The 60,948-nt window shown below is 44.7% G+C and overlaps 1 long non-coding RNA gene across 3 annotated transcripts; it reads right to left on the reverse strand.

Moving 5' to 3' along the window:
• Positions 1-12,132: 12,132 nt before the first annotated feature.
• On the reverse strand, positions 12,133-58,255 carry LOC106144972 (uncharacterized). Of its 3 annotated transcripts, XR_013437912.1 has the most exons (11): positions 57,741-58,255; positions 57,235-57,403; positions 42,265-42,406; positions 30,624-30,680; positions 25,161-25,282; positions 18,788-19,081; positions 17,959-18,023; positions 17,284-17,482; positions 16,768-16,826; positions 15,297-15,410; positions 12,133-12,584 (listed from the first exon to the last, which is right to left on the reverse strand). It is a non-coding gene; the product is annotated as an uncharacterized LOC106144972 (long non-coding RNA). The 3 variants fall into 3 exon arrangements; XR_013437910.1 differs by having other exon boundaries at positions 17,959-19,081; XR_013437911.1 differs by lacking the exon at positions 15,297-15,410 and having other exon boundaries at positions 17,959-19,081.
• Between the last annotated feature and the right edge of the window lie 2,693 nt (positions 58,256-60,948).

A 60,948-nucleotide genomic window follows, 5' to 3' on the forward strand; every position in this document is an offset into this window, starting at 1 on the left:
GACTTTCACCCTGTCATTCTCCTGCACTGACTAACTGCAGCACACCCTTGGGCACCAGGTACTCTGAGAAGAAGTCCTGCAGGTGGTACGGAGCTGCTCTGACCCCCACCCCCCGTGACAGGTAAGATTAAGGAAAACCTGAGAAATGACCCAGCATTACTATCTGTCCTGGGTTATCAAGGGATTCCTGGCCTGTGTTGGGTAGTCCCTCCAAGTTGCCACTATCATTCTGCACAGGATGGCAAGTCTGGAGAGTTGTGCACCATGCCTCATTTCACCAGGTGTGATTTCCAATGAGACATCGCTCCACTGGGGACTAATGACACGGGAGAGTCGAGCAGGGAGGCTGTGATTTCCAATATGTACCAGCCAGTCAGGAAATGGATTTTTGCTGGATAATCAAAGTCAAATCCCACATTTTCCCCACCCTTAAGAGCCCCCTCCCCAGCCCCCATCACACACAAGGTGCCCTCAGGGCACCCTGTTCCCTAAGTCCTCAGCAAACCCGAGTTTAAGCCATTCTCCCTCCCCCCTCCCAGGAGACTGGACCCCCTCCTCTCCTGGGACACCCGCATTCCAGTGCAGGAAGTATGGGATGCCAGGAGAAGGACAGAGACAGGAGGGGTGAGGTCACAGGAGGGAGGTCTTCACCTGGTGGCGAGTGGAGGAGAAAGAAAGCAACAATGTCAGAGGTTTAATCAACCTTTGAAGACTTCACAGTATTTGGACAGAAGTGTGTGAATAATATTCATTTGGATTGGCACCTGTGCACACCACTGAAAGGAAAATAGCATTTTGTCGCAGTCGTGATGAGGAGCCAGCAGTCCGGGGAGACGGGCTGCACATCTCCTGGAAGCTGTGAAGGTGGGTTTTTTTTTTTTCTTTTGTTTCCGGCTCAGTGTGACCCTGTGACTCCTTGAAAATCCAGTGGCTCAGAGTGAATGCCTGACATTCCTTTGCTGCTGCTCCAGACAGAGGAGGCACAAGCAGATGTCTAGCAAGGGCATCAGCCAGGATATATGTGAAGAGCCGGGTTTCTGGTTCCTGCCTGGTGGCCTTGAACAAGTAGGATCAAGCCTCTGGGTGCAATATGGGCTGGACTTGCCTGTCCTGTTCTCAGTTTGTTGTGAGGCACCCAGGAGGAGTGGTGACCCTGAAAGTCGAGAGGGTTATCTGGAGGTGACACACTTCCTCTTTCCAAAAGAAGCCTGAAGGACCATGGCCATGAACCAATGAGACAGTTGCATGGAATGGGACTCAGCAGGGACATCGGGGACTCAGTGGCTCCGTGAGCTGCATGCCCGTATTTCTCTGTGGAGAGACTTCACCTGTCTCTGATTCTTGTTTTTCTCCTACCCAGGACGGTCAGGTAGCCAGGGTGAAATGGTCTCCATACCCCAGCCCAAGGCATGGTGGAGGGTTGGGAATCGCCAGCCTCTGCTCTGGGTTCCTGGCCCAGCTCCCAGACACAGTGGATTCTGACATGGTGGCCGTGTTGTCCCCTCCACCACTAATCAAGTCCCCGGGATTGCTTCTCACCACCTTTGCCATGATGCTGCCTTGAAAAGAAGGCCCAGCCGGGGGCTTTAGGAGCTCCAGGCACCCCTGCCTGTCCTGCCCACCTCCCTTGAGTCTTCACATCTCCTTCTCCAGGGCTCTCTCTCCTCCTTCATGGGATCTCCCAGCTCCACCCACTCCAGATCTTCCAGCCCCACTGTCCGATGCAAGCCTTCCCTGCCCTCCCCCACATCTCCCCCACCCTCACCTCCTCCTCCCAATGTTCTTCCTTTATGGTTCCTTCCCTTCTCCCCCGCCCTCTCCTCTTCCCACCTTGGCCCTCTACTCCTTTCTTCCCTGTCCTGTACCTCCACTTTTTCTTTTTTCTTTTTTTTGGGGGTGGAGCGGGTACCAGGGATGGGACTAAGGGCACTCAACCACTGAGCCACATCCCCAGCCCTATTTTGTATTTTATTTAGAGAAGGTTCTTACTGAGTTGCTCAGGGCCTCGCTGATGCTGAGGCTGGCTTTGAACTCGCCATCCTCCTGCCTCAGCCTTCTGAGCTGCTGGGATTACAGGCGTGAGCCACCATGCCCGACCCATACCTCCCGTTTTACGTCCTTCAAGACAACCAAGTGTCTTCAGAGAGCAACTGGAGCTCCTCCTCCCAGTCACTCTTCAGCAGCTCTAGTACGAGGCTTTCTAAACTATGGTCCCTGGAGAGGCCCTAAACATGCATTCCTTTTATTTTTATTTATTTATTTTTGGTACCAAGGATGGAACCCAGAGGTGCTTAACCACTGAGCCACATCCCCAACACTTTTTTATTTTTTATTTTGAGACAGGGTCTCACTAAGTTGCTTAGGACGTCTAAGTTGCTAAGGTTGGTTTTTAACTTACAATCCTCCTGCCTCAGCCTCCTGAGCCACTGGGATAACCACAGACTTTATACCACACACACAGGATTCCCTACCTGCCAAGTCACACAACGGGGTGTGTCCCATATACAGATCAAAGGAGCCCACCTCACTAGTTACACAAGATGTGACTCCTGCCAGCTCCCACTTTCTCCCTGTGGGTAGCAACATAGAATCAAAGAAATCTAGAGTAGAATGGGCCTTTAGGAATCACCTGGGCTTCAAATCCATGGTGATCCCCACCAATACCAATAATACATCTTGTTTGCTATTTGAAATAATTTATTATTAGATATTTATGTTTATCTAATATAAAATATTTGTATGATAGTATTATATACTACAGTACAGTATTATATGTAGCATAGTACAGATAATACTACCTATAGTACTATAGATGATATTTAATATTGTATACTAATGTCTATTTAGATAAAGAATTTAATTGTTAGAGCCACATAAACTATAAACAGAAGAAATAACAGGGGGCCTGGCGTGGTGGCACACACCTGTAATCCCAGCAGCTGAGGCAGGATCTGCATTGCAACTTCAAAGCCAGCCTCAGCAATTTAGCGAGGCCCTAAGCAACTCAGCAAGACCCTGTCTCTAATTAAAATACAAAAAAGGGCTGGGGATGTGGCTCAGTGGTTAAGCACCCTTGGATTCAATCTTCATTACCAAGGAAAGAAGAAAGGAAGGAAGGAAGGAAGGACGACAGGCAGAACTTTTCTACATGGTATTAAAAATAATTTAAAACTATCATAATTTAAATAGTCCATTATCACTGTGGGGAAAGACAGTTCAATGGAAAAGGATAGAGACTAGAAATAGGCCAAATACAAAAAAAAAAAAAAACAATTCAGCCAATGATAGAGATGGCATTTCAAATCAATAGCAGGAAAGAAAGACTTGATAAATGGCATTAGGGTAATCATTTAACTCTGAGCTCTGCAGGACAGCAGCTACTTGTTACATGTGGATCGTGTTCACTTGAAATGCAGCCAGTTCCAAATTCACACTGGACTCTAAAGACCTGGTATAAAAAGAAATGAAGTAACTCATCAATAATTTTTTTACAACAATTACATGATGAAACGATATTTTGGATAGAGTGGGTTAAAAATATTTTGTTATGATTACTTTCACCTGTTTCTATTTACTTTTTAAAATGTGATCAATAGGAAATTTTAGGTTACATGTGTGGCTTACCTTCTATTTCTATTAGACACTGCTAGTCAAACCATTAATAAAAAGCACAATTGGGGGCTGAAGATATAGCTCAGTTGGTAGAGTGCTTGCCTTTCATGTATAAGGCCATGGGTTCAATCCTCAGCACCACCCACCAAAAAAAATATATAACTGGATCCTAATCTCACTCCTTATACTAAAAATCGAATCCAAATAGATCAATCAAGGCTTTTAATGTAAAATATGATATCCCAGAACAAAACATGGATTATTTATTTTATTCAATGATCCCAGTAGTAGAAAGAACCTATGAAGATGTGACAAAACTCAAAAGCTGTTTTTTTTTAAGAAGGATTGATACATTTTATGTAATACAAACTAAAATTGTCTGTATGTACACACACGCACACACACACACACAAAAAAAAAAACCCACCTTACTGTCAAAAGACCATAAGTGTCCTGTCACAGGAAAAATATTTGTCACATTTAAAAATTTAAATTTCTTAAAGTAAGAAAAACTCTTACATAGCAGTATTTATTTATTTTTAAAGATGAACAAAAGATGACAAAGGATATAAATTAACTATTTGAAAAAAGAAATTAATAATCATCAATGCACATATAAAAATGTCTACCTTCACAAAGAAAGCCAGTAAAACTTAAAAACAGTATAGCAGTTTCTTCCAGCAGATTGACAAATATTGAAAGATCAGGAGAGAGGCAGAAACTAGTCCTTTCGTGGTGGGCTCTCATTATGCTATCTCTTTAAAGGGCAACTTCGGCAATAACTGTCAAAAATTTAAATGCATATATCTTTTGACCCAGGAATTTTCCTTCTAGGAGTTTTAGCTACAAATACATTGTATAAGATGACAAAAATAAATGTGTAAGAATGGTCAACCCAGTATTACAGTAGCAAAAGCCAACCAACCAACCAACCTGGAAGCATTTTAAATATTCATCCACAGTGACTAGGAAAGTAAAGACGGATACAGGAATGCCCTGGAATACTACACAATCACAGAAAGGGAGAAGGAGGACTTTATGTGAATTGAGATGTGAAAATTTGCATTGGTTAGTATAAAAGGCAAATTACAAAAAAAAAAATCAAGCACAATATAATCCTATGTGTAATTTTATAAGGATATAATTATATCTATTGTAATAGCATGAAAACTTTCTAGAAGGACCAATAATTTGTTGAAGGTATTATCTCCCAAAGAGGGGAAGAGTTCAAGTGTAAGAAATAAAACTGCTTCACTTCTGGTTTCATCCTTTTGTGCTGTTTGAACCCCTTTTTTAAAACCATGTTTTGAAAAGAGGTTCAATGTCACTAATCACTAGGGAAATGAAAATCAAAACTACAGGGAGGTAGCATTCCACATCCATAATGATGGCTACTTTCAGAAATGGAAAATAACACAAGTTGACGAGGATGTGAGGAAATTAGAACTCTTGCACACTGCTAGTAGAAATACAAAATGGCTCAGCGACTGGAAAAGAGAATGGAACTTCCTCAAAACTTTAAAAAATAAAATCACCATACAACCCAGAGTTTCCACTTCTGAAAGAATTCAAAGTGAAGTACTGAAGAGACATTTGTACACCTGCATTCATAGCAGTCTTTTCCCACAGTAGCTCAATGGAAGCAACCCCAACCGTCCATCAACCGATAATGGGAAAGCAAATGTGGTATGTCCATGCAATGGAAGATTATTCAGCCTTTAAAAATAAGAAAATTTTCACATATGGTACAACATGAATGAACTTTTAAGATATTATGCTAAGTGAAATAAGCCAGAAAGAAAAAGACAGATATTATATGATTCCAGTTACATAAGGTAGTCAAACCCTAGAGACAGACAATGGAATAGTGGTGGTGAGGAGCAGGGGGAATATTACAAAATGAAACAGTCATGGAGATGAATTGTGGGATGATTGCACATCATAAATGTATTCAATATCACTGAATTGTACACTTAACAATGAGTAAGTGATAGATTTATGTTATATGTCTTTTACCACAATAAAAAGAAATGAAAAGGTTCATTTATATAATCTTCAAAATGTGGTTTTAAAAGTTCCCTAGTTATTTTAGAGAAGTGATCCAACAGGGGATGTGTTTTGGCTACTATTAACACATGACTCTATACCTGAGCAATTTAAAGCCACAGATGCATAGAACTCAAATTCTTCAGGTCACTAATTCGAGAAGCATGTGGTTGGGCAGCTCTCACTTGGCTGCTGCGGTCCACGGTGGGCTGGAGGAACCATCGCCTGAAGGCCCACCTAGATGTCAGCAGGGTACACTCCCACAGCTGACAGCAAGGGCTCAGCTGGGCTGTGGCCTGGAACATCTCTCCAGCATGGCTGTCTCAGGATAACTGGCAATTCCTACACAGTGTCTGGCTTTCCCCAAGAACATACTCCAAGGAAAGACACTATTGAAGTGTGCCTTTTCCATGCCACCGTTCTGTGTTAATGGAAATGGTCACAAACCCACCTAGGCTCAAGAAGAGGGGACATAGACCCACTACCACCACCACTACTTCTCAATGTGTGTTGAACTTCACAGCCATGTGTTAAACCCATTGCAGCCAGAAACCAACCTAATGGAAAGAGTCCGAGGTCAATGGGCGCAAGCCATCACCCATGTGAATGTGACTTCCCTACTTTGGATACCTACTTCCCAACCAATGGGCCCCCGCCCGCAGTGAAGCCCACCTAGGCCTCAGCAGCTGAGCCCCAGGCTGCCATAGGCCCGCCTCAGCTGCTGCTCCAGAGGGTCTGACATGAGACTTCCGCTCCATCCATTTTGTGCATATTTCCAGTTGCACTCCTGAGGTGTCCCCTGGAGCAGCTGAGCTTGCAGGGACCTCCTACTGTCAACTATTTAGACCAGTTGAATGTGACCAGGCGCACCTGGGCCTCTCCTCTGCTGGCTCTCCGTGATAGCTTAATTACTCAGCCAATTCCTGCCTCCCTCTCCCCCTCTCACTCACTCTCCCTCCTCCACCAGATCTCTTTCACCCCTCTTCTCCTCCTTCAAGAGCCTTGGCAGAAATTGTCAGGGAGTTGATCAGATTTATTCAATTTAGACTTAACAGACCTGGGACTCCTATTTCTCCTTCAGGTTCATAAGGTTTTTGATTCCATTTACAGGTTTATTCATTTATCAGATATTCGTTTCAATTCACTTTAAACACCGGGCACAGGGAGATGAGTTCAGGAGAGATGCTCATCATTTATTTCTCAGGCTGGCCCATTTCTATGTGGGCTGTGGCATCTGGCTGGAAGTGCTTTAAAGGGACAGGACACTGAGTCTGCGCATTCTGGGCCTCTTTCCTAGATGGCTTGGAGTAGGCCAGAGTACCCATGGGAGCCCCCAGACTAGGGTACAGAAAGTAATACTATAGAATGCCACCTCCCCATCTTCCTCCCAGTCTCACTACCTCGGGGTACAACTGAAGGCCACAGTAGTCTTCTCATACCCTAGACAAAGACACTCCCTCTGTCTTTCAGTCTCTGCTGGCCGCCCTCCATCATTATGCCCCTCCATACAACTCTAGGAAAGGACCCTTCTAACATTTCAGAGCCCCTGAGCCTCTCAAAAGAAGCAATAGGAAAAGGAGTGGCTTGCAAGGTCCCCTTCACTCCTCCCAAGGAGAGCCTCGTACCCCACAGTCATCTCCCCTGGCCCAGAACCCCTGGCCCAGAACCCCTGACCCATTGCCAGGAGCCCCCGCGCACACAGCCACCCCCTCCCTCCCTCCCACAGTGAGTTAAACCCATTTCACTCTCCATCTGTCCATACCAGGAAAGGAAATGGCGCAGGAGGGGGGTCTTTCTGTTATTTAAAAAGTATTATTAAGTGTCTCCCAGTGTGGCTACTCTGATCAATTCTCCCTCAAAAGATCTACCAGACTCTAGCACCCCTCACACAGACATGCGTCTTTTTATCCCTTATCCAATCTCCCACAATAAGACGGGAACAGACCCTGGCACACCCACCTTGGCATGTGGCCTGGACCCGACCTATGCCCTTCTCCCCCAGACCTCTGGTCCTGGGTAGGGGTGAAGAGTGGTGCTCCAGTCCTCTTGTCCTGGAGGTGGAGATGAAGCCAGATTTAAAGTTAGGTAGTCAGTGTAGTTAGGTAAATCGGGTCTAATATCGAGTGAAATCTAAAATGGAGGCCATACTGAGAATGACTCAGGGAAAACAGGACAACTCATGGAATGTTAATGAAGTCCTGAAAAGGCCCTAGGCCAAAGTCCACCTCAAAGAAGTGTTAACCAACAGCCCCAACAGATTTGGAAATAGCCCATCCCAGAGAAGTGATAATCCCATCCCAAAAGGTGATAATTAGGCCCACCTGTGTCCCACCCCTCGGGCCTTCCAACCTACATTCCATCACCAAAACTATAAAAGGGGAAACAACCGCACTTCCACGGATTCCACCTCCTGGGTCCCCTTCTTCCTCCAGGAGAAGTCTTTTCTGCTGTCCTTTAATAAACTTCTAATTTCTACTCTGACCTTGCGTGTGCTTTTCTGGCGTTATTCTTCAACATCGGGGAAGCAAGAACTCGTCACGGGTCAACAGCGGTATCAGAGATGCAGGGAAGAGGTGTCCTGTGGCAGTGGCTGTAAGGTATAGATGACAGAGGCCATGACAGACAGCACTGTGTGGCAGCAGGGTGATGTCCGGAGACTTCTCCAGCTAAAAAGCAGTGATGGTCCTACTGCCTCTTCCTCTCCAGAGCCACCCTAGCACGGAGCACTCCCTGACCCCTGAAGCCCTTTCCCGATGTCCTCTTTCTGTTTACTTCACTCAGAGCTTATTTACAACCTTCACTTCAGGGTTGGGGCCAAGGCCAGTCTGTCACAAGGACCAGAACAAGCAGGTGAGAGGTGTTGCTCCAATGCCCAGCAGGTCCCAGAGGGGCTCTCCTGAGGGCGGCTCCACCCTGGGCACAGGCAAGTAGGTGGGAGCTCCCGAAGCCAGCGCCCCACTACACACCCGGGGCACTCCACTGTCATTCCTCCAGCCAGTGCACAGACTGGTAACCTTACTCCTGAGGCGCCTGGGGCTTCAAGAGTCTCGGGTTTTGTTTTGTTTTTGTTTTTGTTTTGACAAGATGACATGTACAGAGAGAACAGCTATCACGTTTCCCCCTCCAACTTTGAACTTGACGCATACATCTGTCAGGCACACAACCCCCTCCCCCCCACACACACACTAAACTCATCATCATCATCGTCATCATCTTCTTCTTCACTCTGAGGAGACAAGCAAAGCCCTCAGGTAGAGGTGGGAGGTCAATAGTGCAACTCTGATAAGTCCCTTGACATCTCTGAGCTCTAGGCCAGAGTGGAGGGGACTCCCTCATTTTTCCTGCCTATCAGGAAAGGCTGGGATTGAGGAATTGTAGACACTGAGCACAACCTTCTGCCTTGCCTACCCCAGGACTCTGCTGGAGGGAGCGAATGTCCTTGGAGAGGCTGCATATGAAATGCAAACAACTGCTTGGTCTCTGTGCCTTCTTATGGAAATAGAGAAGACAAGCACACTTTTTTTCCTTCTTATCCCTGGAGCAATATATGTGTGGGCCCAGAAAGAACTGTGATGTGAGTATTCCTCCTTTGAGACAGCTTATTCCAGAGAGGCTCAGAGAAGTGGAAGGAAAGGGGAGATCTGACCACAGGAAGAACTTTCTGGAAAGCAATATTAAAAAAAAAAAAAAAAAAAAGGAAGGGAGGGCACACCTGATTTGACTTGGGAGGTGTGCTCCAGATCCATGTCTAATTTCATGACATCAGCAAGTTGTTCAAGCTCTCCGAGAAATCGCCACAATAGGTTTGCCATCTGACTTACAGAGAGTTAGGACAGGATTGCCTTGGAAGGCTGCCCCTTCTTTCTGTCTGCAAAGCCCTCCTCACTCCGACAGAGCCACTTGCTCTTTGTAGATACTCAATATGCATGCATATATTTATCTAGATCCTGCCTTGTTCTTAAAAGATTTGAAGTGCCTCCTGTGTTCAATAAATGTGCACAATGAATGAATCAATTAATGGGCTAATGGATGTGAAAGTGCTTTGAAAAGTATAAGATGAAAGAGATTTTTATCATCAGAATAGTGACCTAGGAAGGCCGAATGATACTTTCAAGGAGCAGAGATCATCCCAGGAACACTGGCTAGAGGAGGAGCAAATTTATCACAAGACAGGTGACAGCCCAATTGACCTGTAACCATGACACCAGCCCTCAGCAGGACTATTTAAAGGGATTCCAATTTCCAGGGTTTTAAAATGCAGCCCTGGGGCTCCCTGCAGTATCATAGGTTTCTATAGGATGTACAACCTTCAGACCAAAGCCATGGGAAGGTTTCCTCAAATACCTTCTGATGTCCACCTCTGGGGTCCAGCTAGGCTCAGAAGTTCTCAGGGGGTCACCAACAGCCACCTCCTTTCAGTTCCTTGTGCAGAATGAATCCATCCAAGCCTTCCTCCGAACCCCAAACTCACAACTGGAGGCTCAGCTCTAAGGACTTGAATCTGGACTCCAGGAACTTGGGGCCAGGGAACAAGGGCCCTAAGGGTGGGGCGGCTATATGTAGGGCTGTGTGAGGCAGAACGGTGCCCTGTTCAGCCAGGTCAGTGGGACCCCGTGTCACAGCAGGGCACTGAAAATGACTCTGTAGTTATTGTTCATCAAATTGGACACCCCCATGGAGCCCACAGAACATGAGATGAAACTGCCTAAGGGAGACTGAGAGGCAGAATAACCCTGGGGGCGGAGTTTCTTCCCCACCGCGGGAATTTCTCCAGACGTTGCCACACCCTCTTCTCCTGTTCCTTCACTGCCAGCTATTCTGCAGACGATTTTATCTGCAAGGGTTCCTGGTGTCTCTAGGATTGAAATGGACTGCCTGCCCCCATAACTGGTGGGGTGATCGCAGCACTTTGGGGAGGAAGGAAAGGCTAATTAAGGGGGAAGGGAGGGTTGTTTCAGCTTGAAGCTCCGTAAGAGTCTGTATCTGCATGCACATGCACACCAGCGTCAAGGTCTGCGTGTTTCTCCTGTGTGTGTGCACACACGTATGTAAATTTGCACTATGTGACATGTGCATGCACATGTGTATTCATGTAATTGTGTGTGGGGTGCAGTGTGTGTGTGAGCAAGAGAGAGAGAGAGAGAGAGAGAGAGAGAGAGAGGGGAAGAGAGGCAGCGAGTCCCCTCCCAGCACATTTCGGGTTGGGCTGTCTTGCAGCTCTGCGCCTTGTTATTGCAGTGCAGCCAGAGCCCAATCATTACCACCAGCTGGAGACATCATTTGGTGTCATTTGGCTTTGCAGAGCTCCTACCAGTGAGGAAACCCAGGAGAGGAGAGTTGTCTTGGAAAAGAACAAAAGTGAGAGAGAAACAAAAAGCAGAAGAGGCAGAGGGAGGGGAGGAACTGCAGGCTTCTTGAGGAGAGCAGAGATGGAGAAATGCATGCAGGCGACACTGTGGGTAAACCGAGGCAGGCTGGGGTGGGAGGAGGAAAAAGAAAGGCCTTTAATTATTATGTTCCAATTAAATAAAATATAAAAATAGTAAAGATAAAAAGGAGAATTTTTGTTGTCTTTTGAGCCATTTGAAAGCCTATCTTCCCCCTTCCCACGTCACATATCACAAAACAGTGAACCTATTAGACAAATTCTCAGGAACTCAGGAGACAGCTTACTGCAGTTGCTTCTTTGGGGATATGTCCAAATTTTAATTCACTCATCCCTCGTTTGGCTTCCCTTTGGACCTGCCTCTGTACACAGGGCTTGGAGGAGACAAGGGCAGGAATGTGGGGGGCTTTCACCCTGCAGCGGCCTCGGTGCTGCCAGGTGTGAGCATCCCTTGGAGCCCTGGGTTTCAGGCTGCTGGATTCCCTCCCACCCTCCAGCCTACCACTGTAAATCTTCCATGAACTGTGGCTTGGTTTATGGTAATGGAAGAGAAGGGATGATCAGGTGGCTGGACGGTAGGAATTAGGTATCAGTCAAAGAGGGCACCACCGTAGGTGCAGAGGCCCTATGATGTCTCCGAGAGTCAGGGCTGGAAATAGTGTGTTCAGTGCTCTTAATCCAGAAATCACTCCTGCTTTTGTAAATTTTCAGTGATTGAGTATTCACAACTACCTCATTAACTTAGCCTTAATGGCCAGGAATTCTTGAGTCTTAGTTAGCATTGATGAAGACTCTTAGAAAAGGTGGCTCTTTACCATGGGACACTTGTAAAAAAAAAAAAAAATGGAGCTACACATGGTCTTTTTTAACATTTATCACACACTTAAGTCTGTGCTCAGTTTTCTTTCTTTTCATTTAGAGTAACATAGAATACAGTCAGGCATTAAAAGAGGGAAACACTGAGAATACAGCAGTGGGGAGTAAGCATAGCCAAATACCAAGAGCTGGTGTGCAGTGTAAGTGTTGAACAAATGAATGAATAAGTGTACCTCATGAGAGGAATCAAGAAACTACACACACAATGCACACCCTATTTCTTGTATATTTTTAATGCATTGGCACTGCAGAAGAGTGAAGGAACTTTGTACGTGGTCCCATGGACCAGCTGCATCACGGTAACCAAAGTTCTTGGTAAATACACAGACCCCCAGTGCAAAGTCAGACGAACGACGTCAGGATCTAGGTGGTGATGTAGGACACAGGAGTTTACATTTGCTAACAAGCATCTTGGGAGATTTCTGATGAACTGCTAGGTCTTGGGGTCCTTGGATTAGCGATGTGTTAGAGCAGCCTAGGGAGGTGTAGGCCTGCAGATGAAGCTAATATTGCTGTTCAAGCACTGGACCAGTGGGGAAGAAGACCTTGACTTATTCCTGGAAGCCCACTGTGTGTTCCTGGGCAGCAAGTCACGCCCCTTCCTGGTCTGGGTCTGGTCTTCTGTAGACGTCCAGTCAAATAAATTCCCATGGTTTTATAGTAACTAAGGGGAAGAGAATGACAATGAGTTCAAGATCACCTGGAAAATGTCCTTGAGATGCTGAGGACCTTGCTCTGCCCTCTCAGCTTCCTTTGCCTACATGGGGAAGAGGTCAAGAGGTAGCAGGTGCCTGGGTTCAGGTCCACCTGGCTGCTTCACTCACAAAGCCTCCTGGAAGACTCGAGGACCCCGGCCCAGACCCAGGCTCCCTGGCCCTCTGACAGTCACCCAGTCTCCCGGAAATGGCACCAAGGGGAAGCTCTAAATCACGTGCGGATTACAGTCGTTCTGTTTGCCTTTTTCCGCAGTAGATCCGATGATTTAAATTAGGTCTCGATTCTTGTTTAAATTATAGTTTACTGTTCTGCACCCCGCTCAGAAGTGAATTACCTTAAGCAGCGGTATTAATAACATGGTTATAATTAAGCCTCATTACTGCAGGCAGTTTGCTGAAACAAATTGCTTCTTCATTATTATTATAGCACCTTTGGTAAAAAGACATTTCCCCAGAATGCGACCTTGATGCTTTATATAGTAAAAGCCGAGATATGATAGAGATGTAAGGATGAATTAGCATCTTTTGCCTTCTCTATCCGGCTCATTAGAAGGAAAGGAACGCAAGTCAAATCCAAACAGCCTTGATGGCAATTTTAATCTGTATGAAATGGATAATGAATAGTTTTGAACTTTCTGCGACATTTTTGTAATGGTGTTTTATTTATATGATGCTACTACTAAAATGAATAAATAAAAAAATACAAGCCAAGGAGAAGAGACAAGAAAAGCCAGGGAGGTCTCACCAGACAGCCAATGGCATTGAACTTGAGCTTGTTATCATCAATTGGTTTGAGAGTTTCTGGCCCAGAGCCTGTTACACCGGGCTAGAGGAGAGGAGAGGACGGTATGTCTATTTATTCTAATTCTGCTGCCTTACTCTGGCCTCCAGGCCTGGGAAAGGAAGAAGGCTGGAAGGAATGACCTAGAAACTTTGCAAACCAAGTTTGAAAGGCATGCCAACTTCTGAGAATGCATAGAGCCCTAGGACATTCAGTTTTAGTGCCCGCTGGGGCTCTGAAGGCTTGGGCACTACACACCCCATCTGTCCGCTCCCTCTCACTCCCCACATCCTGTATACTGAGAAGGAAAACACATCTTTGCTGGCTATAAGACTTGTCTTGGTCACTTCCTATTTCGCTTATTAGTTATCCTTTCTGGTGATAATTAAGACTCTGTAAATTAATTTTGTTTGGTGATTTACTCTCTTTTTGTAATTAGATGTGGTGATTACAATGCACTTCATATCACACAAGAATTTTCTTAGAAAGAGGCAAATAGAGGCTCACATGGGCACTCATTCTCATACAGGAATGTGGCCCCTTCTGCTAGGAGAGTGGTCTCTGCCGAGAGGGACAAACTGACACAGCCAGGCCACCCGTTGTGGCCCACCTGAGCTTCCATGGAGGAACAGCTGAGCTGGGCCCCTGCTGCCTTCCACCCAAGATCCTGACAGGGTCTCATCCTGCTCTCCTGACTTTTTCTTCAGCTAGAGACCTAGAGACTCTCTAACCCCTTTAGTTAGAGGTGCCGTAAGGTCATTCTGCATGGACATGCATGTTTCTGTCATCCAGACTGCCCCACTGAACATGTGGCCAATCAGTGGGACAAACCCTCATCCTCTTCCCATCTCTCTTTATCTCCATCTCCAGACACCCAAGGGGACAGAGTGGTCCTCACAAACCAACTGCCCATCCAGAGTCCCTGTGGTGATAAATAGCTTCCCAAGGAACAGGAGGAGCTGCAGATGGCTTGTTCCACCCCAAGAATGTAAAATGCCGTGGCTGACAATAGGGATTTCTGGAGTCAAACAGACCTAAACTAGATTCTGGGCTCACCAATGAAAAGCTGTGTGATTCAAGAAAAGTGACTTGTCCATTCTGAACCTCACCTTCTTTCCATTCTTAACTTACTATGGTGTTGGTGCTGTAAAGATCAAATGGGAGATTACATCCAAAATGCTGGGCAGATTGTAAATGCTCAATAAGTGGAAGCTATTACTACCGGCCTTCCTACAAGCTTTTTCTTCTTTCTCTGGGGGGTGGGGGGTGGCTCTTGTATCATATACCAGGTGATAACTCAGCCTTTAGGAAGCCTGGGGAAAGGTCAGCAGGCCAGTTAGGAGACTGTCTTTATTACATAAAAAGCTCCCAAGAATAGCTGGGCCCATTTGGAACAGGCCTCCAGGCCTCAAGCTCTATATCCCTTGGCAGCAGGGCTGCTGAGCTCAGCCTGGCAAATGAATGATGAGAGTCAGAGCAAAGAGACGCAGGACTCTTCTCTGCTCCTTTACTGCCTTGCCCTTCCTGGATGCAGCTCTGGGGGTCATTACCACTCACACCAGCAAGGGCTTCAGGTTCCTATACTCACAGCCCATTGGGCACTTGCTACAAGCCTGGCACTGAGCTCGTACAGAGAAAGTCCCCCATGTTTTTTATGTAAGTCTTGACCTTAAATCGCTTACAACTTCCTAGGGGTGGGTATGTCTCCAGTTAGGGTTCAAATCAGGAGGTGTAGGAGCCAGAAATTCTCACCTGAGATAAGGGATGGCTTCTCGGAGGCTCTTGAAACATAGATAAAATACTCATGGGCAAAGAGGAGGAGATGATCAGATACAGACAGAGAAGTCCCCTGGGCAAAGATGGATGGGTGAGGCAGTACCTGGCATGCTCAGGACACGGAGATTTCACGAGGGGGGTCACAACTCAAGGTGTGGGGTGGGATGTTCCAGGAGCCAAGACCTGAGCAGTTGGTCGAGGCCAGTCCTCATATGACCTGAAAAGCCACACCAAAGAGTCTGAACTTATTCTGTAGGTTTCTGAGAACTGTTGAAGAGTCTGGGGGGGAGGTAAACATTCCTGTTTGTATTTTGCAAAGGTTACCCCTGACAGCCGCGAGGGTGGAGTGGCGGCAGGGAGGCCAGTCCGTGAGCACACCCAGTGGTCTCAGCAGGAGGTCCCGAGGTCCTAAGAGGAGGTGGGGGGTCCCACATTGGAGCCCAAGTGGATGTAGGCACTGCTCCCCAACATTGGTGCACCCTGTCGTTGCCCGACTTGCTCTTTTCAGACAAATTCTCAGGAAGCAGAATTCCATCTCGTTCCCCACTTGATTTCCTCTTATCTGGACCTGCCCCAGGTTCTTTACCCTCTCTACCTGCCCAGTCAGGCCTTTAGTGGACGCAGCCGAGCACCGGTCACAGTCCAGTTGCTATTGAGTTCAGGTGCCCTTCTCAGCAGCCCCTTCATGGCAGCTGGCATTAGAACTATGTCCTCAGGTCCCCTCTCTCCCACCCTTCCCCCTTCCTTGACTGCGGTCTGACCCCTGGCACTCCTGCTGTTAGGACATTTAGACTCTGGAGTCACTATTGCACATTCTCCTGTAGGGGCCTGGGTGGCATTTGAGGCAAAAAGCCACAGGATCAAGGACTGAACATTTAAAGCCCTGCAGTCTCTTGTCATTTCCCTACTGGATGAAGAATTGTGAGTCCCGTTGAATGATGGCAAGCGTGCAATTAGATCAAAGGTCACTGCAGAAAAATAGCTTTGCCGATGTGAAGAAATGGGCCCCTTGGAACCTTTCACGCTGGTGTTCAAGCCCTCAGAGGCTGGGTTTCAGAGAAGCTTGAAGTCTGCTCCTGCCAGGCTGGGGGAAGTCTCCTGCAGGGGAGAACCAAGCGCTGCAACCTGCCTGTCCCGGTGCCCCACGCGCTGCCAGCACCAGGCATGGTTCCAACTAAGGGAGAAGAAGAGGGAGCTAAGCAGAGAAGGGAGGCTAGCCAACTCAGAACAGTCAGCTTGGTTATTCTGGGGTTGTTTTTCCAATTTGCAGGAATCCCCAGTCCCTCATTTCTTACTGTGGGGCAGAGCACTGGGCTGCGTGGCAGGTGGAAGCGAAAAGAAGGAACATCGAAGGATTGAGCTGTCCCTGTGGCTGTGTGTAGGCAGCTCTGGTCCACAGTGCGGACAGGAGGGAAGTAGAAAAGTGATAGTAACGTGAAACTAGTTTTCCCAGGAGCCTTAATTGCATGCAAAGACATTACTAAATATATAAAGAAATGGCATTTAATATGTATCTCATTGCATGTACACATCAGAAAAGAGACACTTTGTGCTATAATGCATTACACACTCACCACAATTTTTGTACAGCAGGCCTTCCATAGCTGGGGGTTCCTATCAACATTTTCAACACCTGTGGATTGAAAATATTTGGAAAAAATGTGGCTGTATTGAACATATAGGACTTATTTTTTTGCCATTATTCAGTAAACAATATAGTTGAAAAGTTATTTACATAACATTTGCATTGTAGTAGGTATCCTAGTAATGTGGAGATAGTTTGAAGTCTATGGGAGGATGTGCAAAGGTTATGTGCCAATACTATCCCAATTTATATGAGGGACTTGACCCTCTATGGATTTTGGTGTCAAAGGGGACTTCTGCAACTAATTCTCCACAAACACTGAGAGACAACTCTACTTCTTTATGACTATACTACCCCAGACTCCAAGCTAATAAAGCTCAGAAAACATTTCGAATTCATCCCTGATTTCTAACATGTAGCATAGAGTTGTTAGACATAGTCAGTTCTCAATATTTATTTAATTGATCAATAAATGAATTGAAAGGGAGAGAGGGCACATACTTACATTTTGTGCATACATTCAGTATGAGGAAGGAGTATGGCCATCTGTTATTCATGCCTCCTACACCAAATCCTAACCACATAGCATCCTTCCTTTGCTCTCAAGAGGATTTTAAAGTCCAAGAAGTTTGAGAAGTTTGCTCAAATCACACAGGTATTCAAACCCAGTATACATGTACTTCTAAAGTCTATTTTTTAATTACCTGTCCAAGATAGAAATTGTAATCAATATCTTTCTGGTTCCTGAGTATCAGTTCCTCCTTCTTTAGCAACAACATCCCAAATTTTCTTTCAAGAGACGTGCTTCACTTAGCCCTTGTGCTCTGGTAGAATTGACTCAACTTCTGACTTCAGGTGACCTCAGGACTCAGAGGTATCTTTAAAAGCATGTCAGCTCCTCCCAGTAATGTGTTCCAGCCTTAGTCACCCAACCCAGGCAGAGACACCAGAAACTAAGAATTCTTGCAAGAGAGCTATTGAGAGAAGGACTCTTTGTGGACACTCAGCCTTGTTCCCACGCTTCTCAGCTCTGCCTTGAGAAGATCTTCTCCAAACTCTGCTGCCAGCCAGATCCCTCCTAAGCCCCTTCCTAGGCCTCAGAGCATCTAAAGCTTCTCCAAATTCCAAAGTTTCAAGGACAAGGGTTCTTTAACTAGAAGCCTACAGGCTCAAGTCCTACCTTCCCAGCTGCAGCTCTTCCTGGTTGAGATTCCTCCAAGTGGGTTAAGAACAAAGAGAGTATGCCTGTGAACAATGATTTCAAAAGCAGCAAAAATTTTCTTTGTCTTTCATTGCCATTCAAACAAACAAACAAACAAAACAAAACAAAACTTCCCCCTTCCCTAACTCACTACCTGACACTGCCCACTTTCCCCAGCCATTAAATGAGATTTTTAAGGTTCCACAATTAGATTTTCATAGCTTTGTGCATTAACATAGGACCTCTGGCCACCGTTACAATGCAAATCCCCTGGGAGAGGGAACATGGTAAGGCTTAGCAGTCAGCACACGTATTGGGAAGAAGAGGATTTCTAGGCTCAGATGATAAAAGTGGGACTCTGTTAATGGCCTCAGGTTAATTTCTCTGGGCCTCAGTTTCTCCCTTTCTCCATGGGCAAATGGGGACAATAGGCCTTCCCTCTCCAGACCTTGGTGAGGACTGAGGGAGGCAGCACCGTCCCTCACTGCGAGGAACTGCTATTGGGACAGTCCTAGGAGGCCACTAGGTTGATTGAGGACTCATGGGAGTCTAGGTGCCACATGACTCTTCACACACTCACACCTTTTCATCTTTATAGATCCCTCTCAGAGCAGTGCTGTGATGGTCTATGTTGGCGTTCAGGACACCCCAAAATACAACTCTTTGGTATTTGAAAAAAAAAAAAAAAACAGAAGCAGGAAGCTCCCTCTGACCTTCCCCCCACCTTTCTTCCACCATGATACCTGGGAAGGATTTTCTAATCTTCCCCCAAAGTAGCTCAGAAGACTCTCATATGAAAGGTGCCCACCCTGCATCCAGAGGAAATGAACACTCTTATCTCTGAAGACACTGGGATGCAGAGAAGAATATGAACAAAGACCCTCTCTGTCAAGTTCTCCTCATTAGCTCACACCCCTTTGGTCCAGTCACGCTTCTGTCCGGCTGTCCACTTCCTCATCAAACAGCAGAAAAATACAGAGATGGCCTCATTTCTTTGGGTCTTCATTTCTCAACCACTATGTCATTAAAATTTATATTAAACAACGTCATGTGCTTTTCTCTTGTTAATCTGTCTTCAGTTCTGGGGACCTCAGCCATGAACCTAAGATGAGAAGACAAGTCATTTTTTTTTCCCCGTACAGCTGCCTGTATAAATAAAGAAATTGTCACATGGAGAGGCTGAGCTATTTTTCCAAATATATAGGGAACAGCATCTGAACCCAAGCAGTCTGACACCAAAACCCACACTCCTAAGACATCATGTGGTGTCCTGGTCAAATATTTTACTAAAATATGGAAATCAGGTGGTCCCCAGGAATCAGAAAAAGAAGGTTTTGTTGGGGAGAGAAGGTGTTGGGAGCCTGGGGCCAGGAAGATAAGCTGCCCAAGGACCACCTTCTGTCCCTGCTTGCCTAGCCCAATGGGCTCATATATTCTTTTATGTGAAAATAAAAATAAATGATGTGAAAAATGATTAAGCAATTACTTAATAAATGATTACAATTTATTAAGCAGATTTTTGTGGAGACTTGTATGTGGCCAGGAAAGAAATGCTAATAAAAAAAAATTTTCTAGAAGAAGAATATAAATGTCTACCACATTTGTTCAATACCTGAAATTTATTTTATATATGGGAAATACCTCATATATACCCTAAAGTGATACATAACACACATGGACAATCCCCCGCACGGCGACCTGATTCTGAGGCTCAACCTTCAACTGGACGAGTCTGTGAGAAGAAGCCAGCAGCCTGTTCTGCTGCAGGCGGTGGGGCCTGCAGGCCGGCCTCCCCCGACCTGCTTCTGCTTGGCTTTCCCAGGGAAGCAGGGGCAAGCCCCGGAGGCTGAAGAAAAGTTGCTTCCCTCAGTTCATTTCTGGGCTGGTAATGGTTTCCGGCCTCTTTATTTGCATCCATAATTGACAGCTCCTTAGCAGCTCATTAGGAAAGTAGGGCTCTTTGTGACCAAGAAAAGAGGGGAACAAATCCCTGGGGCTGGGAGAGTCCTTGAGAACCTGTTTAAGAATCTCAGAAAGACAGGAGACACAGATTCACAGGGACCAAGATCTCCAGGGGCTCCTCAGTAATCCCAGGAAGAGAACCACCGCTTCTTCACACTCTACAGGAAGCCTTGATCCTGTGCCTGCATCTGTGTGGAATAGATGAAGCTGGAGCCACAGAACAGTGAGAAAGGGCCCAAGGACCTGGGCACTTAGGGAGGCCAGCCAGTGATATCTGTTGAGTCTCATTCAGATCCAGCTGGGCTCTGAGGTTCTCATATCAGCAAGCAGTGACTGAACCCTCACAGTACCAGGAACCCCATGTCTGAGGGGCATTTATAAGGGGAGAAAATTTGCATTCATTACTATAAGCATTTATTGGGTGCCATCTATTTACCAGCCAAATTGTATATAATAGGTTGTTGTTTTGCTTGGTACCAGCCCTTGACCAATGAGCCACATCCCCAGCCTATTTTGTATTTTATTTAGAGATAGGGTCTCACTGAGTTGCTTAGCGCCTCGTCATTGCAGAGGCTGGCTTTGATCCTCCTATCTCAGCCTCCCAAGCTGCTGGGATTAAAAGCATGTGCCACCGTGCCCAGCATAATAGGCTGTTTTAATCCTCACAGTAGAATTAGAATGGTAACACTCAACATTTTTTAAAAATCATAACACAGAAAGGTTTACACAGAATCCACAGCCAAATCTTAGGAGTCCAGTAAAATTCCCCCACAGAGGCACAATGAACAACCCAGGGGCAACATGGTAAGGGTAGAGAAGAGGGGTGGACAGCAAATTCTGCAGGAATTCAAGGAAGTTAGAGGCAGCTCTGAACTAGGCAAGTTAGTGTGGGCTTCCTAGAAGGGGTGGACCTTGAGCTAGGTCTCAGAAGATGAGGAGGTAGGTGAGTAACTTTAAGAAGGAAGGATTTATTTTGGCTCATGGTTTCAAAGGCTTGTCTATGATTCGTTGGCTTCATTGCTCTAGGTCTGAGGTGAGGAAGAACTTCATGGCACAAAGGCAAGGGGAACAAAACTTGCTCAGCCCATGACTGCCAGGAAGTGGGGGTTGGGGAACAACTGACATGCCCCCAGGGACGTACTTCCTCCAACCCCACTGCACCTGCCTACCACTTCCACCACTTCCCAGGTGTGCATTCAGCTATCAACGGATGAATCCACCGATGGAGTCAGAGGTCTCACTCCACCGATGGAGTCAGGGCTCTAACGACCCAGTCACTTCCTAAAAGCCCCACCTCTGATGCTGGCTGCAATAGGGAACAAGCCTTGAACACTTGCAGCTTTGTGAGACATTCCAGATTCAAACCATAACAGTAGGGTTTGGAGATATGGACAGAAGGAAAAGACACGTGGGCTGGGGTCCAGGGAAGAGGGTGAGTCAGCAGTAGATTCACAACAGGAAGACCACCATGTCTTCTTGGGAGCAGGTACACTGGAGCACTGGAGCAGGGGGGACACAGGATGTGGGTGAATAAGAGGAAATGGCAAGGAGAGCAGCCAATCCCAGGTTGAAGACTGGGGGCCACAGCCTCTAGGTGTTGGGAGCCACAAAGACAATTGAGAAAAAATATAGTGCTACAGAAATATGATGCCTAGCAGGGAAGGATGGGGATCTTCTCTACGGAGGACCCAGCAATCTGACCAGGGTTGGGGAAGGGCCTGGGGCTAGCTCTGGGCTTCAGGGAAGGGTCAGGCCCCCCTAGGCTATTTCAACCAGTTTATTCCCTGTGTAAGTCAGCTTTCTGTCGCTCTAACAAATACCTGAAACTATCAACTTATAAAAAGGAGAGGTTTATTTTGGCTCACAGTTTTGGAAGTTCTAGTCCATGAATGGTTGGCCCTGTTGCTTTGGGCCTGGGGCAGGGCTGCATATCGTGGTGGGAGCACATGGTGGAATAATATCACTCACCTTATCTCCAGAGGATCAAGAGAGTGTGTAAGGGACTGGAGTCCTCTTTGGAGGCATTCTCCAAGTGATCTAAAGACCCCTGACTAGGACCTACCCCTTAAAGATCTCATCACCACCCAAAAGCTCCACAGACTAGGGACCAAGCCTTTAATACATACATGGGCCTCGAAAGGGCCCTGCAGATTTCAACTACAGCACTCCCCTCTACACTCCTGCAGGCTTTAGTCCTCTTTTCCCTATGGCACCCCTTCACGGCTACCTCCTCTTCCATGCAGTGCCCAGCACGGCACCCCAACATCACCAATCTCTGCCAGATCCTGTCTTCACATGCAACATTCCATCCCAGAATGTGCTCCCCTGCCCACCCCTCAATGAAGCATATCACTAACTCCTCTCCCACAAACACACCCCTCCCAATACACACCCCTCTTTAAACTCTGAATACTACCACTCTGTGAAGTGGGATCTTTTTCTGTTCCTGCACTAGAATGTGTGTGTGGCACAATTCACATCCCCTGACATTTTTATGAGTTAAAGTCACTCCATCGTTTTTTATATATGTCTTCTCTCAACAAGTACATGATCAGCCTGGTATAGGCAGGGGCTAATCCTCTGCCCAATCAAGTTCTTCTTGACTACCTGCTTCCAGGAACGTCTTTCCTACCTCAGATCCTCACTGCCCATTTGGATACTGGAGCTAGTTTGCATGGATGTTTGCTTCCCGTTCATTCCTTCACTCATTCCCTCATTTATTCTGTGGAGTAGATGACAATGGGCCTGGACACCCACCTCACTGACTTGGGTGAATCTCTGGACAACTCCTCACTGCAATTGCCTCCTGTTTAGGACAGCACAAGGACCCATCTGTCAGTGTTTGTGGTTGCATTTACATCATCCCAGGTGCCAAAGCCAAGGGACAGGTGACCAGTGACCGAATTAGCATTCTTTGAGAACATGGTCAACAGGGCAGCAGACAGACTCATAAGCCCTTGCATTTGCCACCCCACCCTCCTTTTGCTCCTTTTGCTATCTCATTCCCTTTCCTGCCCCCCTGGACCTACCTTACAGTGGGCACAGAGTAAACATTCACAAACATCTGTCTGCTTCATGGATGTGAGGTTGCATCCTCCATACTGCTTCTGGGACATTTGGCTCTTGTGGGCCTGGAGTTAGTCACCAGAAGGTCCTGGACCTGAGCCAGCCATTGGCCATTCCCACTCCCTGCCTGGTCTGGAATCACAGGGCAGGAGGTGACTGCAGCAAGGCAGTGACAGGCCATCTTAGCAGAATTTTCACTGGCATTGTCAGCCTCTCTGGCCTGGAGTGGCAGCAGCAGTCCCAGCCCTTCCATGGGCAGTGGTATAGGTGCCCCGGCTTCCACCCAACATCTCACCTATCAGATGGCCCCACTGCCAGCCTTAAGGTCTTTCTCTTGGGGTCTGAAGAAGTCCAGCCAAGAAGCTAGGTGCTCGAGTGCATTTGGTGCTCTCAGCCAGGTAATTGGCTCCAGTATTCCAATTCAACCATCTAAAATTAATCCTGGTATCATGAGGAGGACAGCACAGGACTAGGACACATGACCCCTGGGCTCTGAGCTCAGCAATGCTGATAACTAGCTGAGCAACTGGGGACAAGCTACTTCCTTTACCAAGCCTCCCTCTTCCTTGCAAGCTGCAGGGTGTGTACCTGCCCGCTGCAGGCTCAAACTCCAGGTTCAAAGGTGAGTGCTACTTGTGGACTGGGATCAATGAGGCCTTTCTCAACCAGCTTCCAGCCAGAAAGTCTTTCCCCAAACCCAACCTCCTCCTACAAAGTAAAGTCACTCCTTTTCTGTCAACCTCTGGGTTAGAAGCAAACCTTCCTTGAAATGAGAGAGCTCTCATTTCACTGTTGTAGGCAAGAGTTAGATGGGGAGTTGGTTCTAGACCAGAAAGAAAAAAGGATGAGTTTAATATAGCTGATTCCTTTCATCCTTCAGAACTCAGACTAAATGTCACCTTTTCAGAAAGACTTTTCCTGACCACGTTCCAAGCCAGGTCTCCCCAACACTCTGATACACACTCATTTTTCTCTATCACTGCATCATTCACACTCTGTTGATTTCATCTACAGCAATAACACTCCCTGTAAGTTATTATTTGTTTAATATTTGACACCATATTGGTTTTTTTTATTGCTACTACAGAAAGTTATCACAAAAAATGTGGCTTTAAACAAGGTAAACTTATTTTCTTGGAGTTCTGGAGGTCAGAAGTCTGAAACCTGTTTCACTGGACTAAAGGTTTTGACAGGCCTCCATTCCTTCTGGAAGCTCTAAGGGAGACACATTTCTTCACTTTTCCACCTTCGGGAGGCTGCATGCACTTCTTGGTTCATGGCCTTCCTCCCTCTGTAAACCAGCCAATGTAGCATATTCATATATCTCTCCTCCCCTCCCCTCTCCTCCCCTCCCCTCCCCTCCCCTCCCCTCCCCTCCCCTCCCCTCCTCCTCCTCCTCCTCCTCCTCCTCCTCCTCCTCCTTTTCTTCTTCTTCTTCTTCTTCTTCTTCTTCTTATTCTTCTTCTTCTTCTTCTTCTTCTTCTTCTTCTTCTTCTTCTTTTCTCTCTCTCTCTCTCTCTCTCTCTCTCTCTCTGTCTCTCTCTGTCTCTGTCTCTCTCTGTCTCTCTCTCTCTCTCTCTCTCTCTCTCTCTCTCTCTCTCTCTCTCTCTCTCTCTCTCTCTCTCCCCTGCTTTTATAGTCACATCTCCTGTAATTCTGACAATCTTTTAAGGAAACACTGGTGATTACATTAGGTCTTCCTGAACAGCCCAGGATGATGTCTCTTATAGCAAAATCCATAAGGGCATCTGGTTCTATGAATTAGGACAAGGACATCTTTGAAAGCCACTAGGCAGACTACCACAACCTCCCCCACTGGAACATAAACTGCAAGAACTTACAGATTTTGCCAGCCTTTTTTTTATGGAATTTTCAATGCAAAAACACCATAAATGATCGAAAGAATTATGAAAGAAGAAAGTACAAATCATATGGTAGAAGGAGTGGTTCTTGTCCCTGTCATCAACGCAGGTGAACAAAGTACTGTTTAGGATTCTTTACTTTTCTTCTGCAAACAAGCCAGTGTGCCCTAGGAAATGTGATCTTGAAGAGAGAGTGTGACAGAGGACAGGGTTCTGGCAAGGAGAAAACTGCTATGCAACACTGGGGAGGATCCTCTGGGCATCCTGGAGGCCAAGCCCAAAGCAACTCACCTGCTATATAACCTGACAAGATGTGCCAATGTCCAGCTCCATGATTCCTGACATCCCAGCCATGGTGAAATCACAAGGAATGCATGCAAAACTGTCCCACATCCAACAGGAAAACTCATAATCTGGCATCCAAAAAAATAGAACCATAATGAAGAACAAAATTGATCAATTAAAATCAACTCAAAACTGGCATAGATGTTAGAATTAGCACTCCATGATATTAACCCAGTTACCATGACAGTTTTTTCTATGCTGAAAACAAAAATGTAGACACCAAAAAAAAAAACATCCAACTGAATATGTATGTGTGTATATGTATGTGTACCAGCAATTAAACCCAGGGGCACTTAACCACTGAGCCACATCCCAAGCCCTTTTTATTTTCTATTTTAAGACAGGGTTTTGCTAAGTTGCTTAGGGCCTCACTAAATTGCTGAGGCTTGCTTCAAACTTGCATTCTTCCTGCTTCAGCCTCCTGAGCTGCTGGGATTACAGGCATGCGCCAATGTGCCTGGACCAAGTTGAATTTATAGAAATGAAAATTCCAATAAGTAAAATGGCAAATACACAAGGTAGAAATAATAGCAGATTAAGCATTGCAGAAGAAGATATTAGTAAACTTTAAAACAGCAAAAGAAAAAAATGAAACAGAAAATAGAATTTTTAATGAATAGAGCATCAGCAAGCTGTAGAACAACTTCAACATAGACATATTACACACTCACACACACATACATGTATGTGTGTGTGTGTGTGTATGTGTGTATGTAATTGAGTCTCCAAGGGAAGAGAGGCAGAAAAACATATTTGAATAATGGCCAATAATTTTTCAAATTTGATAAAAATTATAAATTGACATATCCAAGAATTTACAAGAACCCCAAACACAAAAAACACGAAGAGAACTACAGCAAGGTTCATCAAAACCAAACTGCTCAAAATCAGTGATAAATCCTAACAGAAGGACAAGAAATGCTATGTACAAAGGGACAAAGAAAAGGGTGAGACACCCACTCTCACAAGGCCAAAGAGAACACCAGGGAGGAATACCACTAAAGTACTAAAGGAAAAACAAGGTTAACTCCAGATTTCTGCACCCAAGAGAAGCATCTTTCAAAAACAAAGCAACACAGAAATTTTTTATATATTTTTAAAAGCTGAAATAAATCCATTATTAGTAGACCCACAGTATAAGAAATATTGAAGCTCATCCAATCTAGGGAAGGAATATCTTCCAGACACCAGAGGAAAATATGGGTCTGCACAAAAGAATGAAAAGACTCCAGAAATGATAACGGGGTGGTAAATATGCTTCCCTTTTGCTTAAATATCTGTATAAAATAATTCATTTAACAAAAACAATGGCAATAGAGTACAAAATTGATAACATAGGTAAAAATTTGTGATGTTAATAACACAAAAATGGAAGGGATACTACTGTTACATTCTTATACCATATTTTAAATGGTATAATATTTCTTGATAGTAAACTATGATGAGATGAAGGTATTATAAGCCCCAAAATAGCCAATAAAATAAAATAATTTTTCAGTTAATAAAATAAAATGGAATCATTTCAAGAATCAAGAATATAGATTTTTAAAAATGAATGGAATCTTAGAGACATATAAAACTCTTAAGGTTTGGATCTGGAATTTCCCCTAAAACCTCATGTGTCAAAGTCTTGATTTCAAGGCAGCATTGTTCACAGGAGGAACTCTCTGGAAGTATTGGATCATAAGGGCTCTGACTTCATCAATGGGCTCATCCATTGATGGATTAATAATTTGATGACATTATAATGAGATGTAGACACTAGGTGGTGGGGCCTAGTTAGAACAAGAAGGTCACTGGGGGCATGTCATGGGAGGGTACACTTAGTCCCTGGTCCCTTCCCCTTCTCTCTCTGCTTCCTGGCCGCCATGACCTCAGTAGCTATCCTTGTTGTTTGAGTCATATCCTTTAAGGATTGCTAAGTGTCTTCCTAATAGACTAACTCTACTATTATTATATCATGACTTTTTCTATCTCTGATCATTTTCCTTGCTCTGAATTGTACTTTACCTTTAGTATCATGACTTCTGCTTTCCATAGATTGTCTACCAGGCTGAAGTCTAAAGAAGTAAAATCATGTGATCACAGCAATCAAAACAGAAAAAAACACTTGACAAAATTTCATGTTCATTTATAATTTTTAAAAATCTCAGAGAAATTGTAAGGTGGAAAACTTCCTTCTTTAAATAAAAGAGTGCAAAAAAAATCCTATAATTAACCAGTAGCATTATACTAAATTGTAGGCAAGTAAATGCTTTCCCCCAGAATTGAATATAAAGAAAGGCTCTCCACTCCCAACACTCTCAATCAACATGTGACTGGAAGCTCTTAGCCAGTGTAATAAGGCAAGAAAAGGAATTAAACTACATATGCATTTGGAAAAGAAAGAAAGAAAATTCCCTATCAATGACATGACCAACTATGTAGAAATCCCAAGGATTCTACAAAAAACTCTTAGAATTAATAAGCTTAGTAAGATTGTAGTGTATAAGATATACAAGTCAATTATATTTCTATGTGCTAGAAATAAACACATGGAATCAAAATTAAAAATACAATACCATTTAAAATCACTTATAAAAAGAAATACTTAGTTGTAAATCAAACAAAACATATACAGTACTTACATGTTAAAAACTACTCTTGTTGATGAACTCAATCAACCAGATCTAAGCAAATGGTAAGACATCAGTGTTCATGGATTAGAAGGCTCAACAGAAATGAATAAAAATATCAATTCTCCCTAAATTTATACATTGATTTAACAGAATTTCTACCAAAATCCTAGTAACATTTATATAGGTACAGAAAAGACTATTCTGAAATTTATATTGAAAGATAAATGAACTAGAATAGCTTTAATTTTAAAAAAAGAAGAAGAGGAAAGAATCAGCCTACTTGATTTCTACACTAATAGAGCTATAATAATCAAGTCTATGTGATATTGGCAGAGAGATAGACACAAAGATAAATGGAACAGAAAAGAGAATCCAGAAATAGATCCACACAAATATGCTGAATTGATTTATGACAAAGGTGCAAAAGCAATTGAATGGAGGAAAAATAGCCTTTTCAACAAATGGTATTGGAGACATTGGACATCCATAGGCAAACAAAAAGAGCCTTGACCTAAATCTTACACCTTATACAGAAAGTAATTGAAGTGGATCACAGAATTAAATGTGAAATGTAAAACTACAAAATATTTAGGGGAAAGGGGGAAGAATAACTAAGGCTAGGCAAAGAGTTCTTAAACTTGATACTAAAAGAAGGTTGAAAAATGAAAATTTGATAAACTGAATTTAATTTAAAAAATCTTTTGCTCTTCAGAAGACTTCATAAAATGATTGAGAAGAAAAACTACAGAATAAGTATGTCTACAAAGTACATGTGTAACAAAGGACCCTATCTAGAATATATGAAGAACCTTCAAAACTTAACGGTTAAAAAAAATCCAATTAGAAAATAGGCAAAAGACATGGAGAGGCATTTCCCCATTGAGGATATACAGATGGAAAACAAGCACATGAAAAAATGTTCAACATCATTACCCTTTAAGGAAATGCAAATTAAAACGACAGTGAAATATCACTACATACTCATTGAAATGGCTAAAACTGTCAAAAATGGCTAAAATTGAAAAGATAGCGACAATATCAAATGCAGATGAGAATGTAGAGAAACTGGATGACTTACACATTACTGATGGATGTGTTCAAAGGCAAGACACTCTAGAAACCTGTTTAGCAGTTTTGTTGTGTTTTTTTAAGCTACCTTATGACTACCGTACAACTCAGCAATTGGACTCTTGAGTATTTATCTCAGAGAAAGGAGGACTGTTACTCACACAAAAATCTGTATATGAATAGCAGCCATATTCATAATAGTTATAGGCCAGAAAAATAAGATGTCTTCCAGCAAATGAATGGTTAAATAACCATGGTAGATCCATACCATGGAACACTACTCAGCAACAAAAAAGAACAAACCCATTCCTTCAGGGAATCATGGTGGGTGAAAAACAGCCAGTCCCAAAAGTTAGACCCAGCATGATGCCATTCATGTGGCACTCTTGAAATGACAAAATTGTAGAAATGAAGAATAGATTAGTGGTTGTCAAAGCCTAAAGAGGAGTGGGTGTGGCTGTAAAAAAAAAAAAAAACCAACATGAGGAATCCTGTGGCAATGAAACTGTTTTGCGTCTTGATTGTGTGACGTACAAGCTGTGATAGTGTATTCAAATTGGGAGAAACTGATTGAAAAATACATGTGACCTCTCTGAACTATTTCTTGAAAGTGTATATGAATTTGAAGATAACTGCAATTATGTCAAAATAAAAATTTCATTAAACATTGTTTCTAGGGGCTGGGGTTGTGGCTCAACAGTAGAGCACTCACCTAGCATGTGCAAGGTCCTGGGTTCAATCCTCAGCACCACATAAAAATAAATAAATAAAGTATTGTGTCCAACTACAACTAAAAAATAAAAATAAATAAATAACATTGTTTCTAAGCTGGGTGCAGTGGCACATGCCTGTAATCCCAGCAGCTTGGGAGGCTGAGGCAGAAGGATTGCAAGTTCCAAGCCAGCCTCAGCAACTGAGGGAGGCCCTAAGTGACTCAGTGAGACCTTTATTGTATCTAAATAAAATATTTAAAAAGGCCTAGGGATGTGTATCAGTGGGTAAGCATCCCTGGGTTCAATCCTTAGTACCAAAAATAAATAAATAAATATTCATTTCTAAGACAACAAATATAATGACCATATATTGTATGACTCCATTTATATGAAATGCCCAGAATAGGCATATCTATAAAACATAAAAATGATTGCTTAAGGTTGAAGGTGGGAGGAAAAAGGAATTGGGGGTGGCTGCTAATGAATGTTAGATTTTCTTTAAGGATAATAAAAATGTTTTAACACTAGATTATATGATAGCTGCACAATTCTAAATATACTAAAAGCCATTGAACTGTATACTTAAAATGGGTGAATTTACACTGGGTAACATGTCTCAATAAAACTGTTAAAAAGAAAGAAAAAAAGCCAGAGTGGTTGTGTTATATCAGACAAAGTAAACTTCAGTGCAAAAAAACAAACAAACAAACAAACAACAAAAAAATATATATATATATATAAAACTAGGGATTTTTCTGTTATTTCATAATGAGACGGATATTAATTTGTTAAGAGGACATGCATCTTTAAATATTTATGTATCTAATAAGAAACTCAAATGACATAAAGCAAAACCGGATAGAACTACAAGAAGTAGTGGACAAATCCATAATTACAGTAAAAGATTAAAATATATTCATGTGATTCTTAATGACAAGTACATAAAATGTCCTAAAAAATGCCTCATTAGGCAATTTTGACCTTGTAGGAATATCATAGCGAGTACTTACACAAACCTAGATGATATAGGTCAATCACTCATGTGGCTGCTTCATCCAATCAAGATGCTGTAAAGACAGAGATGTTTGACACTGCTGCCCGCATAATACAGAATACTGTTTTACAGTAAATTATTTTTATGTAAACAGAAGTAGTACACTCTAAAGTAATGAGGAAAAGTATAGTGTAGTAAATACATAAGCCAGTAACATAGTCACTTATTCTCATTACTAAGTATCATAAAGGATATATGTGTTATACCTTTATGCACCTGGCAGCACAGGAGGTTTACCTGCACCAGAATCAATACAAACACGTTTAATGCATTGCACTATAACTTTATGCTGCTAAAATATCACTGAGTATTTTTCAGCTTCATTCCAATCTTATGCGACCACCATCAAAACATGGTCCATCATTGACCAAAATATTGTTTTCTTGTTGTTACTAAATTATGCAGTGCATGACTTAGTAATTGTTATGACAAGTAGGCAAAAAATAATATAGAAGACTTGAACAGCAGTATCAAACAAATTGACCCTATTGATACTATAGAACTCTCCATCCAACAATAGCATAATGCAAATTGTTTCAAGTGCACAAAGAAAGTCTCATAAGATGGAACATATTTTCTATGACAAACAAGTCTTAGTAAATATAAAAGTTCAGCAAGACTAACTGTTTTCTCAATTTAACTTGATAAAATTGGAAATTAATAACAGAAGTATCTCTGGAAAATCTCCAAATACTTGGAAAATAAATAGCATACTTCTAAATAACTCATGGATCATGAAGAACTCAAAATGGAAATTAGGAAGTATTTTTAGCTCAATAAAAAAAATAAGACACAGCCTAATCAAAATTGTGGGAAGCCACTAAAGCAGTACTTGATGGAGGAAAGAGGGTTTCATAGCACTAAATGCCTGTGTTAGAAAATAAGGAATGAGAAAATCATCAAATCAGATAACTCAACCTCCACCTTAAGAAACTTAGAAACAAAGAGCAAATTAAACAGTAGAATAAAACTTACTCATAAATATCAGAACAGAAGTCAATAAAATGAAAAACAGAAAAAATAAAGAATATCAATGAAACCAAATTTGCTTTTTTGAGAATATCAATAAAATCAGTAAATCTTTAATCAAGCTGATCAGTAAAAATGAAAAGGAAACACAAATTACCAACATAAATAATGAGAAACACTGCAACTGTACAGATCCCACATTGAACAATAATATGGGCATATCCTAAACAACTGAATACCAATAAATGCTGCAACTGGAGAAAACTGAACTGAAAAATAGAAATTACCAACTCTCTCACTAAAGAAGATACTGATAACCTAAAACAATTTATATCTATTAAAGAAATTAAATTTAAAGTTAAAAATCTTGTAATAAATATAGGTCAATCACTCATGTGCCTGCTTCATCCAATCAAGATGCTGTAAAGACAGAGATGTTAGACACTGCTGCTGGCATAACACAGACTATTGTTTGGCAGTAAAATATTTTTATGTAAATAGTATACTCTAAAGTAATGAGGAAAAGTATAATAAATACATAAGCCAGTAACACAGTCACTAAATATAAAGACCAGTTTGGTTCATTAGTGACCTCCACCAAATATTTAAAGAAAAACAGTACTAAATTTTAATTCCTATTCTAGATAACTAAAAAGAAGGAAATACTTTCCAATCCACTCTATTAGGCCAGTGTTACCCATACATTGGAATCAGAAAAGATAGTACAAAAAAGAAAGCTATGCATCAATATCATAGATGAAAGTATTCTAAACAAAATTTTAGGAGGTTGAATCTTATAATATGAAAAAAAATGTGAAAAAAATAATAATTATGACTTAGTATGATTGAATCCAAGAATGCAAGGTTGGTTTAACACTCAAATTTTGTCAATCTAATTCACTGTAGGAACAGATATTAAAAAGAAAACCCACATGCTATCAAGAGATGTCATAAAGCATTTGATAAAATTCAAAATCCATTCAAGACAAAAAATCACACCAAAATAAGAATAGAACTTCCTGAACCTGATAAAAGGCATCTCTAAAAAAGAGTCATGCTTCCCCCTACATACAGCACCAAAATTAAGAATAACAAGGATTTCCTCTTGTTTAATATCACACTAAAAATCATAGGCAGTATTAGGAGTAAAAATAAAATAAAAGAAATCAACATTGGAAAGGAAGGAGAAAAATTGTCTTTATTCACAGACATGATTGTTCATATAAAAACCCAATAGAATTTCTAAAAACTACTGGACTAATAAATGGGCTTATCAAGGTTAAAATATCTGAAATAAATATGCAAAAATCAATTGATTTTGTGTACTAACAATGAAAAATCAAAAGCAGAGATTTTAAAAACTATACTTAAAATAGCATCAAAAGTAAAATATTTAAAGCAAAATATTCCAACATTTTAAAAGACAAATACAACAAAAAGGGAAATATTGCTGAGGGAAAATTTTAGATACTTCAATAAACAGACATGTATACCCTCTTCACAAGTTAGGAGATTCAATATTGTTAAAATGCCAGTTCTTTCCAAACTCATCAGTAGATTCAGTGCACTAGTAACTAACAACTCAATATGCTTTTTAGTAGAAATTGACAAACTTATTCTAAAATTTTTTATGAAAATTCCAAAAAACCCCTTAAATAGACAATAAAACATTGATAAACAACATCAAAGTTAGAGGGTTAGCACTGCCTGCTTTTAAAAGTTATTATAAAATTGTACTGATCAAAATTGTGAGACATAGGTAGAAAGACTAAATAAATAGGGCTATGTAGCAAATTTAGAAATAGACTTAAATATGTTACATACACACACACACACACACACGTTGATTTTTGATAAATTTTAAGACAATTCAGAGGAAAAAGTTTCATCTGTTCAGCTGAATGTTTTAGAGCATGTGGATATCCACATGCAAAATCACAAATTGTTAATCTATTCCAGAGACAATCTACAAAAATCAACTGAGAAGGGTACATAGATTAAAGGTAAAATCCAAAACCTTAAAACTTCTAGAGGCAACCATAAGAGAACATCTTCATAATCTTGGGTTAGGCAAAGAATTATTAGCTACAACTGTATAAAAGAGCAAGTTGGTAAATTGAATTTCATCAGCATTTTAAACTCCTGCTCTTCAAAGACCCTGCTAAGAGAATGAAAGGAGAGGCTACAGACCCAGAGAAACTATATCCACATCATCTATTTAATGAAGGATTTGTATCTATAATATATAAGTACCTCTCAAAACTCAAAAATAAGAACATAAATAACTCAATTTAAAATGAGTAAAAGGTTTGACTTCACCAAAGAAGATATACAGATAAAAAAGAAGCATATGAAAAGATATTCAACATCATTATACATCAGGGGATGGCAAATTAAAACCACAGTGAGATACTGTACATCTCTTGCAATGGCTAAAATCCAGAAGTCTGAACACAGTAAATGTTGCCAAGGGTATGAATCAGTTGGAATTCTCATACATTCTTGGGAAATATAAAATGGTACAACTAACTTGGAAAGCAGTATGGCAGTTTCTCAAAACTTGAAACAACCACCTAGTACACGATCCAGTCATTTCTCTCTTAGGATTTTACTCAAGAGAAGTGAAAGTGCATACCCATAGCAAGACTTCTACACAAATGTTCACAGCAGCATTATTTGTAATAGTCCCAAATTGGAAATATCCCAAATGTCCATCAATTGGTGAATGGATAAACAAACTGTGATATATTCACAAAATGAGATACTATCAAAAATGAAAAGGAATGAACTATTGATATATACTACAACACAGATGGATCTCAAAATAATTATGCTGAGTGAAAGAAGGCAGGCAGAAAGAGTGCAGACTGTATGCTTCCTTTTATATAATTGTAGGAAATGCAAATGAATCTATAGTGACAGAAAGCAGATCAGTAGTTGCCTTGGGATTGGGGGTGGGATGCAAGAGGGATTTCAAAGGGGCACAAAGAAATTTTAAGGGGTGATGGATATGTTCATTATCTTGCATATACATATGTCAAAACTCATCAAATGGTACACTTTAAATATGTTCAGTTTATTGTATGCCAATTATGTTTTAATAAAATGAAAATAAGAGGTAAAGGGTTCATGAAGATGTATGGGAGCAGTACAGGAGATGAGTATTCTCTCTCTCCCTTCTCCCTGAACCTAACTTCCCAGTAACGGCCTGGGGGTGATGGAGGGTGAGGGGGAGAGAGATAGAAAGAGAAAGAAGGAGAGAGGCAGAGAGAGTTAGAAGATGAAAGACACGGGTACTTTGGCCATCCCCAGAGCAGCAAGTTGCTTTCCTTTACTTCTTATCCATTACCCTGCTCTCTTTCCATTGCCTGTGTATTAAATCAATGAGTGTCACAGTTAGCAGGTACCTGTGAGATAGTGAAGTTGTGCAAGAGGCAGTAAACGTTTGATGAACACTGTAGTAGTCCAAGAAATGGAACCAATCAGTGCATTATATATAAAGGGGTGGGTTAGATATTGGCTCACACAGTTATGGAAGCTGGATGCCCCAAGATCTGCAGTTGGCAAACGGGGGACCCAAGAGAACTGATAGTATAAGTTCCAATCTAACAGCAGATGTCTCACGTCCCAGTTCAAGACAGTTGGGCGGAAGTTCCCTCTTCTTTAGCATTTTTGTTCTATTCAGATCTTCAATTGATTGGATGAGGCCCATGACATTAGGGAGGGCAATCTGCTTTACTAGTTTACTGATTTAAATGTTAATTTCATCCAGAAACACCAGAATCACGTTTGGATAACTATCTGGGCACTTCATGGCCCAATCAAGTTGATACATAAAATTAACTATCACACTCACCGAGGGAACTCGTTTTAAACACATGGGCTGGGTGAGGGGAAGTAACAAGGAAGTAACAAAACACTTGGGACCAGCAAGAGCCAGGAGCCATTTCCCTTATTAGGCTAATGGTATCTGGGAGGGAGAAGTCACCAGAACCTGGAATCAGGAGCTGTAAGAATGGAACGTAAGATTGGAATAGACAAACCATAGCCCAACCAGAAGAGACCAAGGGAAATAAGTAACTTAACCTCATTCTTCTCCTGCCAGCCAATCTCTATATGGGTTCTTCCAATCAGCCAGGCAGAGGTAAAGGATCCCGTTAATGTAGTCTATTCTGGTTTGGATCTTAAATACTTCTTACAGGATATGTGTTGTAGGCTTGATTCCCCTGATGATGGTTCTGTTGTGAGTTGGTGAAACTTAAAGGAGGTGGGGCCTACTGGAAGGAAGTTAGGTCACTGGGGACATCCCCTTGAGAGGATATGGAAGACTGGCCCCTTCCTGTTTCTTTGATTCCCAGCCACCAGGAAGTTAACAATCTTCCTCTATCATGCATTCATGATATCATAATTTTATCCTGTGCCACAGGCCCAAAGCAACAGGAAAAAGCAACCATGGACTGAAACCATGAATCAAAATAAATATTTTCTTCCTTTTAAGTCAATTTTTCTCAGGTAATTTGTCATGGTGATGGAAAGATAACACAGAATCCCTATAGGTCAACCTTTTGGGGTCCAGAGCAGGGCAGAGAAAGATGGAGAGGTCAACAAGAAATATACAGTGCACCTCATTGGATATGAGGAAACTAGTCTCAGATCACTAATTTAACAATTAGAAGAAACAGAACCAAACTGGCTTTTCTGACGATGAGTCCTAAATTCTCCTCTGCCCCTCTTTCTGGTTGGCCTGTTCCTTTCTTCCCCTAAAGTGGGTGTATGAGAAACTCTTTCGCCACTGTGACCAAAATATCTGAAAGGAATAACTCGGAGAAGGAAAAATTTATTTGGGTTTCATGCTTTCAGTCCATGGTAGGCCAACTCCATTGCTCCGGGTCCAAGTGAGGCAGAACTTCATGGTGGAAGGGTCTGGTGGAGGAGTGCTATTCAATTCATGGAAGCCAGGAAACAGAGAGAGAGGAGAAGGGGAAAGAGTCAGAAGGAAGAGGAATCCCTTCAGGTCACAATCCCCGTGACCCACTCCCTCCAGCCATGCCACATCTGCCTACAGTTACCACCCAATTCATTCAAACCAAAAGGGATCGATCAATCTACAGCTCTCACAATCCAATCATTTCACCTCTAAACATTGCCGCAGTAACACAGGAGATTTTTGAGGACACTTCATATCCAAACACTAACATTCCACCCCTGTTCCCCAAAAGTTCATGTCTATCTCATAATACAAAATGTATTTAGTCCACCTCCAAGGATCCCATCTTCCTAGCAGTTCCAGCATTACCGAAAAGTTCAAGTGCAAAGTCTCCTCTGTGACTCAAGGCAAATTCTTGGCTATGAGCCCCTGTAAAAATCAAAAGCAAGTTACATACATCCAATATATAGCCGCACGAAGTAAACATACCCTTTCCAAATGGGAGGAATAGGGTATAGAAAGAAGGGATGGAACAAAAACAAGAGCAAAACCCAGCAGGACAAGCAGGTCCCTAACTTTATCCATAATTCCAAATACAGCATCTGAGACACATGGCCCCATGATGTGCTCTCCAAAAGGACGGGGCATCCCTGATGTTTAGCCTTGTAGAGGCAGTATACTGTGTTCTTCTGTAGCCTGGCTGTCTCCAGGACCAGCAGCTTTCCTCAGCAGACAGTCTACATTTCTGGTATCTCTCTTAATTCCTGAGGTCTCCATTCCAGCTTCAGTTTTGCCTTTACAACTTTAAATATTGCCCCCTATGGGATATCCTGTGGGGATTCTGACCCTGCTACACTTTGCCTGGCCTCCCAGGCCTTCTTTTGAAATCTTAGTAGAAGCTCCATGACCCCTTAATTGCAGCAACCTGCATTCCTGCAGAACCAGCACCATGTGGATGATGCTAAGATCTGCTGCCAACTCACTCAGTAGCTGAGCTCCCTGGAGTCACAGCTTCACTGGCCTCTGAGTACCTGGGGGGCTCAGTAGAGAAGAACATATTTCTAGGCCCTGCTATGTAAGTAGGGCACCCCATGGTCTCTTTTCAAGGGAATTTTCCCTTCTACACCCTTGAGAGCATGCAGTTTGTGTGGTCTTGCAAATTCCTGGGATATCTTCAAGCCACCTTTCCTATTGTCTCTCTGCCAAGTACTTAGCCTCTCTGTGGGGCCTTAATCTCTTCGACAAGCCACCTTTCTTGGCCCCAGTTTTACAAGCACTTTTCTGGTCATAGTAAGCTTTTTAAATCCTTTAGCTCTACTTTCTTTTTTTTTTTTTCTTTTTGTAGTTGTAGATTAACAGAATGCCTTTATTTTATTTGTTTAATTTCACGTAGTGCTGAAGATCGAACCCAGTGCCTTACAAATGCGAGGCAAGTGCTCTGCCATTGAGCTACAGCCCCAGCCCTGGCTCTACTTTCTACTCTTGATTCTCACAAGACACCTGGCTTTTTAAAAACTACCAGCAATATCCATGCCACCAACTGAATATAGATTGCCTTGAATTTTTTTCCAAATTAATTAGACCATCACCTTTTAACTAAGCCTCACACAAAGCCTCAGGGTATGGGCAAAATGTAGATAAGTTCTTTGCCAGAATAGAAAATGAATGGCCTCTTATCTAATATCCAATAGAGTCTTTATTTTTCCTCTGAAGCCTCAGGAGCACAATCCAAATTCTTATCGGCATTCTCATCTTCTGGACTGCAACCAGAATTGTCCATTAAGCTCTGCTTACAACATTCTAAAGCTTTTCCGGCTGGCAACTCTAAGAAATACATAGTGCACCCCCTTGGTGCCAGCTCCAAAGCCTTCTGAGCCATGTCATCAGGTTAGTCGGCACTAACCCCAATTCTCAGGCCAATTTCTGTGTTAGCTTTTTGTCACTGTAACCAAAATACCCAAATCAGGAGAGGAAAAGTTTATTTGGGGCTCACAGTCTCAGTCCGTGATAGGCCAACTCCATTACTCTGGGCCTCAGGTGAGGCAGAACATCATGGCAAAAGCGGGTGGTAGAGGATCCACCACTAAACTCATGGAAGAGGGGAGGAGGGTAGGGGGTACAGGGAGGATGAACCCCTCCAGGGCACACTCCTCGTGACCACCTCCTGCAGCCCACCCCAACTGCCTACAGTTACCCCTCAATTAGTCCATTTAAACCAAGATAAACTGATCTCAGAGCTCTCACAGTCTAATCATTTCACCTCCAGAGACACCAGGCTCCTTCCTGCCTCCAAGCCCTTGAACAGCACTTCCCTCTGCCAGGGATACCCTCCTTCTCACTCTTCACTGCGTTCACTCCTCACTTTCCTTCACCTAGACACCTCAAGTCCCCACCCCCATTTAAATTCCGCCCTTTGTTCTTCAGGCCCCCTGTTCATTTCCTCCAGAGTCTACCAAGGATGGGAATTAGAAGGGCTACCTTTTGTTTAATAACTGTCACCCCCACTGGCTTTTAAATTCAATTAGGGCAGGAACTGTGTCTATTTTGCTCACCACTATAAACCCAAAGCTTCACACAGTACCTGCTGTACAGGAACTGATCAATAAATAGTTGTTTAGTGAATGTAACACCTGCCTCTGTGACAGATCTCGAACCTGAGCAAGAGAGAGAGTAGATATGAGGTGTCGAGAAATGCAAAGAAGCCGGGACTTCTTAGTAAAGATTTGGGGAGCACCTCTCTGCTTTATTGGACACCTCCCCCATTACAGATCCAAAGCTTTGGATTTAGAATAATTAAACCTTTTATTTCCTTGAGAAAATCGCAATCCCTTCAGCAAGAGTAGAGCTTTTAAGGACATCAGTTACTTTTACCTTAGAGTGGATGAGTTTATTGACTCCTTTGATCCTTTAACTGGTGCAAGAGAGAAAGGGGCCCAGGGGAGAGGGGAGAAAGGGCCACCAAGAAGATTAAAAAAAAAATGGTGGAGAGTGAAGAGGGAGGGCCAGGCCCTGCCTGGACGCACTGAGGAGGTGGAGTCTCCAGCCTTGAGGATTCATTTGGCCAGTTGGAGAGCATCAACTCTAGGTGCCAGGTGCTCCGTGAACATTTCTCCTAATCCTCACAAACCCCAAGAGCAACAGGAATATTCTCCATAGTACCCGAGAGGTCCTCAAGGCTCATGAAGGCAGTGACTTGCCCACAATTGCAGCTCGATGCAGTGAGGTGGAATTGGAACCTTGGTCTCTCTGAGATGCCAGGTTTTCTTCCCCAAACTTGACAATTCCTTCCAAAAATCATGGAGAAAGACATAAACTTCATCCTCCCTGAAGCAGAAGGACAGGATGGCTTCAGCCCAACATTTCCTTGGAGAACAATGGAAGTCACAAGCTGAGAACCCAAAATATTTAATAACAATAGCAAGAACAATCATAATAAAAGTACCAGTAATAATAGTCAAAGCAGGTGCTTATGAAGCCCTAGGGCCAGGCGCGTATGAAGTGCTTTCCAGAGATCCTCTCATTTATCCCTTACATCAACTCTCCATCAGTGTCTTTATTATCCTCGTTTTACAGAGGAAGATGCCACAGTTCAGGGAGGTTAAGTACTTCCCCCAAGTTACACAGCTGGTAAGTCAGGAGGCAGACCCCAGAGTTCAAGCTCTGAGTCTGCTCTACCCCATACATGGAGCTCAGCCCCCCCCAACTCATCCTCAGATGATGCTCTTTCTCTGGGGGAGCTCCTTCACCCCTCCCCAAACAGCTGCCCACCACCTGAGGCGCATGGGGGGGCCCTCCTCGCCTCCCCTGCACCACCCCACAGCCATGTGGGCAAACACCCTGCTTCTCCCCAGGCAGGGGACGCCCGATTTGCATAACTTAATTAAATTCTGCATTCTCGTTTTCAGAGGAGCAGGCCTATGAAGGATGCTGAGTGCATGGTCTTAAGGCAAATCAACGCGGATGATGAAAGAGCCTATTTCGGTTAAGCAAATTATGAGGAGGCGGGCGATGTCCTCACTCTAATAATTTCCCGTGAATTATTTATATGGAAACTGCAATTACATCGGGCAAAACAGTGTTGTGTGCATAAAGCTCACTTAATTACCCAACCACCTGTTGGGACACAGGGTCCTGCGCCAGCCTGTTTCTTCCCCCAACAGTTCCTTTCTCTGGGAGAGCAGGGGACCCGGGGAATTGAGGCAGGAGGGGCTGTGAGGAAAATCATGGCTGCAAAGAGAGGAGGCACATTCTGGGCTTGCAGACCTGGGCCCCCCATCCTGGCTGCCTCTGTTCCAGCCTGAAACTACACTTCGCATTCCCTAGGGCCAGTCGTGGCCCCTGGCCAGGCAGAGCCCCTACCTTGTTCCTAAAAGGGCATGGAAAAGCAAGAATTGAGAAAGAAGACGAGAGGAAGAAAGAAACAAGCCCCACACCCTTCCCTACAAACCCTTTAACCGAAGCAAACGAGACTCCTTTCATCAGTGCCCGGTTGTTTAACTGGAAATGAGGGTTGCCATGGCAACCATCCTGTCACATAGTATTTCTTACCACTTGCCAGCGGGAGAGGCGTTGATGTGTAGAGGAGAACCCTGGCTGGGTGGGGAAGGTCGGGAGTGGGGGTTGCATTGTTTGCGATCCATTTGCTGAAACACAAGGTTACATAGGCCTGTCCCTAACCTGGGGCATCTCTGTTCATCTCTCCCTTTCCTGGACCATGGGGGAGGGGCCTGGGGATCAACATCTCTTCTACTTACCCCCCTGGGAGAAAAACATTGTAAATGTCAGAAATGTGATGGAACTGTCAAAAATACATGAAATCGGCGATAGAATAAATGGTGAAACCTACCTTCTTCTTTGTTCTGTGACTGTAAAAATCATGATGTTTTCTTCAAGAAAAAGTGAAAACAAAGAAAATTGATGACCCCTGAGAGAGGCTGGACAGGAATCATAAGTGTCTGTCCCAAGATTGGGGAAAGTAGCCCTCCCTTTCCACCAGTACTGTAATCGAGATTGGTCCAGGGCCAGGCAACAGACCTGAGTCTGTTCAAAAGGTGGAAAGAAAGTAAGAATGTCAAGGAAGCTCTGGGCCTGGGGCCCTGGATGTGCGATGGGGGCCTGTCTAAAAACAGCTTGACATTGGATGTGGCTGGGGATGGGGAATCCAGGGTTCCAACCTCCATCATCACATACTGCCCTGTGACCTTGAGAAGCTGATTGACAGTAGAAAGTTTTTAGCTAGCTCTCAAGTTCAAATACAGTGATGGTAATACTCTGATATATTTCACAGTTAATGATACTCGTAGTAGGAGGATAAAATATTAATTGTGTTTAAATAGTTCCTCATAGAGAGAGTTTCCACATATGGAGCACTAAGAATGTGGCAAGCACTAAAGTTGAGCTATATATGTTTATTATGTGTCCCATCTTTTAGACTAAGAAACCAAGGCGGATAAAGATTAATTTCTTTCCAGTTCTAGGGATTAACCCAGGGGTATTTTACCCCTAAACTACACTCATATCTCTTTTTATTTTTGACTTTAAAACAGGGTCCCACTAAGTTGCTGAGGCTGTCCTTGAATCTGTGATCCTTAAGCCTCGGCCTCCCCAGTAGCTGGGGTTACAGGTGTAACCCCACAGCACACCGTTGGTAGAGGTTAAGCAATATACCTAAACTACAAAGTTAGAAAGCAACAAAGCCCACCTGGAAATCCAGATCTTGCTGACTCAAATTCCATGCTCTTCCTGCTCAGAAGAAGTTTGGAGATCATGATCCAAGTTCTCTGAGAGTCAAGCTCCTGGCCCACATTGCTACTGTAGTTGGTCTCCATCCAGTCTAGGACCGGCTGCTTAACAGAAATGAAATGGAGTGTTTTTTCTCCTTTAAAGATTTACCATGTATAAATGTATGAGAATATTAAAGGCAACAATTAACTTTATTGGAAACCTTATATTCTCCAGCCTCATTAGAGCTGCCAACAAGATCTATTATTAGTATTACTATGCAGATACTGTAATAAAAAGGGTATTTAAAGTGGATAGTTTGGCAATGAAATAAAATAGCTTTTCTCTCTCTTTCTTTTTCTTTTTAAGATATATGTGTGTATCAGAGATGGTCTCGAGCAAGGCAAGAGCCCCATGGGACCTGAGGAATGAAGAGCTCATAAAATTTCCCTTCCCACCATGGCAGACAGCTAGAAGAGTTGGAGGTGGGAGGTGGAGGTCATCAGAGCCCTCCAGCCCCGTGGCAGGCCTGCCTCCAACACCATTTGGAAGAGCGAGATTTCTGCAAAAGAGAAGACCCTGCTCATCAGAGCAGAAATGTTCCAGAGGGTCCAGCTGCTGTCTTTGCACACTGCTGGGTCTAACTGCATCCCTCTTAGCGGCTGCAGTTTCTTTCATCTTATCCTCTCATCTTCAAAATGATGGAAAGCCAGGGAAGGATTCCTCCCCCGCCCTCCTTTCTCTCTTCCTCTATTTATCCCACATCCCTGCCATGGTTTATGGAAGGTCAGAAACAAGAGGAGCCTTGCCTTTTTAATCCTGGAGTGCCTCCCCTGCTAGCTCAAGCCTTTCTCCAGCCCCTTCTTAACTCAGAATCTTTCTGGATGAAGTGGGAATTTCTCCTGGACCTGCCCAAGGAGGCACCGGTGCTCAGGTTTCCCCACTCCTCTGTGCTTGCTTCCTCAGCACAGCGACGCTGCTGCCCTCCTCCCAAGACTATGTGTCCGTCTCTTCCTGCACGGTGACCATCCCAGAGCTTGGTGAGCAGCAAGTGATGCTCTTCACAAAGAACCTGGGATGAGTAAGCCAGGAGGAGTAGCTGGTATCTGATCCTTGGCACACTGGAAGCACCCCTAGTGTTTTGCTGAACGGAAAAGTCTTAGCTTAATTATAAGCTCAGTTCTCATGTGAGGGCTCACAGAGCCAGGCTCATGCTATGATGACTACTCTTTCTCTTCTTACTAATAGGTACCACTTATTGTATGCCAAGTGTTTACTTATTGAATCTCCATCACCATCCTGTAAGGTAGGTACTTTCATTATCTTCATTTTGTAAATGAGAAAATTGAGACTTGGGCCAGGCGCGATGGCACATGCCTGTAATCCCAGTGGTTTGGGAGGCTGAGGCAGGAAGATTGAGAATTCAAAGCCAGCTTCAGCAAAAGCAAGGTGTTAAATAACTCAATGAGGCCCTGTCTCTAAATAAAATACATAATAGGGCTGGGGGATGTGGCTCAGTCGGGGGGAGTGCCTCTGAGTTCAATCTCTAGTACCCCTCCCCCCCTAAAAAAAAAGAAAGTGAGGTTGGAAAGGTAATATACACCCTGTTGGAGGGCAAAGAACTGTCATGGTGCTGAGGCAGCCACAGAGGCCCCACTTCACTGATTCTTGCAATCTCACCAGGAAGATTTCTGCCATGTCACTCCGAGTAGCAGATATGAGTTTATTGAAGGGGTATGGGCAAGGGAAGGGAACATTCTCAAGGGATAGAGGGGGTCCTCCCTCAAAGGAGAAGGACAGCACACCCCCTCCTGCCTTCCACTTTCATTGGGGGCCTCAGAGAAGTTTCCAAAGAAATTTTCCCAGGTCCATCTCTTTTGACTAACAGGAGAATGGCATTAGATTTTCAAGGTCCCACTGTGCAGGATGACTCTAGGTCACTTTGGCCCTTACTGACCAGTTTTAATTAGAACTTGTTCTTCAGATTTTATAGTTAAGGGAAATTCTTCTTATTTCCCTGAGTTCTGGGATTTGGTCTGTGTAAGGGTCAAAACCCCCAACCACACACACACACACACACACACACACACACACACACACTTTCAGGAAAACTTGTGTTCTTTTTATCAACGTTTCAGGCCTGCATTTCTCCTGTAGATAACAGGTTGTTTGCCGAGTAATGTAGCATCCTGTTGATGTAAGCCAGGTAGGGTTGCAGGTAAATTGCTTTTTAAAAAAAGAAAGCATGTGGGGGGTCAGCACAGTGGACCAGGTTTATAAACTATTCCTTTGACTTCATGTTCCCAGTGCTCACATCTGTCTGCCCCTATCCTCCCCACCCACACACCATCACTGCTGGCCTGGACCTTTGCTCTAGTCTTCTAACTGATCTCCCTACTTCTACCTGGATGCCCTGCAATTCCCTCTCCACATGGCTTCAAGCTCTACACCTGTTGAATTTGCTCTCTTCTTTGTACCCCAATGCCTTTGCATTATCTACTCCCCCCATCTTCTTAAAATGCTCTTCCTCCATATCACCTCTTCATCATCATTTAGATTTCAACTCAGAAAAGACTTACCTCCCCACCTTCTCAATCATGTCCACTTGCTGTCCTAGTCTACATACTATATCCCCACATCTCTAATATCTGCAATAGTATATAGCACATGGTAAGTGCTCAGTAAATATTTCTTCAATAAATATAGTCAAACTAGCCCAATGTTACATGCTGATGGGGATTGGAGCATGGAGTCAAATTCAGGCCTGTCTTACCCTTAACCCCAAAGTATGCTTGTTTGTAGTTTGGTGATTCAGATGAAGGAAGAGTGAGATAGGAGCTGCTCAGAAACACTCACAGACAACTCATCAAGGGTCCAAAAGTAAATTCTTCACAGGACTCCATTAGAAGATCAGGGAGCAGGAAAGCCAGGTGAGGGGTCACCTACAACCTGTAAGGACAACAAGTCCCAGAAAAGAGGAGAGAAGTGGTGGAGAAGCTGGCCTGGGCACCGTGAAGTCCTGAGGTAACCGGGCTAAAGGCTGGGGCCACCACCATGCTGCTGGGCCATGCGAATTCCAGGCTGGATGTCCAAGACCCATCAATCCTCTCAATCACTATTATTTCCCCTCCCACAGACAGACCTGGACAGGAGGACTCCGGGCACTTCCCAGATTGGCATGTGGTTTGAGGGGTAGGGAGAAGAATTCTCTCCAGTTCTGCCAGTGGGGAAGGGGTCTTATTCTGAAATGCTAGTAGCCAGGCCCCTGGGGCTTCTTGTATGTGTCATGGTTTCTATGTTTACTCCCTCACCCATGACCAGGTAACTGGAGGTCAGTTTTGCCTTCTCTCTGCAACCAGGGAAAGGCTGTTCTAATCCCACTTTTGATTTACACCAATATAGTAGACAAGCCCAACACTCAGTTTTACGACTGAGCCAAGTTTTGAAGTGTGGGGAAGTGGAAAGATCAGAGAAGTCGCTGCCTCTCTCCACAAGAGGAGGCATGTGGTTAAGAGCCAGGACTGGATCAGGACCTCACAGACTCATGTCCAGATCCTGATTCAGCAGCTTCCTGCCTAGACAGTTGTTCTAGGCCATCTAAGTCCCAGGTTACCCTGTGTGGACATGCACAATTGTTACCATGTACCTGACAGCAGTATTATGAAGGAATGACAAGACACTTAGTGAGGTGTCTGGCATCTATAGGCACAATAAATGGCGGTAGAAATAGTTATTACCGTTGTTATGGGAAACAACCCACAGGTCACATATTAAGAAGGATAAATAAATAAATTCCAGGCTAATGTTTAACAGCCGAGAAGACCATGATGAAGACATGTTATTGAACAACACTGTGGAAGGCAGTTTTCTTGGAAAAGATGAGTTTTGAAGTTAGAAGATGATTTCGAATATTAGCCATATTATCTCAGTGGAAACCTGGATAATGATTTCTAGGGCTTCTTGACTTTTTTTTTTTTCAGCATCACAGTGCACAAAGAAAATGGTAATATTTGTTCTGCACAATGAAACCAATGACACAGGCTGTTCCCAGTTGGAAGAGACACTGCCAGGAGCTGTCCTGACCCACCCAAGCACGTCCAGGACTGAGGGACTCCAGCTCCACACACAGGTGACCTATGTATGGCTCAGCCATGTGCCAAGCACACCCATGAAGAAGCCCTGACTTAGAACAAGCCCATCAATTGACGGATAAGAAGCAAGATTTAGAGAGCAGATGTGCCTTGGCTGAGGTCTCCTTTGGGCCAACATCAAGGGGAGCACTGAAGTCTCCGCACTATAAGTCTGTCTTAAAAGACAGGAGGGCAGGGGGTCGTGGGAGAAGGTCAAGGAGCTCATTTGAGAGCAAGAGAATGGGGCTAACTAGCACAATGAGCATCCAGTGTCCCTGACATTGTGCTGGGTGCTTTACATGCCTCATCGCATTCAGGGATTGTGACACCAGTGCTATGCCAGTCCTCCCCCTATCCATCTTGATTCTTTTTTTTTTTTTAAGGGAAAAGATTTGCCTCACCAGTGCTATGCCAGTCACACTCACCTGGACCAGGAAGTAGGCTGATTCAATGGTCTCAGATTTCCCCAGGGCCAGAGAAGACAACCCTCCAAGGAAGAAGGGAAGACACTGCTCCATTTAAGTCATTTGCCCATTTTCCTCCCCTACCTTCCCTACCTATCACCCCCTTGGGAGCAACCTCTGAATGCGAACCAACCACTTCGCCTGCATGCATCTTCTGCACCCCATCTCCCAGGTAAGAGGCACGTCAACATCGCATACACTCTACCTGCTATGTGGAGTCATGGCCAGGACTCGTGTGGGTACCAGCAATATACAAGGAAGTAAATCATAGACCCACAGACTAATCACTGATTTACTTGGCACCCCTAGCCCCAAATCTGGGCTCTAACATCTAGATCTGTTGTTAAAGCCCTGACTGCTCAGACCATCTCCCTTGGCCCCAGTCTTTGGATGTACTTACCTTTGTCATGTGAAACTGCCCTCCCGGTTGCTATGTGACAGCCTCTCCCGCCAGCATCAGGGCCCTTTGCTTGTTCTCTCTTGGTGTCCCCCCACTCGGATGAATCTGGCTTTACCATCACCCTCACCCTTTATCCGCCCAGCATTTTAGGAAGCCCTCCTGTCATAACTGCCAAGTCGCTGCGCCTCCAGATGTCATGGACAGCCTTTGACTACTTCCTGCATGGTGCCACCTAAACACAGTTCTCACTTTTAGATCACCTAGTAGGACTGGGAATAAAATCCAACCAGCTCTGCTCCTGCTTCAGCCAGGAAGAGACCTAGAAACTGGCAGTAAGAGGAGCAAGATCTCACCTCACCCTGCCCAAAGCAAGTGACCAGCAGAGAAGAGGTATAAAAATACTTGCATGATAGGAGACCCAGTTCCCACCAGCACATATGGCCTTACTGGACAGAGCCTGAAATGTTGGGGCTGGAGCTGGCAGGCCTTGAGCAGGTCCCTGAGGCTCCAGTGGGCCATGGTGGGACTCGCTATCAGAAGAGCAGTCCCCAGGCCTTAGTCCAGAGCTAACTGGTGATCTGTTCACTAGCTGCTTCTAGCCCCTCTCAGTTCCCAACCCAACACTCAAGGCTCTATTCAAATTTTACTGTGCAGTAACACACTTGGGAGGGAGTGCTGAGCCCATCGAAAATCTTTCACTTTTATTCCAATTTTGGACTACCCTCCCCATCTCTGAAAATTTCCTGGGCCCAAAGACAGCTCCAGAGCCATGCTGAGATGTCCCATTCCCTGTCTAATAGGGATGCTGGGTACCCATAGGCCCCCAAAAGGTTAACCCCAACCCCAGTATCTGACCCCAGTAAAATCCCAGACCCTGAAGTTCTCAAGTCTCCCAGTATCTAGGTTCCCAGCTTCCCTCCGGAAAACAAACCATTCACTTCTTCCTTCTGCAACTTCACTCTTTGAGTTCCTTGGTTATATTGGTGATAGGAGCAGACTGTAAGGGTGTGTGCTCAGCCTAGGCTACTGAATAAGATCACAGGTAAGTTCCCCTCTGCATGAGCCATCTAAATTTCACATGTGGGCCAGACCTCCCCACTTGGTCCTGAGCCCCTGATGGCTCACATGGGAGGTTTAATCACCCATCATGGTGCCCCAAGTTCAGGGCCTTGAACAGTAATTCCTGAGATCTTTTTCCTTTTCATATTTGGTCCATGCCACATCCCTAGCTGCAGGCTGCTGTAGTCAAAAATCCAGGGACTAGGAGTTAGGGTCCTGACTCCTCTATCCTCCTCTGCCACGAGATAGACAGGTCATGGCCTCTGCTCTCTCCTCCACCAAGGGAGGAGGAGACAGGTGAACAGTAAACCTCTTGGTTCTAATATTCTAGAGAGGCAGAATGGGTTGGAACAACCTCATTCTATGTGGTCAGGATCCCAGAAGAGTCAACTAGGAAATAATCCTGGAGTCCCTCTTGAGATGCCTGTTTCCCCATTATTTCCAGGGGACCAGGGAACATTTACATCATCACAGACGGTTCTGTTCTGTCAGACAGCGCTGGCTTGGAAATCATCCATATCCACATTTCTCCACTGGATTAGACTGATATCTTTTTTTAATATTTATTTTTTAATATTTGGAGGACACAACATCTTAGTTTGTATGTGGTGCTGAGGATCGAACCCGGGCCGCACGCATGCTAGGCGAGCGCGCTACCGCTTGAGCCACATCCCCAGCCCCTGACTGATATCTTGAAGGGTGGGATTCTCATCTTTGGATCCCCAATGCCTGGTACTGTGTTTGGTATCAAAAATGCTCAGACATTCATTGGATAGATTTGTCTGCTGGCAAGAAGCCTAACTTCTATCTGGCACATGGGTCTGAAGTTCAGACTGGGGACTCTATAATAGAGAGTGGGGTCTGCATGAGTTGAGGAGAACCCATCTTCAGAGGTGGTAGCCAGCATCCCAGCAGCTGGAATGAAAAGTGTCACTAATGGCCAAAAGAATAGCTGACACCAGCAGGAGCCCAGTGGGAGGGAAGAAGCAGACACCACCCACAAGGGAAGCCAGCAGAGGGCGCCTCCTTCCCCACCTCCACAGAGAGCTCAAGCTGGGCAGCTGCCTCGTTAGCACCAGGAGGCAACCCTGCTAATTACCAAACCCAAACTTGGGATTTGCATTTTTATGAAATGCTCACACAGGAGGCAAATCTTTTCCCTTAAAAAAAAAAAAAAAAAAGAATCAAGATGGATAGGGGGAGGAAAAGCTCATACCAGTACATACTAATTCAATCTAATCTTGGTCATTTCAGTTTCCATAAGAAAGTGCTTTCATAAAGCTACAAAGCTAACATCCATAACTCTCCAGTTTCCCCAGACAGGATACCTCTGCATTAAGTTTCCCATTTATCTTCGGAGATGGCAAATCATCCATTTATAATGGGATCTAATAAAGCGAGCTCCCCTTGCAGTCCCAGCTGCAGGAATGCACCTCAGATCCAGAGATGCTGCTGCTTTGGGGCCGGTAACTGTTTCATCTTCTTGGGGACCCCTGACTAGGCAGGCTGGATATGCAGTTGCTAGGGAATCTTATACAACAGAGTGAGGTATGTGTGTGGGGGTAGAGAGCATAGCCTGCAGGTACAGGTACTGTACTCCTTTTAGCCTATAGACAGATAGACAGACAGACAGACAGACAGACACACATACACACACACACACACACACACACACACACACACACACTCCTAAAGCCAGTGGGGAGAAGCCAAGCCTTGTTCATAAAGGCAGGGATGTTTGCAGTGAAGGGGACTATTTAGGAATGATCACTTGCCAATTTGGGAGTTTAACAGACTGATTCAGGGGCTCAGTTGAGCCACAAAAGACAATGTCCCATTGTCCCAGGGTGAGGTTCCCTGGAGCAGCCTCTGAGCTGGAATTTCAGCAGGAAGGTGCTTACTAAGGAATGTCACAATATCTGTGCCAGTAGCAAAGAGCAGAAACAAACCTGGGCAGAGAACAGAATCCAGCTTTCATGCAGCTCAAGCACAGGCTTGGCCAAGCCCTGCAAGGAGCTCAAGAATGTTGAAAGGGCCCGTTGGAACCATCTCCAATCCAGGAAAGATGTCCAGGCCTTCCTATGCACACACAATCTGCTAGTAGATGTGGACCATCCCAGAAGGGGCCCAACCATAAGTAGGAGGGTCTTTACTGCTAAAGTGCCCCCCGAGAGAAGAACTGCTATCCACTTTTTCAGCATCTAGTCAACAAGACCTTTATTGACAAGGGAAATTGGCAGCGATTACAGTGTCTGCTCTTCCTACTGAATGAAGAGTGTCCATCTTAACCTCCCCAAACCCCAGGAAATACAGCTTCATTATACTTCACCCGTGGACATTCAGAGAGTGGCTCTAGTCAGTGCCCAGGCTTGAGGGGTAGCAGGCACTAAGCCCAGCTGGCTGCCTGTTCACCGTTATGCCCTGCACTTTCTCTGGGCAGGTGACATAGAAAAGACTTTCAGGCTGGGCTTGATCAGCTGCTGGCTTACCAGCTGTGTGAAATCTGGGAACCCTGTGTGGATTTGGGAACTCAGCCCTACCATTTGAGGGGTGAAAAATCAAATAGAATCACATCAATGAGCCCTGATAGAGTCTTCGGAGCCAAAAAGCCAGCATTGTGCTGTGATTGGCATAAAAGGAGCGTATATTGACTGCTTCCAGGGCACCTCTGACCTGATGGGAAGGCAGAAGTGGCATCCTCGACTGTCTCAGGAGAGTGAGAAACATCCTGCACCCATCCCTGTCTGGGAAAGGAAATTCTGGGCAGAATCTGACACCATTTCTGAGTTCAGTGGGAGTCCGGCAGTTATGAGTATTAGAAATGGAAGGCAGGAATCCACCGAGGTCCCAGCTTGCTCATAGGGCGAGGATCCAAGGGCACATTGTTCATTCTGGAGGTATGAGCAACAAGCCAGATTCTGGGGCACTGAAAGCACCCTGGCAAGGAGCTACTGATGCTAGCAGTTAAAAGCTATGTGCACTGAAATAAGAGGGGCAGGCAGATATGGGAAGACCGACCTTCAGACCTGCTACACCCTCTGCCCCAGGGTGTGCCTGCATAGCCTTTGCTTAAACTTTCCCAGAGATGAGGAGCTTATGATCTCACAGGACTCCAAATTACATTGTTGAACAGTTCTGCTTCTCAGAAAGTCATTGCTTAGGTCAAGCCAAAATCTGTTCATTGCCCAATCTTTCTAGTACATTCCACTTGAACCAGGATAGCTCTGCTATCTCCCCAGCATTCTTAAAGAACACATGGCACATGTTAGGTTAAGTAAATATTTTTGAATGAATCAATCAATCAATGCTTGTACATATGTTTGGACGCTGCCTCCAAGACCTCCACAACTTTTTCCTGTTTCTGATTTCCTATTCCACTTATTACCAACGTGATCAGATCTTCATTTCACCATGTGTTTAAGCCCATAGCACAGTGCCTGGAACAAAGCTGAGCTCCAGGGTCAGTTCTTATTCATTCAACAAACATTAAACAAAGTCCCACTTTGTGTCAAACACTCTAGTGCTCTGGGCTCTGGCTCTCTGAAGCATAAAACTGTTAAGATGGAGGTAGAAGGCAAAATACCAGTGATTATTAGGATTTTAGAAGATGGTGAGTGTTTAATCAGAAACCATGAACAAATGCATGCGAACACACACACACACACACACACACACACACACACACACACACACTTGCCTATAACTCACTTGCACATTTCCTATAACAGAGCAAAATCCACCAATGCAGATATGAAGGTCTGGCCAGCCCATGAAACACAATCTTCAGGATGATCAGCCACTACTTGGTCCCTCCCGCCAATGTCCTTCAGAACAAGGTACACAGGGTGATTTTACTCAGAGATCCAGAATCATGATTCCTGCTACCCATTTGCGGAGGGGAGCTTGGCCCTCAGAGCCCCTTCTCTAAGGAACATCAGCTCCCTCTGCCATGGGTATTTCCTTGGAGGTGCCTCTGTGTAGAGTTGGGGGTAGCAGATTAGCTCCCCTTCCTGAAATACGGCTGGGATGCCAGGAAGAGTGAGCTGGAATCAGCAAGGCGAGTTAAGCTTTCCGCCTGGAGCTTCGGGCTTAGCGGTGCAGATTACAACAGCAGGTGATGAGCGACGTTCTCCGCTGCTGTGGAGACTGTGAAAATCCTGTTACAGGGCAAAGGCGTTTTAGCTACAGCTCCAAATTTCAAAGAATGATTGAGTTGGAACGTGGCAGGCAGGAGGCAACTGGGGACCAAAGTTATTTGACTTAAACTGAGAACCAGGCCTGAGGGGTCTGCTGGAGTGGAGAATTCCAGAGAGGGACCCAGGTATGCCACCCCTCCTGCACCGTCCCCTGGGTAAAGTCTTGTCCTCTCGCCCAAATACACACATGCTCCTTCCAACCACCTCCCCTCCCTCCTCTGCCCGTCCATCAGCATAAGGAGCCTCCATCTGCCTTGAAATCTATCTTCCTCACCAATCTGTAAGCTCCCGAGATCAGAGCCTGTAGTTTCTTCAGCCCCGTGGGATTTAGCACCGCTCCTGGCACATGTAAATGCTTAATAAAGTTTGTCAAATGATCAATTGGTCACTGCCTAAAAGCCACATCTTCCTTGCCTTGTTCTGCCTGGTTTCTAGACTCCCCCACACACACCCCCACTGAGCTCTCCTGGAAACTCACATCATTATGCAGACATCCCGGGTTCCCTGGAAGAGAAGTAGCGCCTGGCTAACAGACCGAAATCCAACTGCAAATGAGACACTTAGGGTGAGGAAAAGATTTTTAAAATCAACCCAGGAAAAGAACGAGCCTTGAGTATTTGCTTTACCTATTAAGTGGGGAAATGATAAAGTCACAGGATTGAGGGTCTCTCCTATAGTCTTTGAGTCTAACATCCTTCTGCCAGCACCTCATCATCCTCAGTTCCCCTCCCCACATATTGGCCCTAATTTTCCTTTAACAAGAAGCAGTCTGATGTAATAGAGTCTTTGAGCTCGGAGGCCATCAGGGAACTGGGTGCAAATCCTAGTTTTTCAAGATACTTCACCTTTCTGAACGTCTGTTTTCTCATCTGTAAACTGCCAACCTTATAATCTATCACTAAGAGAATGTCTATAAAGAAACTTCTCAGTGATTCACATACAAAAGAAATCAATCAAATAATAGTGATGTTGTTATTGTTGAATCCAGTTCTTCATACCCAATTCTGAGCTCCGCCCTGCAACCATATGGAAACCCAGTTTACAGAGAGCTCCGGGTCCTTGGATCTGATTTGAACCTCACAACAACCCCTTATGAGGTGATTACTATTTCCCACTTCAGAGTGGACACTGGGGTTCCAGGAAGTAACCTGCCCAAAGATGCTCAGGTAGGAATTGCAAAGGCTAAAACTGGAGCCCTGGTATTGAGGTCAGAACCCAGGGCAGTTCCACATGCCAAGGTCCCTCCCAGGCAGGAATGACTGATCCTCAAGGGGATCCTATCCCAGAGGGCCTCTATTATCCAGCACACAAGAAAAGATGAAGGCAAATCTTTTTATTTTTTTTTCCTCCTTTCCTTCCTTTCTTCCTCACTTGTTTCTACCATACTGTGATTAAGCACTTGCCATATGCTCGGCCAGCTAGTAGTGAATATGTGGGATATAAAAGATGGAGGCTCTCTGGTCCCTGCTGAAGACAGCTTAAAACCCAGCTGAAGAAACCAAGTGACTAATTCAGAGCAAAGGCCAATTCCCAACAGAGCGTAAATTTATTCCAAATATCATGCCTATATCGGGTCAGAGGACCAGTGTCAAGGTCAGCAACTCCATGAAGCAAGGAGGAAAGCTTCTGGCTCCGGAGACCCCGCCAGGAAGGAGCCAGGCAGAGATGAGATGAGCTGCCTAGGGGAAGAGCGAGTTCCCTGTCTCTGAAGGCAATCAAGCAGTGTCAGGGCGATTACCTGCAGGCCCCGCCAGCCCCAAGACTCTCCACTGATGACAGTTCCTGTTGAGGCCATTGTAAGAGAAGCAAGGGGGAATCCAGAAAGGTCAGCTTACATTGTCTCCCGAAAAACTGGAGCTTCTCTGAGCAGAGCGCAGATCAACTGCTCCCCAGCTCAGCTTAACAGGGCTTCAGTCCCCTCATCTTACATAAGCCGTCCGCCCCTTCAACTTAGCGTGCATGGCTCCTCCAGGCCAAGATTTAGAGTAGCAGCCGCCTCTCCCTCCAAGGGAAAACAAAGGAGAAGGCATGCAAAGACCATCTGAAAATCCCCTTATTTGCTCTCCTCTTTGGAGTCTCTGCAGAACACGGCTGGCAGTGTCCCAGACAAACAGGAAGCCAGCCTCCACTTCTGCTGTGCCCTTTGCAAAGGTTCCCGGCTACACCTCCTCCCCCAGCAAGGTCCTGTGCTCACAGAGCAGAGAAAGGCACCGCAGAGCCGGAGACATGGGGCCGCCCGCCTCTCATTCTTCCTCTCCTCCCTTTCCTCACTGCTTTGAAAAGGAAGGAGCCTTCAAGCTGCCTGCTCTGGGGATCCCTCAGATCCCAGAGTAGGAAAAGGTGTCCTTAATGGTCATCTCCTCCAGCCTCCATAGGTACAGTGTCCTGAAGATGATGCAGCAATGTCAAAGCTGCAGGGATTCCCTGGGCTGGCCACCAGTTGTGTTCTCCTCCCTGAGTTCCTGGGAAGAGCTGCATTGTTATTGTTGAAATTACTTTAAACTTGACCGTTTCCCCTCTACAGCATACAGAGCCTGCGCAGGCACATGACACCCCGCAGAGGTAGCAGAAAGAGGAGGTTTGCAGGTTCACCAGTGCTGGATTCAAGTCCTAGCTCCTGCAGCACGAAACAACACAACTCTGGTGTGTGACATAAGCTCTTTCTGCATCAGAGTCCCTATGTTAAAAGGAGGTGAGACTCGTCCATGCTGGGCCTTCCTGCAACTTACAGGACACAGAGACTCTGGTTTCTAAGTAGATGTTCCCTTTTCTGCCTTTGCTGAGGACTTACTAAGGGCGGGAAACAGAGGGAAATGAGCTTTCCCAAAGATTAATCCCAGGGTATGGTTCCTACTGGCCCCAGTTGCTGCTTTCTATGATTTACCAAGAAATGAGAGGGGCAGGGAAGGGTGCATCCTTATCCTAAGAGTGAACTGCTTTTTCTAAGATCCAAGCACAAGCTACACAAGCCCTCAGGTGTTTGGGGATATGATTAACATTTAAACTGGGTAAAGTAAGTTGTCCTCAATGTGGTGGGCCTCATCCAATCAGGAGAAAGCCTGAATAGAACAAAGAGGCTGAGCCTCCCCTCAAGAAGAAAGAATTCCTCTGCCTCAGCCTTCAACCTGTTGCACCAGCATTTTCCTGCCTGGAACAGCAGCGGTGACTCTTCCTGGTCTTCATGCCTGTCAGTCCTGGGACTGCAACTGACGTCCTCAGCTCTCCAGGATCTCCAATTTGCAGCCTCACCCTAGAGATTTGTGACGTGCAGCCTCCATAGTACTGTGAGCCAATTTCTTATAATTAATCATGTATGTATGACTATTGGTTCTGTTTCTCTAGAGAGTTCTGATTAACACAGAAAGGGTCCTACTCAACATCAGAAAAGATGTTCCCACTCATGAGTTGCGCAGCCAAGGGGATGTGCAGGGAGAGGGAGGGAACCGTGAAAGCAGGGCTCTAGCCAGCATCAGGCACCCAGGAGGGAGATGAGTCTGTATTGTCCAAAGACCCATCCATCTCTGAATCTATGCTTTCAAGACAGGGACAGGGAGGACTTGATGTGGCTGTTTTTCACAGATGTCAGCCAGGCTGGTGCACCCCAGAGCAAAAGGGGCATGTGCAATCCACTTCCTTCCTCAGCTCTCCCCTTCTGACCTCGCTCCACCCTCTGCCCACTGGCATCACATGGAAAGTGAGTTCTCCCATTCCCAACCCTGAGGCTGAGAGATGTGTGAAGACAGACAGCACACAGGAGGGTGGGAAGAAACCCTGGGGGTTTGGGAGGCCCCAGGAGTAGGGCTGGCATATCTGGGTCAGTTGAAAGGAATCAAGAGAAGGAGTCCCTGCACCTGACCCCATTCCCCAGTTCTGTAATTCAGAATCACAGGATGGCTCGAGGGTCTTTTGATGCTGGTAGAGCCTTATTCCCTATCTCCAGCAGGAAATAAATAGAGAGCAATAAAGATATAAAGGCTACTTACCCTGGAAAAGAAAATTCTGATCTTTGTGAACTGTAAATAGAGATTTTTTTCAAAAAACAGCATTTCTTTTGCTTGAAATGTTTTTGGAATAATCCTATTATGAAGAAAAAGTGTATGTAAAATGGTTTTCTCCAGGGCTGTGGCAGCAAGTTTGGAGTGAAAGAGAACGTGATTAATTCCCACTCACCTCCTCTCTTCTTCCTCTTCCTCTCTCTCCTTCTCTCTCCCACCTCTTTGACCCCTACTCCCCAGACCCCAGCACCAAATCTTCCTAAAATGTGTTGCTTCCTTACTCTCTGGCTGCTCTGCTTAAAAGAGATAATAGCTTAAAGGAGATCCAAGATGGTCACCTGAATGCTGTGCTTCTTTACCTCTTGGTCACAAAGAGACAAGCCCACCAGGCTGGCTGGGCCCAGAGCGTGCAAGCTGACCTCATGGGAAATGGCAGGTGTGCGTGGAGCTGGCAGTGCACAGGGTGGAGACTCCCCAGCATACCTGAGTGTCCAGCCTCAGTCAGTGGAGCTCCCAAGGGACCCTGCCCATCCCTGGGCCCCAGAAAACCTAGTGATGTCAGGGTAGGGAGGCACAATTGTGTCCCCCCAACTCCAGTCTCCTTTGTAATGGACCCAGGGTGGCAGGTTAAGCCTGTGGAACTTAGATGCTGTGGGCTGACTGTATCCCCCCAGAATTCACATGTCAACACTGTAACCCCCAATACCTTGGAATGTGTCTGGAGACAGGGTCTTCACAGAAGTAATCAAGTTAAAGTGAGATCACGAGGGTGGGGCCTGATCCAACAGGACTGGTGCCATGGGCTGGACTGTACTCCTCTCAAATTGATACTTTGCGTCTCTAACCCCCAACGTGGCCATATTTGGAAGCAGGACCTGTGAGAAGGTGAAAAAGGTTAAAGAGTCAAAGTGGGGACTGAATCTGATAGGCACGGTGCTCTGGTAACAGGAAGAGACACCAGCGCACTGTCCTTCTGCAAGCCAAAAGAGAGTCCTCTAAGCCAGGTAGTCGGTAGTATTTTGTTATGGCACCCTGCACACACGACTACAACTGGTGTCCTCATAAAAAGGGAATTTTGGACACACAGACAAAGGAATTTACAAGACAAAGTGAAGAGACACAGAAAAGATGGCCTTCTACAACCCACAAGCCAAGAGAGAGACTTGGCTTCCTTCCCTCACCTCCCTCAGAAGGAAGCAAGTCTGCAGGCACCTTAATTTCAGGATTCTGGCCTCCAGAAATGTGCAACAACGTGTGTCTGTAGTTCAAGGCTGTGGTCCTTCAACGCAGCAGCCCCGGCACACTAACGCATGGGGCTGGACAGGTAACCTCCAGGTCTGAGCCCACTTGTATCAGAATTGCTCTCCATGCAGCCAGCCCTCTGTTCTGAGACCTCCCCAACTGGAGGAGATTCCATTCCCATGCCTCAAGCTCCCTCTTTCTTATGGACTGCGTTCAGAGCCCAGGAAGTCCCAACTTTCCATTCTCATTGTTGGGTGGACTCTCGACAAGACCCTATTTTGCTTTGTAAGAAGCAATCATTTTTAATCAGGCAACACTGAGTCTCTGAGAGAGAAATCCTTGGAGACAGTGCAGGCCTCGTGCCAGTGAGAGGGCCAGTTGCCAAAGCCCAGTTCCCTGCTTTAATTCCCTGGCTCGTTGGGGGAGGGCATCTCCGCCCTGCCGGAGGGGAGGAGAAAGACAGGGGTACTTATCAGCAGAAGCAGATGCCCTCCCAGAGGCCTGGCTAGTGCCCTGCTCTTGCTGGGGCCTACCTCAGCCTGTATTAAGCCGGATTGGGAGGCACTGGAGGCAAAGGCAGGCAGAGAGAGGAGACAGGAAGGGTGTAGGCTTCAGAGAGGAGAGGTGGCAGCCTGTACCTACAGAGTGGGCTCCAGCCTCCCTCCTCATTACCTGCCTCCCCAGCACGACAAGGAAGGAGTCCCTGCTGCACAGTTCCAAGGGGAAATGAGACAGGGCACGGAGGCACCTAGCAGAGAGGCATCTGGTGGGCATCCAGAAGAGGCTGGCATGAGAACAAGGGACGGAGATGGGAGCGAAACACGCTCAGATGAAACTGCCTCCAAGGTTGCAGCACCGCTTCAGAAGATCCAGCTTTCCAGGCATCTCCGGATGGTGCCTTCAGGATTCGCCCCAGGCTCAAAATTAGCAAAAACATGGCAGCCTGTACCCCTAGTCAGCCATCTGCCCCTGTCCAGCTGAAACACTCCCCAATCAGCCCCGAAATGTGGTCGCTGTGCCAGCTGGAGAGAGGATGCTGCTCCCCGTGGGGCGTGGGGGAGGCAGAGGAGCAGGATCCACTGTATTCATGGATTGCTAGATCATAGAATGAAACCCCTAAACCATCAGGTTGATTTGGGATTCTGGCAGACAAGCAAATCTGCAGATGAGAAGATGCTACAGCAGCTTAACAAACACATAGGAACCAAAAGACAACTGCATGGGAAACAGTCACCACCCCCACAACAGGCTCTCTTAAGAGAACTTTGAATTCCATGACAGATCCATAAGGTAGACCATTATCTCCGCCAGTGGTGGCGGTGGCCCGTATTTTCAGGAGCCAGGCACAAGTGCAGTTCCAAGAAGTGCGTTGAAGAATGTGAGACTTAGCAGAGTCTTTCAAGCTACCGAGGAAGGCCCATGAACTTGGAGCAGGCAGATCCTACTTTGGATCCTAGCTCCACCTCTCACCAGCTGGATGGCATGGACTAGTTCCATAAACCTCTGAGCTTGCTTTCTTTATTTTAAAAATAGGGATAAGAGCATCTACCTCGGGGGGGGGGGGGGGGGGTCTGTTGAGTGAATTAAATGAGATTATACAAGTAAAGGCTCAGACACACAGTAGATGCTATTCCCTACTACACAACCTTCCTACCTAATACCCCAACCTTGAAAAAATGAGATTCAGAAAGGGGGAGGTATGCCTGGGATCTGTTTGAGAATCTAGTGATACAAAACTCATAACTGTGCAAAGGGGTCAGTCACTTCATTTGAACAGCTGTCATGGTCAAAATGCTATTTTGCTATTTGGATTAAGTAAAAACAAATCAGCCTCTTTATGATGACTCATTGGTCCTATGCTGCCCCCCAATACTCTCATAAATAAGCTATGGGAGGGGAATACATATGCTCTCTTTCATCCCTGTCACCAACTCTTCTCTGTCCATCGCTTCATGCATTTACTCACTCACTCATTCATTCCATAGATGATAAAAGAGCACCACCTCCCCAAGTCACTGTGACCAATCACAAAGACAAAACTCCTGAATTCATTCTGAACCAGGAACTCTCTGCTGGCTACTATCTCTAAGTGGCTTTGTAAACTCTTTTTTTTTTTTTTTTTTTTAACTCTCCAGAGGTGGTGCAAAAGGAAGAAAAAGAATGAACTACTTTGGCAGGGCCTCAGGTTGCAAGGCCTTGCTCTTGGGGCCTCCAGGGAATCTGGAAGGTTGGTCACAGAGGAAGCACAGTGATCCTGATTTCTCATTCCCAAAAGGGACTAAGCCCACTGTACATGCCAGGAAACCACTCTTTACTTTGAGATGAGCCAGCTCAGTCTTATTTGCAAAGCTGTCCCCAAAGCCTCCATAGGAAGTATAATATCACCATAAAGAATCGTTATCTTCTCATGTGACTACTTCGCTCTCTTTAAAGAAATTGTCTGAGTTTGCAGTGAGCAAGCCTCCTACTCTCCCCCTCCTTTACCTGATATTATTTTGGCTCCTGATAATTACATTAGGTATAGAAACTGACTTTATGATGCTAATAATTATACATGCTTACAAAACAGATGGGTCTAAGATCCGGAGGGGGGAGCATTTATGGACTCGGAAATGAGACGTTTTGTTGGTAGGAAATGGATAGTTATTTCCAGGTTTTATTGCTGTGTTCCGTAGGATTCTTCTTAAATCTTGTTGATAATGCTTTGCCTGTATTGCCTCCCGTGCATTTTGTAAGACTTGGCTCATCAATCTTGGATGTGCTGGGAAGGTGGCCTTAACTGCCTGGACCAGGAGAATCAGGTGTGACAGGGAACAGGCCAGTGCCCCTCAGAAGAGGCATGCACCTGGGAATTGAGATCCTCTCACCAATGGAAGACACATGGTATAGAGGAGAGCACTAAACTGGGACTGAGTGTTCTGTAAAATATCTGAGTCAGAAGGAAACTTAGAAACCAGCTGGTCAAGCAGTTCTCTAAGTAGGGACCTCAGACCAGCAGTATTGTCGCCATGTGGGAACCTACTAGAAATGCCAATTCTCAGGCCCTGTGCAAATGCTGCCCTTCATTCTAGTTAACTAATGATTACTAAAGTTTAAGAATCACTGATTGTGTTCAATTCTTTTATATTAAAAATGCATAAACTAAGGCCCAGAGGGGCTAAGCGATATGCCCCAAGTT

This window comes from Ictidomys tridecemlineatus, chromosome 4 (assembly GCF_052094955.1).
Source record: "Ictidomys tridecemlineatus isolate mIctTri1 chromosome 4, mIctTri1.hap1, whole genome shotgun sequence".
NCBI lineage: Eukaryota > Metazoa > Chordata > Mammalia > Rodentia > Sciuridae > Ictidomys > Ictidomys tridecemlineatus.